General features: G+C 62.5%; 1 protein-coding gene across 1 annotated transcript; it reads right to left on the reverse strand.

Moving 5' to 3' along the window:
• Positions 1 to 285: 285 nt before the first annotated feature.
• Positions 286 to 47,184, reverse strand: UMODL1 (uromodulin like 1). Its single transcript, XM_016143448.2, has 22 exons — positions 47,109 to 47,184; positions 44,196 to 44,438; positions 39,258 to 39,432; positions 38,292 to 38,400; positions 37,485 to 37,671; positions 36,563 to 36,703; positions 27,302 to 27,556; positions 26,010 to 26,122; positions 24,397 to 24,616; positions 21,538 to 21,675; positions 20,264 to 20,836; positions 19,026 to 19,283; positions 16,414 to 16,526; positions 14,491 to 14,704; positions 12,133 to 12,270; positions 10,420 to 10,742; positions 8,401 to 8,546; positions 7,730 to 7,966; positions 6,829 to 6,988; positions 5,179 to 5,263; positions 3,265 to 3,461; positions 286 to 1,442 (listed from the first exon to the last, which is right to left on the reverse strand). The coding sequence occupies exons 1-21, from the start codon at positions 47,182 to 47,184 to the stop codon at positions 3,280 to 3,282; spliced, it is 4,086 nt and encodes a 1,361-aa protein (XP_015998934.2). The 3' UTR covers positions 286 to 1,442; positions 3,265 to 3,279.
• Positions 47,185 to 57,802: the final 10,618 nt, after the last annotated feature.

Below are 57,802 nucleotides of genomic sequence, written 5' to 3' on the forward strand. Positions count from 1 at the left end.
TAGATGAAGTTTCGAAGATGGAGTTTTAAAATGCACATCAACCACTTCCTCAGAAGTTCTTGGGCCGCCCAGTCACGGGGCTCAAAATCGGAGAGATTGCATGTCTGTGGTCTCCTCCTCAAGAACGGTCCATCTTATGTCCTGAGCTGCTACCAGAGCAAGTGAAAGCGGCCCAGGGAGAGTCAGGCACGTTCCCGGTGTCCGCGGACTGCGCGGCACGGCGGCCGGCCCGCAGCGGATGCGGGGCAGGGGTCTGCACCAAACACGGCAGCCAGCGCAGACACGTTTCAGGGTCATGTGCCATTTATTCCACTTGTTCAAAACCGGTTCCCCACGGTATTACATATTGTAGTTCTTTCCCGACTCTGAGTATCTCCAATAAATAAAAAAACTCACTTTTCCCAAATGTGGGTATTAATAGCCGTTAATCACAGTCAACAGAATTAACCTTGGGAACTAAAAACGAAAGACCATGTTATGATTCCAAGTTCATCAAGGACACACGATCCTTCCAGGTGTTAACTGTCAAATATACTTCAACTTGTTTTAAGTAAAGTAGAAAGCATCATCTGTTAGCATAATGTAATGCAGAAAATTCTAAACTAAAAGATTTAGGTTCTAGACTCGTTTCTTCCTGAATTCATTTTTTTTGACCTTAAGTAACTCACTCATTTCTTCTCTGGTTTCCCATTACATAATGGATAAACAATGCCTCCCCCCCCATCAGGATTATATTTTTAAATGCTGGTGAAAAAATGTTGGAAAATATAAAATAGCGATATATATCATGTTATTTCTATGCATTATAAAGGTTTCATATTGACAGAGTGCCTCTTGAGTTACCGCTGCGTAAACAAAAATATCCTGGTGACGTGAAAAAGTTGAGGCGCGTATACGCTTACTAAACATGACATCAGCGACGCATTTATCACTGACTTGTTGTTAAAAGAACTTCAAGCACACTGTCAAATATCTCTGAAAATGTGGAATATTATGTATTTGACCAAAAGTGCTTAATGGCTGGCTGACTGGGTGGATGGGTGGATGGATGAATGAAAAGATGGTTGGATGGGTGGATGGATGGATGTCAATGGTGAGCAAAGCCAGGAAGGGCCACTTGGACCACTTTGGATGGTGAAGGGTCTGGGAGGTCTGGGGTCGTGGAGGCGACTTAGAGGATGGCCGAGCTGGGTTCATGCTTGGTTTGAAGACTTCGCGTCTGGAGCTCCAGGCTTCTCCAACTCCCTGCCCACTTCTCCACCAGCTCCCTTCCCCCGCCTGCTTGTCTGGGGCCTTACACAGTCAGCAGGCCTCCTGGGAGCAGGCCAGGGGAGGGGGTGTGTGTTTTCGTCGTCTCTGGGGCTCATCCACGCTCTGATGTGGGACAGACAATGTTCCAAAAACGCTCGTTGCATCAAGAACTGAGCTCCATTCACAGCTACCTGCATGGGAAAGGATGTCACCTGGGTCAGTCTGCACACAGCAAGGGAGAGGTTCATGCAGGAACACCCCCGGAGTGCGGGCAGTGGAGGGTTACCACCCACCCCGAGGACACGACTTCTCTGCCGGCTGAATGGTGAGGGATCGCACTCGGCTCGGAGGAGGCGCAGAGGCTCCGGGACTGTGGTGCCCTTGGCCTGGCCTCTGGCGAGCGGAGCTCCCACTTGGCGGGCAGGTGCGCCAGGCGCAGACACCTGAGCTGGACGGCCACATCCTCGGGGCCTCCACGCCTCTGTGCTGTCCATGGAGAACCCCCTGGACACAGGGCTCCTGCACCCCGGGGCCCACGTGCTGAGTGGAGGGGCGGTTGTGTGTTTGATGCTTTTCGAAGAGCAGATTTCTGCAGGGACTTGAGGCTCGTTATGGGCGTTTTTCACACTTTGGAGGACAGAAGCCCCGGAGAAAAAGAAGAGGGGCCCGTTTTCCCCCTGAGGTTTTATTCCAAGGCGGGAGCACCCAGCAGGCCTTGGCACCGGCACCAGACTCCTGAGACGTTCAGCCGCACCAGCGTTGGCCGCTGTGATGCGCTTTTTAAAAGTTTAGTGCATTTCGCTGAAATTCCCTTGTAACTCTTTCCAGGGAGGTGACTGGCTTCATGTGCTGGCCTGGTCCAGCCCCTCCATCTGAGCCGTCAGGGTCCCGAGACCCCGATAATGGGTACCTCGCTCCCGGGTGTGCTTGGAGCAGAGGGACAGGGCAAAGTGAGGGCGTGGTCTCTTCGGCGTCTGCAGAGCCAGCTCTGTGAGCAGGTGACGCTTTCTCTGATGAAGGTGAAGTCACCCAGCTAGGGTCATCACTTTGTGGGGAAGCGTGCTGTGACCCGGCTCTGCCACGTGACCCAGGGGGCAGTCACTTGAGATCCCGAAGACCCATTTGCTCATTTCAAGGATGCGGCCATATCTACCATACTTTTCTGACTTGCTTCAAAAATCTCTTACTTCAAAAGAATAAGGAGCCCAACACAGGGGAGGTGGCCTCGGCTGGGGAAGTCGCGGGTCCCAGTGAGAAGATGGGGCATATGGTCCAGTCATTGTGGGGCATGTGTGTGCAACAGTGCCCCCAGCAGGGGACAGAACAGGACAGGGTCAGTAAGGAGAAGGGTCTTCGTGACCTGAACCGCATGGGCCCCAAACCAGAGACTAAAGCATCACACCTGGGCTGGTCGCTCTTTGTGATCAGAGCGTCGAGGTGAACGGAGATTTGCTGCTGTTCACCCCCTTATCTGAGGCTCTCGAGGGCGGCAGAAGACCCCACCTAGAAGGAGGCTCCCCTGACCCCTATAGACACCTTCTGACGCCTGGTCCCTCACCTGAAGAACCATGGGACCCTCAGACTGCCCCCACATCCCATCCTCTGGGGGTTTTATGCGGTCTTCCTTTCAGAGGCTTATTGGATTTGATCACTGGCCATTGGTGATTGATTCAACCTCCAGCCCCCTCGGGACTGAAAGTTCCAACCTTCCAATCACACGGTTGTTCCCTTGGCAACCAGCCCCATCTTGGGGTGCTCTCTGAAAGTCACCTCATTAATGTAACAAAAGGCACCTCTATCAGTCACTAGGAAATTCAAGAATTGTAGGGTCTCTGTGCTAGGAACAGCGGACAAAGACCAAATGTGTATTTCTTATAAATTACAGGCACAACACACGGACACCCACAAAACTGCCTTTGGCCAAAGCCGCCGGGACACACCGTGTGGTCTCCATCGGCGGCAAAGGCCGGACACGCGCCCCGCGCACCCCGTCCGCGCTGGCTCCTCACCCACCTCGGGCCGGCGGCCTCAGTCATAGAACACTTGGTAGCTGAAGTCGTCCGCCTGGGTTTTGAGGTCGTACTTTCCGGTCATCCGCTGGTAGCGCACGATGAGAAGGGCGGCGGCCCCCGTCACCAGGGCGAAGACGGCCACCACGACGAGGACGAGGTAGCCGGGCGCCAGGCCTGGCTTCGCACCTGGAGCCTCACCTGGAGGGGACGAGGCGGGCACGAGGTGGGGGGTCTGCCCGAAGCAGGCGGTGTGCGCCTCCTCGGGCTGGTGCCCCCCGAGGTCCCAGCACTGGGATGTTACGTGAGGGGGGCGTGGAGGGCTCGGGACCGCGTCCGGACGGGGCGCGCCCCCCACACATGGCTGTGGCTTCGTTACGCGACATCCGGATGTGGCTCAGCAGGAGCACCGTGGCAGGCGGTGTGCACCCGCATCCCTGCGGGCCCCTGACGGCGGCGAGGAGGGGGTCCCAGGCCTGGGAGGCGCAGCACACAGGACGGCTCAGCCCCCCAACGTTCTGGGCAAGCACTGGCCGAGAGGAGGCCACGCGGGAGCGACGGGGCCCCGTCCAGGCGGAGGTGGGGGGCCCAGCAGGGCTGCTCACGGGGAGACACGCGGGGCCCACGCGCCCTGCAGCACGGAGGAGCGCGGGCAGCCCCAGACCCGGGGGGGCCGGAGACACAGCGGTGCGTGGGCCCGACGCGCTGAGAGCCGCCGCGCGAAGGCCCCTCGCGCAGTCACGCCCACAGCAGCGCCGTTCACAACGGCCGAGGCGGACGCGACCCGCGGCCGTCATGGCATGGCTCAAGGACGGGCACTCGGTGTCTCCAAGGACCTTGGCCAGAGGACGCTGTCGCTGGACCCTCCCGCCGGCGTCTCGCTGCCGGACGCACCCGGCGGCCAGGCTGGCTCCGCGTGGGAGACGGCAGTTTGCATCCCCAGCAGCCACGAGCCGGCTAAAAACGGCGCGTGTGTGACTGTGGGGGGCCAGGGGAATGGATTTGGGGGTACGGCCGGCAGCTTCTGTCTAAATGTTCAACCTGCGCAATGTCCCGAAACGATAGGATAGATCACAAAGGAAAACATTTGTTTTCCTGGGGAAGAGACGGTGAGCTCAGGGATGGAATTCTGACGGAGGTTTCCGGCGGGGAACGGCGCTGCCTTTGCTTGTTCGTTCATTTGCAGCTTGTAATTTAGCCAAGCCTAAAAAAGACAGCTTTCCCATGTGCGCGCACCACACACGCACACACGCACGCACACAGACACGCATGCAGACACACACACACATACACGCACACACGCACGCACCCCACACTCTGACACATGGACACACGCACGCACACAGACACGCATGCAGACACACACGCACACACACACAAGCACGTGCACATGTGTGCACACAGACACCCATACACATGTGCACACGTGCACACAGAGAAACATGTACACATAGACATGTGCAAACACACGTATGCACACAGAGAGACACACGTGCACACACGTGCAGACACGCACACAATTCGACCTGGCCGTGGGCTCAGACCCCTCCCCGGCACAGCCCGCGGGCGCAGCTACGCGGATTCCGGAAGCTTTGCGGCCTCCGCATTGCACGGCTCAAACATGGCACCAGGCGGACTCGTGCGCCTTCCCCATGCCTGGGTCTTTTCGTCTGCAACACCGGGTCGCGGCGGCTCCTACCCCACCGGCTGCCGAGCGGAGCAATGCGCACTGTGCGGGTGAAGAACGCGGCGCGGGGAGCCGCGCGCTCTGCGGAGTGAGCCTGCAGCTGCCGTTATTTCTGAGTGTTGCGGGAAAGCCTCAAGAACGCCGTGTGCCCAGTGGTTGCTTTTTGGTTTACGTGCTGGTGAAACGGAACTGCTTGCATCTTTAGTTGTCTAAACCAAGCCACCCACTCACCGTCAGACCGCACGAGGGGTCCCCAGGATGTCAGGTGGGTTGCGGGTGGCTCTCCATTTCTCAGCGACCGAAAGTCTTCGCAGTTCTGTTTATTTTAAAAGGAGAGAAACCTCAGATCAGCTGAACGACGTCCATGAGAAGTTTACCCATCAGGGACGACAGTCTGGTTCGCAGGTGTCTTCCTGCTGGGGAGGGTGAGATCATGAGGCTCAGACGCGGAGCAGGAGGCCCTCGGACGCCTGGAGCACCGGGGCCGTGGGCTCTGGCCGGCGTGCTGGCCGCAGGGGGACAGTGAGGACGAGAGCAGCGAGACGCAGTGGCCCCCGAGCTGCCGCCAGCCACGGGCGCTGGCCGCTTTGCTGAGGGACCTGTGCACTGAACACAGCTTGCAGCCACGTGCCCCCTTTAACACCTGTGCCTTGCAGAAAGCGTCCGTGACATGCTGGCATCTGCTTTCTCTGTACCTGCCGTGGGTCACGTGTGTCCCCAACAGGTCTTGGAGTCCTACCCAGGACCTGAGGAGGTGCCTGACTCGGACATGGGGTCATTGCAGATGGCCGCGCCAGGCGAGGTCGTTACGGTGAGTCCCACCCCCGGGTGGCTGTGTCCCTACACTAAGGACACTTTGAATGCAGTGGACAGGAGACTCGTGAGGACTCAGGGGAAGACGGCCGTGTGCAGCCGAGGAGAGAACCCGGGGCAGACCCTCCCTCTGCTGCAGAGGGAGCCGGCCGGGCAGCCAGCACCCCATCTCCCAGCCCCGCCTCCAGGCTGTGAGGCTACAGGTTCGTTCTCGCACGCAGGGTGTGGCATGTCCTTCAGCGGCCGCAGGATGCGCCTCGGTGCCTGAAGGAGGAAGGAGCTCTGTGCAGTGCACACTAAGGAATTGGAGAACCGGCAGCTCCTGCGGAAGCAACGTGCCGTGTGCCCCTGACACCCTGTGCATTTCTGAGGGGCCGGTGGGGCCGGGGGCAGGCTCCTGTGTGCCCTGAGCTGGCCATCGCCAGGAGTCTCTGTCCCAGAAGATGTTCTGTGTCAGAAAAAGTGACATGAATAAAACCGGCCACCGCCGGGCTTCTGTCCACGTCCTGCTGACTCTGGAGGTGGGTCGCCCAGCACACATGTCGCACAGGGACATGCTTATCCCCTGCGGGACAGAGAAACCCGCGTGGCTGAGCCGACGGCCAGCAGAGCCCGCTACACCGTCCTCGGCCGCAGACAGCACATAATGAGCCCATGGTATGAAGAGGAGCTTCCAAGCCCCGGGACTGCGAAGCGCATTTCACAGTTCGAGGCCTAAGGAAGTGAGAATGTGAAATTATTCACAGCCACAGGAGGAACGACGCTCCCGGGGAAGGGAGGGCACCTGGCTCAACGTCGCGGCGGCTCCAACAACGTCGCCGAAAATAAGACTGAATTAATGCAGCATGTTCCCCGCTTAACTACGCGCCGGGTCCCCTGCAGGAGGGGCAGCGTCGTGGCAAGGACTTGCCGGCGGGACGGCCAGCAGGCGGCGCGGCCTCGGGCAGGACTTAAGCCGCCGACCACAGCCGTCTCCCCGGCGGGCTGCCCGGTGTCCCGACCTCCCGTCCCTCCACCCCCCGCCCCCGGCGACGAGACCCGACGCGGCCGGGAAGGCCCCACACCTACGATGGCGCACGGGCTGCCCGGGGCCTCCACGCAGACGCGGAGCCTGCAGTGCAGAAACACGCGGGCCGCGTGGATGAAGGAGAAGATCCTCAGCGTGAACCGCGCCTTGCTGGAGCCCCCGTTCTCGATCACGCGCGTGTGCGTGTTGGGCACGGGGCAGCTGGCGGGGGAGCAAAGGCGCCTCGTGAGTCCAAACCACCCTCCTGGCCCGGTCCCCGGCGAGTCTCCTTACGGGGCAGCTGCCTGCCCCCCCTCAACCCCGAGCGGCCCCGCCAGGCGCGGCCGGCCGGCTCTCCATCCCCCCGAGGGCGTGACCCAGAACCCGGCTCCGTGCCCGGGCGGGTCTGGAGGTCCAGGGCCCCGAAGCAGGCGGCCGCGGGACACAGCCCCCTGAACCCTCACAGCCCCCTGAACCCCCACCTGTTGTTAATGAAGCCGACACAGCCCCCCGAGCCCCCACCTGTTGTTAATGAAGCCGACACAGCCCCCCGAGTCCCCACCTGTTGTTAATGAAGCCGACACAGCCCCCCGAGCCCCCACCTGTTGTTAATGAAGCCGACACAGCCCCCCGAGCCCCCACCTGTTGTTAATGAAGCCGACACAGCCCCCCGAGCCCCCACCTGTTGTTAATGAAGCCGACACAGCCCCCCGAGCCCCCACCTGTTGTTAATGAAGCCGACACAGCCCCCCGAGTCCCCACCTGTTGTTAATGAAGCCGACACAGCCCCCCGAGCCCCCACCTGTTGTTAATGAAGCCGACACAGCCCCCCCGAGCCCCCACCTGTTGTTAATGAAGCCGACACAGCCCCCCGAGCCCCCACCTGTTGTTAATGAAGCCGACACAGCCCCCCGAGCCCCCACCTGTTGTTAATGAAGCCGACACAGCCCCCTGAACCCCCACCTGTTGTTAATGAAGCCGAAGGTGACCGGGTCCCCGGCGTCGCTGGTGGGCGTGGCCCAGCACTCGGTCAGGACCACCTTGAGGCTGCTCTTGCGTTTGGACAGCCTGACTTCGATCTTGACGTCGTCGCTGGGGGACACGCTGTGATTCCGCGGGATGGGGGCGTCTCCGATGAACAGCTGCATTTCGGTGGCAAAGCGTCCGGCGCCGTGGAGGTCCTCGACGACGGTGTGGACCCTGCGAGATGGGCGGTTTGCGGACGGCTCTCTCCCAGCGTCCCTCCCGCTCCCATCCCTGCCCCGGACAGCGACTCCGGAGACGTGCGGCAGGGAAGGGAGGCCGCCGGACGGAACCCACGGGGCGGTCACTGCCGGCCGCCCGCGGTGACGGGGGCTCCAAGCCGGCAGAGCAGAAGGCCGGCCGCTCAGGGGCCAAGGGGGCCCCGGCGTGCCCTGACGGGGGTGGCGCGGGGGGCTGTGGGCGGGCTCGCGGGACTGGGGTGTCCTGTGCGACCGGCTCGGGGGGCATCTCTGGCTTTCTCCGGCTGATCCCGAGTTGGAAGCAGGGACAAAACTTAGGGCGGCTGGCCGTTCCATCCAAGCTCGACGGCGCCCAAACCCAAAGCGAGGGCGCTGGCGAGGCACGTGCGCTGGGGCGGGGGCCCCGCTCACCCCCACTCCGGCGTGTAGCCGGAGGACGCGAGCAGGTCGTTGGGGAAGGCGCAGCGGACGGGGCTCAGGACCTGCCGGTGGTGGATGATCCCCCCTGGCGCCAGGTCGTTCCTCAGCGTGGTCCTCACCACTGTGTCCGTCGCGTTCTGCACGCGGACCAAACGGGGCGTGAGCTCCGCGGCCGGCCGGGCCCGGCTCGCTGCGCGCCGCGGCCCCGACGCTGGGGCGCGCTCTAGTTTTTTTTTTTAAAGCTTTCCCCCCAAAATACAAAAACTCTAATGATTTTTTTTCTAATAGAAATTGACAAAGAGAGCGTAAATCGTGACTCCGGCCACCGCCCGTCTCCTGTGCCGTGCCCTTCCCTGGAAGAGAACCAGACAGACGTGAGCAGGAGACCCCCTACGGCCCAGGTCGGACCCCTCCCCAGCGTCGGCGGGAAATAGAAACCCTGAGGCCTACGATGCTAGCGGGACCCACGGACCCGACCGATGGCAAGTCCGGCGGCCAAACGGGCCCCAATGCGGTGGGTCTGACCGAGCACGACACGCTGCACGCAGTAGGGCAGCACACGGAGGAGTGAGAGGGGAGGAACTCGCGGGAGAGACGGCTGCCCTCCGGCCTCGCTGTGCCATACGCGTTGCGGGCTGAGCGTATTTTCCCGATGCATCTAAAACCGATCCCACAGAGCCGCTGGCTCATCTTCGGAAGCTACTGGATAGTATCGGTCTCTCTAGGTTTTTATATAAACGGCGAATTTCGAATTATTGAAAACCGTGTTGATGTTTAGAAGTCGTTTTCCTTGGTAGAGACCAGCGATGCCGTCGCTTCCGGGAACCAGCGTGGGCGGGGTCTCAGCTGACCCGTCCCGCAGCAAGACCTTTAAACTCTTGAACTGACCCCTAACCTTCCGCGTTTGCTTCTTTAAAATGAAGGGCTTGTGTTCGTCGCTCCGTGTCTTGGAGAAATTCTCCGCACGGCGTCCACAGGCCCTGCGACGGTCGCCCGCTCGCTCGCCGTGGCCCCGAAGCCAGTGCTCGGCGGCCAGAGCGACAGGCGGGGCCCGGAGCTCGTGCCATTCGGTGTCTGGAGTCGTTTGGAAAAAGCGTCTGGGAAAACCCGGGCCGTCCCCTTCCGTCCGGGTGAGAAGTTCACGTGCATTTACGGGGATGGCCCTGGGCTCCGGCGAACAAACTGGGACGTGGGCGAATTCGCATCGCTTTATAGTCATGCTCCGCACGACCCGTGCGTAGTAGTCAAACTCAGGGGCACGGCCTTAAATTTAACGTTTTTGTAAAAACCTGGCAGTCAATAAAATTTAAACTGCTTAACCAAAAAAGAGGAGGGGGAGGCAGAGCCGCCGGCCGCCCTCCGAGGGGCCTCGGCTGCCGACACGTGTCCGAGCCACGTTGTCTGCGTGGATCCAGGCCTGCGGGGCACGCATGTCCCTTCCCTCTGCAGCGGTGGCGCCCGACGGACCTGGTCGTGAACCGAGCGACTGTCCACCCGGAGAGCGGAGGGAGGAGCTGCCGTCCGCGGCCCGCCGTCCCCCACCCGACAGGGAGCCTGGCTCACCCCGGGAACGGCCTGTGGGAGCCCCACGGGCAGGAGCTGACGTCACGTTCGAGACCCAGCGACAGCGCCGCCCATGCCCGCCGTCCACCAACACGCGGCCCCCACATGCTTACACACGCATTCGCACACACATTCACTCACACGCACCCCTACACACGCACGCCGACGCGCTCTCTCACACACACATGTGGACACCCATGTTCACGCACAAGTGCCCGGCTTTCCTGCCCCCTCCTCCCCCACGGGCCCCCCACCCGCCTGTACCTCAGAATCACTGGGGGTGTTTGCACCCTGACCCTGAGCCCTGCCCCAGGCTCTTTGCGCTAGAACCCCTGCGGGGCGGGGATCACGGCTTCCTCCTGTGCTGGGCCCCCCGCGCACAGCGACAGGCCTTGGGGTGCCGAGTCTCCCCGGACCCCCCCACCCCCGTCCCGACCCGGGGCTCACGCTGTGCACCAGGGTCCCACACTCGCTCCATCCGGCCGCCAGGAACACGTGGGTGCCGTTGCGGTCGCTCGCGCTGCAGGATGGCTGGCCCAGGTACAGGGATGACTCGGGGATGGACTCCTGCTGCAGGAAGCGCCTCTGCACGGCGACGGCCACCTTCTCGATCTCACACAGCACCGTGACGGCGCCGGCCAGGCTCGGCCGCGGGCGCGGGCCCTGGGGGCCCGGGCTGAACGCCCTCGTTTCCGCTGGGCTGGCGGGCTGCTCCGGGCCAGGGGCCGGAGAGGACCCGGGGGCCTGGGTCATGTTGTCAGAAGAGTTGCCTGCAGGGCACGAGAAGCCAAAAGCAGACGTGGGTCTGTGTTCAGGGACGGCCACATGAGCCCGGCCGGTGGGCCTGGCGCGGAGGGGCCAGGGCGACTCGGCGACGGGGACCCGCGGAACCCGTCTGTGCCCCACAGCAGTGCACACCTGGGACTGCACGGTCCAGCCACAGCCACACTCGCCCGCATTGCACGCCCCTGCCAGCCTGAGCTGCTGGGCCTGGCCTGGCAGCCGTGGGCCACCAGGAACCAGAAAACCGGGGGCCCTCCGCCCTCTGAACCTCCCCGAGGCTGACGCTACGCAGGTACTGAGCCCGTGGTCTCGGGACAAGCTGGCTGCCCTCGGGGCCCCTGGGTCCAGGCTCTAAGACATTCGACGATGTTCACTCAGGGTCCCTGAGTCCCTCGCTTCCGCTCCGGCTTCCTGCTTCCCCCGGAGCTCACTTGGTTTCAGCTCTAGAAGAGCAAGTGGCTCCCCAAAGCCGTTGCCGTTCCCCTCGGGCTCCCTCCCTGATCCGCAGGATGCGGCTCGGCCCGCCCCTGGCCTCTCCTCCACAGCCCAGCTCCGTCGCCCGCCACCCTGCCCCTGGCTTTCTCCTGTCTCAAGGTCAGGGGCTCGCCCATCGCTCTGCCCCTCACCTAGCTTGTCACATGGGCTCTGAATTTTGCAAGATCGTCTTTTGGCATCTAGAGTACACACCTGAGTTCACCTGTGTACTTTCTCATCTCAGGCATCAGAAGAAGCACTTGGAGCTATGAGGCACCACCCAGAGGGCTGGAGATATGTGGAAGGGTGTGAGGGGACAGCACGCACACACGTGCGCACACGCACATGCATGCACACACGTACACATGCACATCCATGCAGGCGCACATGCACACACATGTATACATGAATGTGCACACGCATGCACACCCATGCATGTACATGCACACACATGTGAACACATGCATGCACACCGTGCACATGCACATCATGTAGTGCGCTCATATATACCTATGCACGCACACATATACTTGCATGTGTACGCACACACATGCATGTGTACATGTGTGCACATGCCATGCATGCATGCACACACATGCATATATGCACATATACACTCATGCATGCACATGCATCCACAACACTCATGTGTGCAGGCACAAGCATGTACACGTACATAGGCACACACGCATGCATGCACATATGTATGTACATACATGCATATGACACATGCATGTACGCATGCTCACAAGCACACACACATGTGCACACACAAATCAGAAAAGTTGTCCGGGGCATAAAATATGCCAACCTCACTTGGAAGAGAAGTGCTTTGCAAACGAATATCCTTAAAAGAACAGACTATCTGACAGTATTCCAGAAAAGGGACTATGAGGCTGCTACCTTCACAGGGTCTTCCAGAATATTCTACGGGGAGGTCGGAGGTTCCGCCCGCACAGCTGCAAGTGAAGGATCCGAAGGTGTTGCGACAGGTCGAGCCTGGTTCACAGTCGTCCTCCCTCCTCGCGCACTCGTCATAATCTGCGTGACATTCACAGAACGGGACACGAAAGCGTCACCTCGGGGGGGGTTGACGACAGGGTGCCCGCGGGTGGTTTACAGACGGCCTTGTGGACACGTGTGTCTCGGGGAGCAAACGGAGCCATCACATGGCAGCAAAGGCGGCCCGTCCTGGAGAGCTCAGGAGATGAGAGGCACCCCGATTTTCTGCCAGGGTGGGGCGCGGGCAGGTGACAGGAAGCAGCAGGGGCCAGCTGGCCTGGAAGGCGGGTCCTGGTCCCAGGGCTGGCAGGGCACCCCGGAGCTGAGCAGGTCCCCACCTTGACCCTGACCTCCGCAGAGGGACCCGGACAGCAAGACGGCCCGGGGCGGAGGCCCTCGGCCCACCAGCCTCCAGCTCCACTCTGCTCGTTAACAGGGCTGCGGGTTCGCAGGAGAAAGTGGGCATGAACCCGAACAGCTCAGCGAGGGCATAAAAGCCGCCCCGGAGGGCCCCTCCCAAACAGAGCTGCTCTTTCTCATGCTGACGCAGTCCATCCAAGTCCTTGAAACCACAGACGGACAAGGACACAGCTGAGCGCCTGTTCTAAGCCGGGCGGGGCCGGCTTCCCACCCCGCCTCCCGTCGGGGACGTTCCTTGCACCGACCTCCTTCTTAACAACTGCACAGCAGTTCGTGGAGCGGACGCACCCCAGTTTACTCAGCATCTTCCCCGTGTGGGGGACCATGGGTCACTGCAACCTTTTCCTTTTAAGGAAACACTGAAAGTGGAAGTCTTTGTGTGTTCCCTGAGGGTGGAGGCCCAGAAGTGGCATTCCAAAGTCAAAGTGGAGGGCATTTTGAAAACTCCTGATGGACATGGTGCAATCGATTTCCAGGAAGTGCGAGCAAACTCCGTCCCTACCAGCGAGGCTTCGCAACACTTCCGTCACTATTTTCATTTAAAAAAAAACCCCTGCTCTTAGATGGGCAGAAAGAGCCCCTCGGCTCAGTGGGGATGCCCTGCTAGTCCGTCGTGTTCTGTGTACTGTGTTTTCTGCTTTTGTCCTTAGTACTTTATGATCAGTGCATGCGACCTCTCTGTATTTAGGGTACAATTCTTCATGAAATTATTGGAATTATGTTTTGGTTTGTTGCTTGCTTTATGATGATGCTTTCGTTTTGTTTGATGTAAAAGATTCACATTTTTATGGAGTCAAATATTCTAGCCTTATCTTCCGTGGGTTTGTTTTCCTTCTGCTTTTAAATTTAGAAAACATTTCTTATTCTAAAAATCAGAAAAACATTCATCTCTGTTGTCTCTGAATTTTTTTTTTTAATGCCTACAGCACCTGGTCTTGCAAGGTGGTCTCCCATCCAAGTACTAACCAGGCCCAACCCTGCTTAGCGCCTGAGATCAGACATCAGGCTTGTTCAGGGTGGCGTGGCCGTCTTTGATTTTTTTTACACATGTAATTATAAGACTTTTGTCTTATTTATTTTCAGGTAAGAGATGTGCTGTGGACTGAATTGTGTCCCCTCGAAATTAGCCTCCTGAAGCCCTAACTCATAGGGTGATGGCATTTGGAGATGGGGCCTTCGGGAGGTGGTTATGCTTAGGTGGGGTCATAAGGACGAGTCCTGCTCCTGATACGACTGATGTCCTCACGAGAAGAGACACCAGGGAGGTCTCCCGTCTGGGGACACAGTGAGAAGGTGGCCGCCTCCCCATCAGGAAGTGGGCCCTCGCCAGAAACCGAATCGGCTCGCACCTCAACCTTGGGCCGCCGGTGTACCAAGGAGAGGTGAATTTCTGTTGCTGAAGCTGCCCTATCTGTGTATTTTGTTAGGGCAGCTCCAGCTAAGGCAGTGTGAGAAAAGAAGCGATGTTGCCGTTTCTCACTATTTTCTCCTCAATTATTTCTGCTCAAACTGCCTTAGATTCTCAGCTTGAGCTGCAGAGAGGGACGTATCTGCCCTCTGCTCATCGGAAGGGGCAGCCGGGGAGGTGGGGCAGGATGCAGCCTGCAAGAAGGGAGCAGTGTCCGCGGGATATTTGCAGGTCCGACCTCAAACGTTTAAGGTTTATGGTTTAACGAAAAAAACACAGTGGCAACGAGACAGGCGAGGGTCCGAGCCGCTTCGCATTTTCGTCTAGCGGGGGAGCAGACACGTGGCGTGAGCTCTCCCTCCCAGGAACGCAGCCGGCAGCCCCTCAGGCCCCACCCGCCGCCTCGGCGCTGGGGCCCCGCCCCCGCGTACCCCAGATGAAGGTGTCCCCTCCGACCACCTCGAGCGGAGAGGCGTTCTGGAAGGCGGCGAGGAACGCAGCAGACACCTCCTGGACACCCACGTCCGAGATGATCAGCAGGTGAAACTCCACCACCACGCTGCCCTGGGCAATGTGGGTCACCTCCACCTGCACCCCGCCGGCGTCCAGGTGCTGGCGCATGGTGGCTGGCAAGGCGTCCCGCACCTGCCGAGAAACAGAGCTGGTGAGAGGGGCCGCCCGCTGAGAGGAAGGTGTCGTCCCCGGGAGGCTCTTCCCCGAGCTCCGGCCAGCGGCAGGGCTGGCCTGCGGCGGAAGGTCGAAGCCACGGGTCAGCTCTGGGCCCCTCCTGTCTGCTGGTGCGGTCTGAGACAGGGGAGGAGCCCTGTCCCCATTCCCCTGGTCAGTGTGGGGTCTGATGCAAAGCCCTGCCCTAAGGGCTTATCACTTGGTAAGAGGCTGATGACACTTTTAAGATCTGCACCCTGCGCTCAGAGCCATGGGGGGCAGGGATCTGACTGAGCAGTCATGGGAGGGACCCCAGCTCCCTACCTGGCGCATTCTAGAACAATCCTTAATATTGTACGTGACTATCATTCAACCTAAAGAAGATGGATATACAAATGAATCAAACCATCAGCAACTCTGGGATCCACACACTGGTCCAGGAGCTGGGGGTCCCAGGATAAGCAATGCAGAACCCCAGATCTTGAGGCGCCTCAACGGGACAGTTTCTGGAGGCGGCCTGACCATTTTATGGCTGGGTAATGCCCACCCTGGGGCCTCCGGCATTGCTAAGACGCTGTCATGTCCCACACTCCGCCACCAGGTGGCGCTGCCAAGGCCTCGCTACTGTGTGTCCCAGGCCCCCAGAATGGGGAAAAGCTGTAAAGCACGAGATTTCCGTCGTGCAAACAGGACCACTAGGTCATGACACGTGTGTTCTCTAGGCATCGCAGAGTCATCTAACCTCCGTCAGAAAGAGTGTAGAGGTTGCTGCCCTGACTAAGCTGCAACAATGTACCACCCCAAAGAATGCTAACGGGTGGCGGGGGCGGGGGGTGGGGGTGGGGGGTAGGGGGTGAGGGCGGGGGCGGGGAGAGCAAGGAAGAGCAGGAAGAATTTTTTCAGGTGGGGGGGTCATAGCAGCACTATTCACAATAGCCAGAAAGTGGAAACAGCCCAAATGTCCATCAACGAATGGCTGGATAAACAAAATGTGGTCCAGCCATGTGACGGAATACTATTCAGCCATGAAAAGGAACGGGATTCTGATACTGCTAATACATGAATGAAGCTTGAACACAATGCTCAGTGAAATAAGCCAGAGAGCAAAGGTCGCATTTCTACGAAATGCCTGCAACAGGCAGACCCGTGGAGACAGGAGGCCCCTTAGAGGCTGTCAGGGCCCGAGAGAAGGCGGCATGCAGGCCACTCCTCATGGGTACAGGCTTCCCTCTTGGGGCGACGGAAACGCTCTGGAATCACACGCTTGTGACGGTCACACGGTTTCGCGGGTACAGTCTAAACCACTGAACTGTGCACTTGAAAACGATGAGTTTTATGGGACGTGAAACGGGTCTCACTTATTTTTTTTTAAGTTTTCTTTTTCAGGCGGGGGAGGGGCTTTCTGCTTCGAGGGGTCCCGCCCCAACGAAGACGGGTCACTGAGCGGGAAACGGTGGGAGGCGAGGATGGGCAGAGGAAACGGTGTGTCTCCCGCCCACTGGCGCGGGCTTTTCTCGGCAGGTCCAAGGACAAGGCAGGCACCAGACCAGAGCTGGAAGCCCCAGCTTCCTTCAGAAGCGAGGGGTCCACAGAACTACGGCTTTAAGTCCTACTTGGCGGTGGCTCGGATCCTACCCGCCTCCTCCTACACATCCCGAAAGGAAATACGGCCAAGTTCACCAGCTTACCGCCCTAAAGAATAGCTCCAGGAAGCCCTGGGCCTCCTTGCTGCTGGGGTCGGCGAAGGCTTCTGAATACCGGACGTTTGTTATTCTGACTTGTCCGCTGAGCTTCCGGGCCGCTGAAGGACAAAGGACAAACATGTCTGGCACTCTTTTAGGTGACAGGTGATCACGTCTTTTTTTCCCCCCTTATCCTATGAACTTACCAAGATTTATTTCCGTGTTTGTCACTTTAAGGTATGAAATAATTGCTTTTCGCATGCCTAAATACTGTCTAAAAGGTATCTGCAATATTAGATCCGGTTTCTTCCGGAGCAATTTCGGTTTTCATGGTTTCGTGAACGAATGTCATAGAATTCCCTTTCTCAGAGTTTTGTTCTATCTTGTCTGTCTATACGCTATCACATTTCTCTATGTAAACATTCTCTTGTTTTACTGTCTATACCTCCAACACAGTCTATTGATTAATAATCCGATTTTTACGGAAGTTGTATGGAAGCAGAGGTTCTCCTGTGATATTTTTGAGGCTAATCTAAATATTTGACTTCGCGCGAGGAAATGATTAACTGACAAAATTAAATCCATTTTGATTCGGATGGCCATCGGCCAACTCGCAATTACTAAAACCGCCAGTAGTCGAGCAGGGACGAGCAGAAACGAGCGTAGGACAGGGAGCCGCGCCGCGTTTCGGTGGCGTCTGTGCCGTAGAGGCAGGATTCCTGCCCTGCACACGCACAGGTCGCAGGTCGCAGGTCGCAGGTCGTACTTGCCAGGCGACCCCTTTTCTGTTTGCAGTTTCTCCACCCCTCGTCCCCGCCCCCGCCCCTCCCTTCCCCGTTTGGCGAACCTCAGCTTGTCCCGTGTGTCTGTGGGTCTGTGTCGGCTTCGTTCGCTCATTCATTTTGTTTCGAGACGCCACATGTGTGTGAAATCATCCCGTACACATCTTTCTCGGTCTGACTTGACTAAGCATATCGCTTCTATCGTAGTAATGGTCTTTTCGTGTTGGCCATGAAGAGCACTCACAGACACAGCCCTCCAGACTCCAGGAGGCTGAGACAAAGCCTGGGGAACCTTCCGGAGCCCGCGGGCCCAGCTCGGCCCCTGCAGCTCTGTGCCCCCCGCCTGGGGCATTGCCAGCGCACACAGTGTCCACGCAGTGTGCCGGCACGCCGGACAGCTTCCAGGAGGAAGAAAGGGCCCAGGCCGCAGGGGCAAACCCGGGTGCAGGGAGGCTTGGCCACGCCTCTGCTCAGAGCCCGCGGCCGAGCGCGCAGAGGCCCCGGCCCGCCGGCGCTTCCTCCCGGCAGCCCTGCTGGCGAGCCCGCCGCTCGCTGCGCCTTCGCGGGCTGCGTGCCACTGGGACCGGCCCGGGAGCCCCGCCCGGCCGCATCCCGGCCCCCCGCCCGGCCGCATCCCTGTCCCCGTTCAGCCCGTCACCGTCACCCGTCACCGGGGAGCTGTGGAGCCCCGCTGCCGGCCGGTGTTCCAGGCGTGGAGGAGGAGGACGGGGCTGCCCCAGGGGAGCTGAGAGACCCTCCCCCAAGAGCTCGCTGCCCTGCTGTGAGACAAACCACCAAGCCATCTGCCGGCTGGATGAGCCCAGACCCCCGTGTCCCCCGATTACCACTGCACCTGGGGGCCGGTGTGCAAACTCAGGACAACTGGAGTGTGCAACCTGGTCCAAAGCCGTCAGGAGGCGGGCAGGTGCGCGGGGAGAGCAGATGCGGACCCACCTCAGGCTGGGCAGCTCCCCCTACCGTGGGCGAGACCCTCAGACCCAGCCGACCCCGACCGCCCCTTCTCCTGCTTGCTGACACGGACTGTAATTTGATTTTCCAGTCCTTGGGTAATTAGTGCTTTAAAGTATATAAACAAAAGTTCTAAACTTCTCTGACTGCACCCTTAGGCATCTCCCAAGGGGTGTGCGCCCCACTTAGAGACCACCACTATGGACTCCTGGACCGCCGCCAGAGGCTTGAGGGTGCACCTGCGGCACCGGGCCGCCTTGGCTGCTCGGGTAAGTTACACATTCGGGAGAATGTCTGGGCGAAAAACGCTGACGAGGAGAAGAGGGGAACTTCGTGCGTGTAACGAGGACCGTCAGCCACCCCTCTGAGAGTCCGATTCGCTCAGTTCTGCCCTCCTCCCCCTCACTGAGGCCCCCGGCTGGGGGCGGGGGGCGCTCACGGGTCAGCTGTGCGTCCAACTCTCCATCGCCCTTCCTGAAAGCCAGACCCAGTCGGGTCCGAGGACAGCGAGGGCGACGCACAGGAGGCCTGCACCTCAAGCGTCTCCCTGCCACAGCGCCAGGAGGACGCGGGGGCCGGGGGCGGGGCCGGGGCGGGGCCGGGGGCGGGGCCGGGGCGGGGCCGGGGGCGGGGCCGGGGCAGGCAGTCGGGGGCTGGAGAGCCTCTTTGTCCCCTGTCCTCTGACAGCTTCCCCTGACATGAGCCGCCTCCTGTCTGTCCAGCTGCCCTGCCCAGGCCAGCTGAGTTCGAAGCGCTGAGAACGGCGTTGAGAACGGTGGCCGGCCACCCGCGACGAAGCCTGCTCTTCCAGACCCTGAGCCGCGAACGCCTGGCTGCCCGCGCCTCTCCCCTCCTCCGGGAACGTACCTGTCCTCACTCTCAGGTGCGCGCTGGCACTCTCTGCCCCGCAGGCTCTGGCCACTATGGCCACCAGGTGCAGGACGCCGGGCTCCAGGCCCCCGACGGCCAGACTCGCGTTCCGGGTCTGCAGGTGCACGGCGGGCCTCCCCGCGGCCGTCAGCGTGAGCTGGAAGGTGGGCTGCAGGGCGAGATCCGCCACCCACGCCACGTGGAAGCCAGTGCCGGTCACGTTGGAGACGGTGACCCTTCCGATGGGGGCGGGAACTGGGAAGTGGGGACAAACGTCGGGGTTAAAATCAGTCAAACGCTCCAAGGAGAGAGAATGGAGAAGCCTCCCGCCCCCCAGCGCTGAAATCGAACGCAGGGCTCGGACACGAGAGGCCTCCAGGGGCCAGCAGCCGGGGACGTCCTGTGACGTCCCCTTGCTGTGAGCTGTGCACATGGGTGCAGGGTCCTCGGACAGCGCCCCTGCCCCTTCCGCTTCCCCAGACTGCCCGAGACGAAGGCTTCCCGAAGAGGTTCCAGGCGGCTCTCCCAGCGGGAGGCTGTCCTCCCTCCGCCCCTGGGCAGACTTTCCGAGGAGTCAGGGGGCGGCCACTGCGGGCTACAGAGCCACTCTTACAGGGGACCCGGGTACTTGGCAGTGCTGGCTATGTGGGCCTAACAGTTTAGTCTTGGGGCCCTCACAGCTCAGCGGAGGGAATGTATTTCTCAGTCACTTCAATCTGGACGCAACGGAGGTTCGGGCCAGCTCAGCGAGGTCACCGCACGATGCCAGCATGGCCCTCCTATGGGAGCTGCACGGTCAGCCCCGCACGGAACTGTCCTCTGTCTGCTGAGCTGTCACTCAGCGCCTTGGTGACGGCTAAACCCCCACAAGTAAAGCATCACGTGGAACTGATGGAGGTCAGACCCGCGAGGAGATGTCGGGGGACCCAGCCCTGCTGGGGAGTGTGCCCCAGAGCTTAACGTATCACATGCACCCACGGTCCCCTCCAGCTGCCTATTTCTACCCCAGCCGTGGGCAAACCGGAGGCGTGGGAAGGGGTGGCGTGGGGGGGAAGGGCTGGACCGGAAGCCAGCGCCCAGGGGGCAGGGCCGCTCTGCACCCCACCTGCCCAGCCTCACAATGAGACGTCCGCCTGGGTGTTCGAGAGCGTCTGGACTCAGCACTTTGTGAACCTTTGCCCCTGGAACTCACACGGACCACATGGTTCCCAGGACACCCCGTGCCAGGCACTCACCGCAGGCCGGGGTCTTTGGAGACTCAGGGCTGGGGGCTGAGGGCAGGTCTGGGGAGCTGGAGGGTCCAGGGTCTGCGTCCTGTGGCCGCGTGGGCTCCAGAGGGGCCGGCGGTGTGCCCCACGTGGGCCGGCTGGCCTGCCACACTGTGTGTCCCGCTGAGCCCTCAGCAGGGGTGGGCCGGGCGGAAGGCTGGGTAGTGGAGTTTCTCAGCAGCCACCCGGGGGAGTCCGGTGGGCCACCCGTGGCCGCTGGAAGGGAGCTGCGGGTTGGCCTGGGAGCCCTGCTGGCCGTCCCCTGGCCAGTCCCCAGGCCCGGGGCCTCGCCATGCACATCCTCCTCCGTGTCCTGCCCGGTGCCGTTCCTGTCCTGCCCGACCTTGCCACTGCCGCCTGTCCCGGGCTGGGCGTCTGGGGTCCAGGCCTGGCTGGCTGCAGGGGGACCCCATAGGCGCCCGGGGCCGGGCGACGAGGTGGGGCTCTCTGGGCCAGGGGCTGTTGTTTCTGTGCTGAGAGCTGGAGCTGTCACCCCCGTCATCAGGGCCAGCATGTCGCCCGTGGGGCTCACCACGTCACCTGCCGGGACATGGCCACTTTCAGATGGGGTGTCCGGTCAGAAGTACCTGAGCGAAGCCCACCCGATGCCACCCACGGGCAAGAGTGGGGACGCGGGGCCATCTCTGCTGGTGACCGTGAATGTTCAGCGGGACACGTGTTTGTCTTCACGGAGGGCGAGAGGCGTCTCCACTTAACAAATGAGGACGCCGAGACCCCAAGACTGGGGGTCCCCCCGGGGGCTTGGTTCTCGCAGGCCTCAGAGGACTCCACCTGGCCTTTGGGGAAATGAGCAGGTCCCCCCGATGCATGCTCAGGGTGGGGCTTGGTGCTAGGACTGTGGCAGCCTGCTGGACGTCACGTGACAGTGGAGAATGGGAGGAGGGGCGCTTCGAGCATGCGAGGGCACAGGAGCATGTGTGCAGCGGCCGAGGAGGGGGGACCCCCCTGAGGGGACCACTTCTGCACACTCCCAGCCAGAAGCCCTTGGCTGAGCACCCCCACCGCCTGCCACCACCTCCCCCCGCTGCTAGTTACTGTCAAATCAATTTCTTTGCTTTTAAAAGAAATTAAAATGAAACCATTTCGTGGGTCTTATTGTATGGGGGGGCCCGCCACGCTGTGTCCAACGTACAGGACGCAGAAGGCGACCCCGCCCCCGCCCCCAAGCCCCCGGCGGGAGCAGGGCCCAGAGCCGGAGGGGTGGCGGGTTGGGGACACACCAGCACAGGCCCGGCCTGCTCGGGCGGGGTTGGCGTCCCTGGCCGTCAGGCAGCGGCAGGTGTAGGAGCCCTCCAGGTTGATGCACTGGGCGGCCGGGGAGCAGTCGTGGTCCAGTCCGTCGGCGCACTCGTCCCAATCTGCCGGCGGGAGAGACGGGACGGAAGCCGGTGAGGACCAGGCCAGAGGCTGCTCGGAGAATGGACAGAGGCCGAGCAGAGCGCTTCCTGACCGTCTCTGCAGTGGATGACAGCCCGAGGGACGCGGCCAGGAACCGGCGACGAGCCCCCAGCGTCCAGCCCCCGCGTCCAGCCCCCGCGTCCAGCTCCCGCGTCCAGCCCACACGTCCAGCCCACACGTCCAACACAGCGCCCTCCCCCGTGTCACCCAGAACCTCCTGATTGGGGTGAGGAGCCCCCACCCCTGAAGAGCCCCCAGAGGCCCGCAGTCCGTGCGTGCCCACCCACGCCCAGTCCAGCCCCGCCTTTCCAATCGGCGAGCAGCCAGGACTCGCTTTAGGCCAAAATGAGAAATGAAACCCATCTGGAAGGCCATTCCCTCTTCTCTCTCCTGCCCTGCCCCCTACCCCTGTCCCAGACCTCTGGGACCACCACCCCCACTCTCGTGGCCGCTTTAAGAAAGAATCTGATGGTCTTGTGCATCGTGACATAGGACTGACCAACAAACGCTGCATGCGACTCACATGATAAACCTGAGGAATGAATTTCTCAAACCGTCTCGCAGGCTGGGAGGAGCGGGGTGCGGGCAGGTTTCCTGCACCCCTGGAACTCCGTCCTTCCACCCAGACCCAGCCTTTGGCTGTTCCACTCCCTCTACCCCGCACCCGGGGGAGCAGGTGGCTCTGAACCTCCCGAGTCCCCTCTGCTAGCAGGGCGAGCCGGAGCCCCAAGGAGGGCTTCCCAAGAGGGGGTGGGCTGTGGGGCCCTCTGCGCACAGCTACCCAGAGCTGCGGGCTGGAGCCTGACCCGTGGCCGGCAAACCCGAGGAGGCGGGCTCGGCTGGGACTCAAGTCAATACGGGGGACGGGTTCAGTTTTGTGCAGAGACAGCTCTGCAGCCGCGTGCTCGGAGGCCCGTGTTGTGGTTTTCAGTTTTGTTTCATGGGATCTCCAGGAAACAGCTCCCTCGAGACCAGCGGCCTCACTCACCAGCTGATGCAACCGTTACAGACACACCACACACGCACACAACCTGCCCGGGCCCCGCCGCACACACGGACTTCCTGGAGCCCTGCCCACCTCGGGCTGCAGGCAGCTCAAAGGAGCCGGGGACAGAGGCCGGGGACAGAGGCCGGGGCTGGAGGCCGGGGACGGAGGCCGGGGACAGAGGCTGGGGCTGGAGCCCAGGCTGGCCAAGTGGCTGGGCCCTGAGAACAGCAAGGTCCCAGCTGAGACCTGGGCTCAAACCATGGAGTACCTGGTGGCTATTTTTAATGGTGGTGACTCACCTAGCCCTGCCCCCTTCCCCCCACCCCCAGCTCACCCTCAAGCCTGAGTAAGGCAGGGGCAGCTTCACTTGGCCTCGAAAAGCCCGAGGCCACGCAGCCTTTCCTAGGAAGCCCAGTGAAGCAGAAGGCAGGTCTGCGGGCAGTGGGAGCTGCCAGGTGGCCTCTGTGCCTCCCGGACGGGCCGGACGAGGAGCTCCGGGGAGCACGAGTGGGTCCCCCCTGACGCCCATGGGGAAGGCGGCACAGTAGTGACCGCAGGTGACCGACCCCTCACACAGAACAACGCCGTTGCCAGAGCCTTGAGCGGCTGCCGTCTGCTCAGATCGCCGATGCGCAGAGGGTCCATGTGGAAGCCCTGTTGGTTACTGTCAGTCGAGAGCGAATGAGCAGGTGGGCCCTTCCTGGCTGGGGGTGGGGACGGGGCAGGGGAGGCCTGGGGAGGGCCCTGGGGGCCTACACCGAGGGCCCACCCACGGGCGCCAAGTGCCTGCCAGGCGCTGAGAGCGCTGCCATCTCCATCCCTGAGGGGTGAGTGACAGTGACCCCCAGGGTCAGCGGGCAGGTGCAACCTCAGGTGTGATGCTCCCTGAGCCCCCCCCCCCCCGCCCCCCCGCATTCTCAGGTTGGGGCAGGTTGGCCAACGAGCCAGCGCGAGCCAGCTCAAAGGAGATGGCAGAGCTCACCGCTGGACCGCGCCCCACGGGGGTCGGAGGGACACCTGCCCCCAGGCAGCCCCGAGCCGGCCCGTGATGTGGAGACTGCTCGCGCCCCCACCGCTCGAGGGAACCTCGTCCCCGCGTCGCGATGGCAGAACTTCGCTCGCCCGCCGCACGCTCCGTCTGTCTGTCCGTCTGTCGCCGTCCCTGACTCTGTCTCTCCCCCCGTCTCTCTCCGTGTCTCTCTGTCTGTCTGTCTGTCTCTCTCTCTGCTTCTTGGTCTCCTCCCCACCCCCGCCCTTGATCCGTGACTTCCTGCCTCAAGGCAACGCCACGTGAAGCTTCATCACGCCTGGGCTGGTAAAGTGGACCCAGGCGTCAGGCCCCACGGCCAGGAGGCGCTGGAGCCCAGACCCGGACCCGGCGGCGCCTGTTCCCCAATCCTCGTGGACCCTCCGGCTCAGTTCCACCTTGAGCCCTGGGCCCGCGGCCGTGGAGAAGCACCCCGAGGGGAGGGGCTCCCCAGCTCTGAGCGCTGCTGCTCCCATCCGAGCGGCAGGCATGGGCGGCAGGCGGGCCCACCGTCTCAGGGCTCCCGCGGGCAAACACAGGGTGGGTTCTAATTTCATTCACATTCTCTATCTTCTGGAAATAGGTCATTGCTGACCTGAAACACCGTAGCCTGGGTCCGCGGAGGACACCTTGGCGCACGCGCGGGGTGTGGGGAGGTGACCCTACCTCGCACTAGCGTCCCCTGCTGGTCGATCTGGAACTCTCTGCTGGCCCACAGCCGTGGGAGCATGGGGGCCAGCGTGGAGACACCCACCGGGGACTCAGCGTCCTGCACCGTCACCTTGAGCTTCACGACGCCGCCTCCGGCCTCGAGAGACATGATCTGCAGCCTCAGCTGCCCTCGCTGGTGCAGGGCGGACACGGCCGGCGGAAAGGAGCCTTGGACCTGGCCGAGGGGAGGCAACGGCCGCCGGTTAGAGCGGATTTCCCATCGTCGTGTTCAAAGCCGTTAAGTGGGGGGCCCCGGGCGCGGCCGACAGATGGTGCCCAGAATCCGTGTCCCTGGTTTGTGACCAGGAAGAGGTGCCCGCAGCCGGCAGAGACATCCACTCTGGGCACCTGGAAACCTGTGTGGAGGCAACTCACGTGCGTGAGCGAGACAGAGGGGCTGTTGGGTTGACCGATGGGTCGGCTGACCGGCGGGGAGGGCTCTTGCTGAGGAACAACGTCATGGCTAGTCAGTGCTGTCCCCCACTCACGGGGCTGTACCCCTCAGGAAACACACAGCCAGAGCCAGGGGCGCAAAGTCACCCCTACCGAAGCAAGAGAGATGCCGGGCGTGCCCCACCTGCCTGCCACGCCATTCCTGCACGCACGTGTGAAAACCACCAGAAAGGAGAGAGGACGCTCCTAGAAAGTTCCACGCAGATTTCTTCCGCAGGTGAATGAGACGCCGCCCTCCCAAAGGCGCTGGAATTTCTGCACGGTTTGCCAGGAGAGGCGCTGACGGCCCGTTTTCCCCAGGATGCCGTTCCAGGACGGGTGTGTGCGGAGCAGCCTCGGAGGGGAGGGGTCGTGGGCCCCTCCAGGCCCAGGGCGGAAACGCTCGCCCTCTGACGTAACGAGCTGACTGATCTCTCTTCCCGGATGGAGCAAGGCTTAGGCAGGGCTGCATGCACCCCTTTACGAAGGTTCAGGTTTCCCAAGCTTTGGGGTTCCTCCCCCAGCATGCAGATCCACTGCGTGGGCCTCGCCCACCTGCACCCCCGTGGGGCCTGGGGGGCCAGAAGAGGAACTGGCCCCAACGTGATGCTGAAGCCGCCCACCGTGCTGTGGGCAATACAGTCCTTTCATCTCTGGCCCCGTCGGGCTAACGATTAGCTCGCGAGAAGGGTAAAACCGCAGGCCTTCCACGGTTCTTGACGGGGGAGCAAATCGCTTTTCCTCCAGCTCATCTGTTTGCCACCAGTGTGGTTCTCCCCAGCTGCGTGCTAACGTCCGCCTTTGGCCACAGAGAGGGGCGGATGCCGCGGTCACCGGTGAGCGCTTCCCCGCTGAAGCTGCTCCCGAGCGGAAAGACAGATCCCCAGTCCCCCCGGCGGAAGGTGACAGCGAACCCAGCCATGCCATCCGGTGGGGTTGCCCACCGGGATCGGAGACGGTTTGGCCCCGGGTCTGAAGTCCCCCAGTAAAGGGGAAAAGCGTCGAGCGATGACCGTGGGCTGTGGGCTCGGCCGTGTGGCCGCGGGGATGTGTCCCAGAGCCACCGTCACAGAGCCAGCGCTCCGGGGACCGGCTGGCTCGTGTGAGGAGAGCCCGGCGTGGGCGCTTAGCTTTACCTCGCGGAGCAGCCGTCGGGAGAAGCGCTGGTACTCCGGGCTGCCGGGGCTCGGCGGCGTCTCGGCCGCGCTGTGGTTCAGGACCCGCACGGTGACTTCGAACACCCGGGCATCTGACACGGACAACCAGGCGAATCAGCGGAAATCCGGCCACCTAGCGTCACGCGCTTTCCTGACAATGTTTCCCAAACTCCCTCCCTCCCCCCCAAAAAAAGGTTCTATCTCTTTGAGGAGAAATATTTAAAAAAATAGATCGAGGCATGAGTGTTGAGTCAGGGCAGCCAAACTGAAGGCACCCGAAATCGGGGCTCCTGGCCTTGGCGCTGGGCGACGGACGCTCCTGACCTGCACAGAGGCTTCTGCTGCCCAGGCAGGGACACCGAGGGACGAGGCCCAGCTGTCACACGCGCAGTCCCCACCAGTGGGAACCGGGGTTCAGCCGCGCGTGTGGGTGCGAAGCCCCCGCCCCGGCGGACTCTCACGCGGGGCGGCCTCTGCCGTCCTCGCCTGGTTCCTGCGCCAGGCCCAGCCCCCTCGGGTGACCGGCCTGTGCCGGCTGGCCCTGGACTTCCCAGGTCTTCGCACCAGAAGTCCCATCTCTCAAAACCTACCCCGTGCCGGGCACCCCTCGGGGGAGGCGTCCTGTCCTTTGGACAAACGCGAAACTGGGAAAGACTCCAGCCGGACACAGGACGTCGCGTTCTATTCTTTATCACCAAGAACGGAGCTGCCCCCAGCAGACGGGGTTGCGACTCCGCGTTTCTCCAGGGGCCGCTCGCAGCTTCTCCCGCCCGCCGCCCCCCACCGGCAGCAAGCCGCGTGGCTCATCACGCTGCCCGGGCCACGTGAGGCCACAGAAGTGTCGCCCACGTTGCAAGTGGTCCATTTCCAGACCAGGGCCCGCGGGACGCGCGGGTCCTTGGCTTGGGGAAGTCAGACACGCCCGCCCTGTGGAACTCGGCGCACGCAAACCGCCGCCGGCTCCTGCCGCGCTATGCTCGCTGCTTCACCCCGACCGCTCTAAGTTTTAAGTCCTGTAAAGGACAGAAAAATGGGGTCCCCGTGGGGCCCTCAGCACCTCAGGTGTCACTCAGCCCCAGCAGGACGAGGTGGGGGGAGCCATGGCCGCCATGGTGCTTCGCAAGGACACGGAGCGCCCACGGCCGTGAGGCCGGGCGGCAGTGGGTCCAGGCTTTTTCCCGGTTATAGGAACCTCGGTGATTTTAATCACCGGGCCGGCGGGATCGGGATAGGAAGATGGACTCACGGGTAACACGGGATGAGTGCCTTACCAGTTTTGACGGTCAGCCAGGCGGTGACATTGGTCCCGCATGCCGGGTAGCTGGTCCTCACCCCATACAGCACCCCGGCCTCCAGCCCGGCCACGTCCAGGGTCGTCCCCTGGGTCCAGGCAGCCCTGAGCAGCTCCTCGCCCCGGTAAACCTGCACATGGAAGGTGCGGTTCTGGGTGGAGTTTAAACTCCAGGACACACGAAAGCTGCTGCTGGTGACACTCAGGGCCACGTAATCTGCGATGAGCGGGCCGCCTGTGAACGCACAGAAACGGGAAGACGCGTCAGAGCGAGGCCAACGCGAATCGACGGCGGACACGACACGAGCTCCAGCGCTTCTCCGCGGAAGGCCGTCGGCACGACGGCGCGGCGGCCCGTGAGGGAGACGCGGCCCCTGCGACGCGCCCGTCTGAGGAGGGGTTCGTATCCGGGGACCCGCGGAACTCATACGGCTCAATCGCAAAAACCCCAGTCATCCAACTGCGGAACGAGCCAGAAATCGGAATTGACGTCTTCCCAAAAACGACATGCGGACGCGCGAAAAGATGCTCAGCGTCACCAGTCATCAGGGAAACGCGAACCCACACCGCCGAGAGAGAGCCGCCCGCACCTGTCACAATGGCCGTCGTCAGGAGACGGGGAGAGAGCAAGAGCTGCTGGGGACGGATGAGGAGAAAAGCGGGCGCTCGGGTACCACCCGCAGGGACGTGAGCCGGTGCGGCCGCCGCGGGAAACGCCCGGGAGGTTCCTCGAAAGGTTAAAAATAGGGCTGCCCTAGGACCCGGCACCCCCGCCTCTGAGAACGTAATCGCTATCTCAGAGGGCTTCCTGCACCCCGAGGTTCGCTGCAGCATCGTTCACAACACTGAGACGGGGAGGCGGCCACTATGGTGTGTCACGGGCGGAACTGCGTCCCCCAAAATCCCTATGTGGGTGTCCTCACTCACAGGACATCGGAATGTGACTGCGTTGGGAGGGAGGGTCCTTAAAGAGGTGATTAAGTTACAGCGAGGCCGTTAGGCTGGGCCCTACTCTATCTAACTGTTCTGTGAAGAAAGGAAGCCAGATTCAGGAGCCAGGCTAAAGCTTCTTACGTCGTCATATTGAAATGTATTTTTTTTAGGAGCAATACGCTAATATAACACTCTAATATATAATATTCTAATATAATGAGTGTTATATCATAATTGATATACATTTTAATACCCGAATCGAATTAAACCTGTTTTTTGGAAGAAAAATTCTGGCTTATAGCAAGCACCTATATGACATGACTTATATAAAAAGTAGGTTCGCTGTCAGTCTAGGCACAAAAATTTTTACGTCAGAGTTTGAGATTTATAAAATATGGGCCATGAAGAGATTTGTTTAAATCTCTTGCAAAACCACAGTAAAAGAAATGGAGTCCAAAGGCGTCTGAGGTTTCCAAAAGCCCTTCACGTAAGGATTCAGAAAATATGTTTTTTAGTATCATGAAAAATATTCTAGGATTTCTGGTCAAGATGGTAGGGAAGGTAAACGCCATGCTTGCTTCCTCTCACGACCACCTCAAAATTACAACTAAACTACAGAACAACCGTCATTGAGAGTCTCCTGCAGTCCAGCTGAACAGAAGTCCTATAGCTAAGGACACACAGAAGAAGCCACCTCGAGACTGGTGGTGGGGCAGAGACACAGATCAGGCTGGTCCCACACCCACCTGTGGCAGTTAAAAATCAGGAGGGACATCCCAGCGGCAGGGGTCCCCCGGGAGTAGTGAGGGGTCCCAGCCCCACGCCAGACTCCCCAGCCCAGGGTGCCAGACCCAGGAAGAAAAGGCCTCACGACCTCCAGCTGTGAAAACCAGCAGGAACTGGCCGAGTGAGAGGCGGGCTGCGGGAGCCCCGGGCGTCTCCCTAAAGGGCCGGCACGTGAACTCACCGCGGACGGACTTGCTCGCTCTGTGCCCCAGCACTGGGGCAGCAGCTCAAGAGGTGCCAGGGACACACGGGCAGGAACGGAGCTGTCTGGCTTCAGGGCCAGGGCTGGAGGGGAGGCTTTCTCCCAGGCAGGAGAGCTGGCGGGAGCCACTGTCCTTTTGTTGCGCCCTCCCCTACTCGGCTTGTAGACACAGGTGCCTCCATGTCTGAGTCTCCATCAAATTGGTTCATGCCGTTCGCCCTGCCCTGGTGACTCCCTGAGACCATGCCCCTCCCAACATGCGGGCTCACCCAAGCCACTTCGAGTGGCTTTTCCGTACAAATGGCCGGTCTTGGCTCAGGCTGTGGACTTTCCTAAAATCTCACAAAGGTTCATAAATCCCAAACAAGCAGCATCTGGCCTCCACGTGCCCCATGCCTCTTGCCGAGCAGCCCCAAGCCCGGCACTAGCGGCAGCTGGCCTCGGTTCCTGCCTCAGACTCTTAAGGCACCTGTAAGCCCAGCACAGGTGGCGGCCATCTTCAGATTACTCAGTGGCTCTTATCAAGTAGCCCCAGGCCAGGCACAGGCTGAAGCTGAACTTGGCCTGAGGCGGGGTCCCTCCCAGGGGGACCTGGGGCTGGCATGCCTAGCAGCTGGCTCCAGACAGTGCCAGAGCACCACTCAGGGCCACATCCATGGATAACACAATCTAAGGACAGACTGGGCAGGCACCAGAGCCCTGCTAAAGTGACCCCTGCTCTGTGGGGTCAGCCCTTGCGCAACGGCTCCTCCCTTGAAGTCATGGCCGGTCTTCAGGACCAGTGAGCTCAAGGATCAAACCCTCTCAAGGACCCATAAACCCTCTCATGGACCTATCAACTACAATAGGAGGGGACACACAACCCATACAAGGGACACACCTGGAGCATTTGGCTCGGGTGACCAGGAGACTGTGCCACTGGGCCCTGCAGGACGCCTGCTACATAAGGCCACTCTACTAAGGCTGGGAGACAGAGCAGCCCTACCTAATACATAGAAACAGACACAGAGAGTCAGCCAAAACGGGGAGACAAAGCGACATGTCCCGAATGAGAGAACAAAATAAAGTTCCAGGAAAAAAAAAAAAACTCAACAAAATGGAGGCAAGCAACCTGCCAGATGACAAATCCACAGCACTGGTTAATCAACTCGTGGAAAGAGTAGATGGACTCAGCGAGAACTTTAACAAAGGGATAGAAAGCATAAGAACGGAGATGGAAAACATAAGAAAGAACCAGTTAGAAATGAAGACGATAATTACTGAAATAAAGAATACGTTGGAGGGAATCAACAGTAAATTAGATGAAGCCGAGGATCGAATCAGTGATTTAGAAGATAAGGTCACAGAGAACATCCAATTAGAACAGTGAAAAAATAAAAACCGGTATAATTCAACCCATTTCCCTTTTTGCCTTGGGTGCCAAGCAGCTCAGAATCAAGTTTAGTGCCCCACCCTAGTCCTGAGACTCAGCCCTGCTGTGTCCTCCTCCAACTGGGCACTGAGCCCCCTATTATAAACGGGGGTGCCCTGGGGTATGTGTGCTTCCCCACTGGGAACCCCTGCTGGGCCTCCTCAAAGCAGGCAGATAGAAACCACCGGAAGCTCATGAGAGAAGATAGCAAGTTGACTTTTTTTTTTTCTTTTTACATTTTGACCCTTTTTCATGGTTTTAAACCACCAGGGTTGTGGCGTTTTGTGATAGCCGCCACAGAAGATGCATCCGCCCCCCAATCTTCCTCCACTAGCTTCCGGGGCAGCAGCCGGCCGGACAGCACAGCGCTTGGAGAGTCCTGGGTGCTGCTGCGAAGCCGGCCAGCGCCCGGCGCGCTGAGGCCAGTCCTGCTTCCGCAGGACAGAGCGCGCGATGCTGGCCCGGAGGCAGTCCTTCTGCCCTGTGCCCTCGAACTGGACCTCAGCGTCCCGGCGAATGGAAAACTCAGGAAGGAGCTGACAGAAAGCTCGCGTGGCCCCCAGCTTTTCAACGCCCCCCATTAAAACGTGGCCCTGGAAAGCGGCGCCCGATTCTTGCCTGTGCCATCTGAGGACGCTATCGCCAGGTGGCCCTCCCCACCCCTTGGTCGGGAACTTGACCTTCATCTCGGTGAAGCGCACACATTCCCCAGGTCCCTGGGTCCAGCCCTGTTTCTCCCCGGCGGCCCTGGCCCGTCTCTGGTGCAACAGGAAGGGAGCTGGTCGGGGCACTGCCCGCCCCCGGATCTCCCGTGTCAGCTCCTGTCCTCACTCCCTCGGGCCTGCCCCCTGACACCAGACCCTTGTAAATGTTGAGGGTTCGAACCAAAAGTCTGCGCATTTGCTGGGGATGAGTCTGGGCTTGGGTGACCTTCCTGCCTGCCAGGCTGCCTCTCTAGCGGCCGGCCCTGCCCTGGCCAAGCGCAAGTCCAGGAAACGTTTCTATATAGAGCCGAGTGGCCATTAGGGTCCAGCTGGTGGGGGGGCCGTGTCTGAGAGGGCTCGAATGAGCCCTGAAGACAGTCCTACTCCATCCCCAAAACAGCGTGTGTTCCTGGGACATGACGTGCCAACCGTGCAATGTTTTTTATGGTTTCTGTTTTGTGCAAGAATCCAGCTGCCCCATGTATCATTAATTGGGTGACTAATTTCACAAGAAAAAGCACGTGAAATTTGAGCTGTATTTTCCACGAGTTCGTACCTCTAAACCATTCCAGCAGATTGCTCATTTATATTAGCTTCTAAATTTAAAACATATGCTGCTTCCCTTAGCAATGTGCGACTGGTTTCACTGAGTTTCACTGACAACGCTGGATTTGCCTTTTCTGCCCTCTGAGGAGCGAAATCGGGGTGTTTACCTGTCCGCGTTTACCTGTGGGCTGCACCTTTTTTTCAGAAGGAGCCTAGCAGCTCAGTACTGAGGCCGTGTGACAGCATTCTCAGAGGCCAAAGGAGTCTGATATTTTTATGAGATCACGGACCAGAGCATGTTCAGTGACTGTATTCCAACCTTCTCAACGACAGCACAGGACGTCCTGCCTGCCGAGGCTGGGGCCCGTGAGTCCCAGGGCCGGTCTGCAGGGGTCTGTGCGCAGCGCTGTGGGCGCAGCTGTGCGTGTGGGGGTGGGGGAGGGGAGCACAGCTCTCGTTAGACCCCCACAGTCCCGAGCTGCACCGCGGAAGCGTATCTTGTCGAACAGGGCCGGGAGGTGTACCAGCCAAACTCCCAGAGCAGCCGCCATGCAAACCTCCCTCGTCACTCACTGATATCAAGTATGTTTGGAGTGACTGCTGTTTGCCAAGCACAGGGACTGGTGGGCAGTGACCACGAGACCTGCCCCGTGGAGCTTCGTCCCGGGGAGGTAGAACGTTCCGGGGGACGAAGACCCACTCTGGACCCTCCGGGTCCTCGAGCGGTGCTGGGAACCAGCCCCTCCCCCAGCCCTCAGCCTCCCTTCTCAACTGCCGTCCCCAGAGGGGAGGACATGGCCCCTGGACGACACAGCGCCGTGCCAAAGGGCAGCCCCTGGGAGTGCACCACAGGGCAGCTCCTCCCGGATCAAAGGAAGTCACACCAGAAAGTGCTCACGACAGAGCTCGTGGCTGAGCAAAGGGCGGGGCCTCACCGTTAAACCTTTTCAAAGAGGAACGAAAGGACATGCGAGTTAAATTATGTCGTTTGAACGTGACCGTGACACTGTTCTCCATATCTCTCTAGTGTTTATAGCAGGATGCTGGCAGCAGCCTAAATGCTCCCCCCACACACACACACCCCCTGAGGGAAACAGCTCTGAGCATCACACCGTTGCCAGGCAACATCCTTACACTCAACCACGGAAAATCAGAGCTGAAGACCAGGCTGCTTCGTGGAAACCTTTGTGACGCGGCAGGGAGTGAGCAGAGCAGAGCACGAAACTGCACGGAGAGCAGGTTTAAAACAGTAAAACGAACAGACAGACAGACGGCAACGAACCCTGGAGGGGGACAGGGAAGACCGAGAGAGTTTGCTGGGCCCTGAGACCCGGGGAGGCTTCCCCTGCCGCCGTTAGAGCGTGGTCGAAGCGACGTGTCGGATTCCGGAACGACCGGAGCGGGACGGGCGGCCGAAACGAGTGGGTGGCCCACGTGTTCCGGGCCGAGCGCTCTGAGTGGCAGCGAGGCCGGGGGGCGCGTCCCGCAGGCCCCTCTCCACCAAGGCCCTGCCCACAGCGTGCGCCCCGCTGTCCCGGGGAGGCCTGGCGTCTGCCTGGCCACCTGCCCCCAGGACCCTGCCGGGCCGTGCCCCCCGCTGCTGCCTGCCTTGCCCCTCGGAGTGGGGTCAGCTGCTCCATATGACAGGGACCCCCCCATCACGGGGTCGTAAGGTTTCGATAACAGCCTCTCCCGTCAGCTTTTCTGTCTTCCACTATCCCGTGCACTTGGGAACACTCTGAGTGAGGACACACTAATGGCTTCACCAGATACCGGGGGGTCCAGGTGCCCTGACCTAAGAGAAGACCCAGAGGAGGGGACGGGATGCTGGGGAGCCCCGATGCTAGCAGATCCCCATCCAGGGGATCATGGCTGAGTGGAGGGAGGCGGGTCTTCCGACAGCCACAGGAGGAAACGGGGGGTGGGGGGAGCCGCAGACACAAAATGGAACAACTTTAGAGGTGGCCTCAGCCATTGTTGGATCTGATATAACTTGCAACTGAAACAGACTATTCAAAATTACGATAACAATGAGACAAATAGAAATTCCAACAGACTGGATGTCAGATGAGGTTAAAAAATATTATTGCCTTGTTTTTCTAAGGGATGAGGTGATATGGCATTGTAGATTTTTTTTAAAAAGTGTCCCTTACCTCTTAGAGGTACATTCTGAAGTCGTGACAGACGAAGTCACGTGAGGAAGGGGATCTCAAACCATGGGCTGGGCGAAGGGAGAGTAAATGCGGTGGAGATGAAGCAAGATGCATTTATGTTCATCTACAATGTCCGAGAGTAAAAAGTTTAAAATCCCCATGGCCTTACCACGTCCGGGCCCCGTGGGCCCCGCCTGCTTCTGCCCCGGGTCTCCGACCCTCCTGGACCCTGGACCCCACCCAGCACACGCCCCCTCCGGGGTCTTGACCCTTCGTATGAGTTTCCTGAGGCCGCTGTAACGCATCGCCACAAACCTAGTGCCTTAGGGCAAGAGGATGTCCTCTCAGAGTGCTGGAGGTCAGAAGGCCAAAGTCCAGGTGTCCGCGGGACTGTGATCCTTCTGGAGGCTCCAGGCAAGAATCCACCTCCTGCCTCTTCCAGCCTCTAAAGGCACCTGCGCTCCCGGGGGTGGGCCCTGCTCCACCCGCCTGGCCCAGAGGGCAGCGTCTTCTCCCCTCGGCGCGGCCCTGGTCACGGCGCCTCTGACTCCGACCCTCTGCCTCCCTCCTCTGCCTTGTGACCGCACTGAGCCCACTCGGATTGTCCAGGATCACCTCACCGTCTGGAGATCCTTCGCCGGGTCCCATCTGCGAAGCTCCTTCTGCCGCGTACGGGGACAGGGCCGCGGGGCCCCGGGTGTTGTCGGGGCCGTTTCTCAGCCCGCCAGCTCCTCCCTGTCTCTCGCCAGCCCGTCCCCCCGCCGGCCTCAGCGCTCAGTCCCCTGTTCCACTCGGGTCTCTGCCCGAAGGCCGCCCTGCCGTCACGCCCGGGCCGTCCCTCCCGTGGCTCTCCTACGCCATCTTTCTCTATAGCCAAACCATCGCCCCGTGGTCCGTTTGTCCCCACGTGGTCATCTTCTCTCACCGAAGTGTGACTTTCAAGGGAGCAGGGCTTGGACACTGAACACCCCCAGTGAGAACAGTAGCTGGTGCGTGGTAGGCACTCAATAAAATGCGTCCCATAAGCCAAGGAATGAATGAATGAGTGAACGAATGCTAACCTGACCCTTAATGCCCATCCGCGTGTCTCCCACTCACTGTCCCAGCCGCCAGCTGAGCACCTGCAGCCTCGCCCACCCGCACCTGCAGCCTCGCCCACCGCACCTGCGGCCTCGCCCACCTGCACCTGCGGCCTCGCCCACCGCACCTGCGGCCTCGCCCACCCGCACCTGCGGCCTCGCCCACCCGGACCTGCAGCCTTGCCCACCGCACCTGCAGCCTCGCCCACCCGCACCTGCAGCCTCGCCCACCCGCACCTGCAGCCTCGCCCACCCACACCTGCAGCCTCGCCCACCTGCACACCTGCAGGCTGTGGGCACTGAGACCCCCGGCCACACGCCAGCCACCAGAGCAGCTTCAGGTGACCGGCGTCCCCCTTTGGCGAAGGCCTGTGGGAGGGGGAGAGGTCCCCAGAGGGGAGAAGGCTTGACTGGGTCCTGGAGCTGCGAGATTCCACCAAGGTCTCTTCCATCAGCACGCGGCCTGCTTTGGCATCACCCATCTTCCAAAACCACCCTCCTGGGAGCGCCCCCTCCTCCGGCTTACCCTCCGAGACCCTCCCAGTAAACATCCAGCAAGCGCTGCCCCTCCCTGACCCCAGAGGCTCTTTCTGGCTGCTCTTCCTGCCTCTCTCCCTCTCTTGGCAAGCCCCTCCCCCTTTACTGGCTTCTGAACATCGGGGCTCCTCAGCCATGGGCCCCAGGCCCCGTTCCCTGCTCCAAGTCATGCCTGCAGCTCAAGCACCACGCAGACACGGACGACCCCAGGTTTCCATGCCGCTCCGATGCACCTCTGAGCCCCGGCGCCTGGGATCCAGCTCGGTCAGCACCCTGCCTCCCCTCGAAGCCAATGCCTCCTCAAGCCACACTCTTACTGCCCAAAAGGATAATAATAATAATAATAATAACAACAACAACAACGACATCCCCAGTCTTCCCCGACTCGCTCAGGAACGCCCGTCTGCCCCGCCGTTCGGCGGGGACACCGCATGCTGCCTCTCGCCCTCCCCCTTCTGCATCTAATTGATGGGTGACCTGGGGACGCTCCAGCTCATCCTGCAGCCCCCGCATGGGCACTAATCAGGCCCCTCCCACTCTCGGGGGTGTCCCAAGGACGCCGGCAGGTACGCAGGCGTCTGGCCGACACGGCCGGCCGGCAAGCCCCCGGCGCGCCCTCGGCTGTCTCTCCCGAGCACAGAGGTGACGCTCTGCCGCACGCGTCTCCGTCACCAGCGTCTACACAGTGAGCGGCGCGCGGCGAACACTGGCGAAAGCCAAGGGCGGACGCAAGGCTCGGTCGCCGCGAGAACCAGGACAGGGCGAAGGACTAGCAACCCCACCGCCCACGAGCCCGAGCCCGGCGGCGCCGCTCTGCAGGGAGGGAGGCGCCCTGCGGGCCGGGGCCGCGCGGCCGGCCAGCCTCCTGGGGCGAGGCCCAGGCGCCTCACCTTCGCACGTGCAGTTCGGCTCCTCGGGGGACGAGGTCGGCGACTCCGGGGGGCAGACGCACTGGTACGAGCCCTCCAGGTTCAAACACAGCTCCCCCTCGGAGCAGGCGTTCAGTTCCTCGTGCGAGCATTCGTTTAGGTCTATTACAAAAAAAAAACAACAACGGGTGGGCGGTGAGCACCTGGTCATGCTCGCTCACCTCCGAACACGTGTCCTCTTGGCCCCCGGCACTGAAGCCGGCTCGTCCGCCTGCGGGCGCGTTCCTGTGGCCTCCGGCCAGCGCCTGGCCCAACAAGACAAGCTCCTCTCTGGCCTCGATCAGTCAGGTTTCTGAGAGCGTCTGGATTCTGAAGGAAATCGAATGCAATCTCTAGAGCTTTCTCTGGGCCCCGGAGCCTGGCCTCATCACTTGTGACCGTCACTGTGCTAGAGGGAGCTTCCCAAGTGAGAGCGGCCACCCTCCCGGGTGCAGCAGACTCCTGCTGCAGGGAAGAATGTGTGGCTGGAGCCACCTGCTAACACCCTGTCCGTGACTCCTTCCATGTCACGTGGCAGAGCCAAGCGCCTGGGGCAGAGGCCATGTGGCCCACCGCCCACAGGGTGTGCTGGCTGGCTGAGAAGTTTGCTGACCCGTGACATGGGCAGAAAGAGGAAGGGAAAGGGGAGGGTGGGGGAGGAGGAGGAGGAGGGGAGGAGGGGGAGGAGGGGGAGGAGGGGAGGAGGGGGAGGAGGGGAGGAGGGGGAGGAGGGGAGGGGGAGGACCTGCACGGAAGGAGAACGCTGGGCCTGGCCGGTGTGCCAGGGACACGGAGTTTAAACGTAGTTTGGGCCGCAGTGAGCTAGAAGGGGTCAGCCGCGCCTTGCCTGCCCTGCCCCCCGCCCCCCACCGCCACCCACGGGAGAGGGCGGAGGGAGCTGCACCTTGCGCCTGCAGGCTGACCACCTCGTAGATGCGCTTCACGACGCCGTCCAGCATCGCAGAGACGGTGGCCACAGGCACCGGCCGCGGCAGGCCCAGCAGCAGCTGGGACACTGTGGTCGAGGCGTCCCCACGGGCCGAGTGCAGGTGGTAAACGGTGGCTTCCATCGGCCACAGGGCCCCGGTGACCTGTGAGGTCAGAGTCAGAGTGTCACCCAGTGACACTTCCCCATCAGACAGACAGGGAGACCGAGGCCTGGAGAAGTTATAGGCCGGTGTGTGCGCTCACGCACGCGCACACACACGCACACGCACACACACGCACACACACACACACGCACACGCACACACACGCACGCACACACACGCACATGCACACACACGCACACGCACACACACGCACACGCACACACACGCACATGCACACACACATACATGCACATGCACACATGCACACACACACCTGCACACATGCACACATGTGTGCACACACGCGCCTATGCATGCACACGTGTACACATGGATGTGCATGCATGTGCGCGTGCACATATACGCATGTGCATGTGCACGCACACATGTGCACACTAACGCCCATGTGCACACACGTGCAGGCGCGCACACATGCACACACCCTTCCACTCTGCAGGCATGAACCTCCACAATAGTTTTGTATCCGTTGTCATCCTGGCTCACACAGCCAGACCTGGGGTCACTCAGGGCAGCCCCCCATGACCTCCCGTTCCCCCCGACCCCGCCCGTGCCAGCCCGTGCCAGCCCGGCCCGCCGCAGGCTCGCCCCCTCTCACCCACCATGGAGTGCAGGAGCCGCGTGTGATGCAGCAACTTCGGGTCCAGCTGCCGGAGCTCCTCGAAGTCCATCTTCACCAGGCCGGTCACATTGTACCAGGAGTGTGCCGGGCTCCTCCCTGGAACCGCAAGGGGAACGGGCTGAAGAGACGTGGCCTGGGCAGGGCAGGGCAGGGCCAGCGGGGCCGGGCGGGAGGTGGGGCAGGAGGCCTGGACGGCGGGGGTGGGCTGGCCCCTGGGAGGCGTGGGCAGGCCCTGCCTCCCGCCCTCACCACTCGTGTGTTTTCCTCTGTGTAGTCCTGGATACACTACGTGATACGTTACTGTGGATCATGCGTGCTGGATAATACTGTGTGTCATATAGATTTATATAACATGTACATTGTGATGTATATAGCAAAATAGCGTATTAACGTACACTAACGTAATATAATATATTGCACATCATTTATACTATACTAATACTAGAATTTATTGCAATACATATTACATATGATGGATTTTTTTCCCTACTCTGAACCTTGACCAACATGGCCCAGCTACGGCCAAGGACAGATCTTTCCAGACTCAACAGGCTGCCCTGAGAGCTGGGCCACAGACCCGCGGAACAGGATCAGTGAGCAGGACTTGGGGTCCCTGTGACGCTTTAGGAGCGGCCAGCTGCACACCTTCCCACTACAAAACAGGTCAGCTTCCACCGAGCCCTAGGGCCCCCCAGGGGACCAGGGGAAGTGGGGTTGCTCTGCCAGGAGCACCTTCCCCCCAGGGCCCCTGCGTGCACCCTCTGCCCGAGACGGCAGTGGCCAGATTTCGAGGGAGACATGCATTGCTTGGGAGCGGACGCGCCCTGCACCCAGCTGTGGGTGCCCCTCCCCCACCGTGCTCCTGGCAATTGGCCCGCACCTCCACCAGATCGGGTCCAGGCGCCCAGCCCCCGGGCTGCCTAGCTGGACACCTCCCTCGCTGCACATCTCAGTCCTACCTTGGGGTGCAGGAACCATGCAGCGGTGGCCCCCTGACCAGGGGCAGCATTTCTGAAGTCCAGGGCAGTCGGCGTCCAGGGCACAGGGCGAGGTGGGCGCCTCTGGCCCCACCGTGGGGCAGACCCCGGGGCTCGATGCAAACGCCGAGGACCGGTTCAGGGCTGGGGACGGGGTGGGCGGGAATAAGTAGCGGTTAATGACGTCAGCGGCGGAAGCTGCTGGGCTGCTCGGGCTCCACACCAGGGTGCCTCTGGCCGCAGGTTCTGCCTGCGGCACCCCGGGGCGCACCGTGTGGCCCGCTCAAGGGCCGTGGTCAGGCCCGGGCAGTATCATTTGATGTCTAAAGTCCTGGAGAAATTGCCACACAGGGGCCGGCTTTGGGGATATGAAAGATGAGCTTGTGGTACAACCACGCCTCTGGAGGGCTTCACGTCCCCTCCCATCTAAACGCCAACAGCCTCAGGGCCCAGGGGACACCAGGCTCAATGCGAGGTGGCTCCTGGGACAGAAAAATGGCATTAGGAGGGAAAAAAGCAAAATCCAAGGACAGCGTGCGGCTGAACCCCCAGCAGGGCGCTGACCTTCGGGTCCCTCTGTGGGACGCGTGTACTGGGGTACACTGGCGCTGACACCTGGGGCCACTGGCGAGGGGCATACGGGGACCTCCACCATCTTTGCAACTTGTCTGTAAATCTAAAACTGTTCTAAACTAAAAGGTTTATTAAAATGAAAAGAACGCTCGGCTTCCAAAAATGGTCGCCAATCTCAACAGACGTGTTTTCGAGTTCAAGTTCAACTTGGTGCAAAGAAGAACGCTGCTGGGGCTCCCCTCCTCCCACGGGGCTGGCGCTCACCGAGACCCAAGGGAGCCGTCAGCCGTCCCGCCCTGGGAGAAGGTCAGAAATCTGCTTCTCCTCCACTAGCGCGCCACGAGCGGTGAGCAGGACTGCGCAGCGCCCGGGGCCCCGCGGCCACCTCGGGCCGAGGAGGCCGCCCGCCTGGCACGTCTGTCTGCGGCCTCCGGGGCTCAGGGAGCTGACCCTTCTGGAACGTGGGTCCTCTCCCAACCTCCTTCCCAGGCATCCTCCTTCCCCAGAGGGGCCCTGGTCCTCAGCCTGGGGGGAGACGGGGACCTTGGGGGAGCCTCCGGGTGCAGTGGGGTCCCCCTGCCATGGTGACGGGCCAGCGGAAACCAGGGTGTGACAGCAGTTGGCTACGACACTCTCGCCCCCCAGACGCGATCCGGCGGGCGCGTAGCGGCGTTGGTGCCGTGGGCTCCCGAGCGCAGCGTCACCGGTGACAGGGAGAACCTGCAGGCGGCTAGACGGCCCGTGGCGGCAGCTTCGTGCCGAGACAGCCGCACGAGGTGATGCCACGTGGCCGTGACGTCACGCTGCAGAGCAATGTTGATCGACACGGAAGATGCTCCGGGTCAATGGCCAAATGGCGGAAGCGCGTGGCAAACTAGCCCCGGACGAGGCGACCACGCTGCTGCAGAACATCCCCCCGAAGGAAGAGAGGAGGAAACGCTTCCGCGGGCCCCGCGTGGGCGGCGGGCTCACGGGCCACGCCCCTTCATTCCCCCTGCGTTTCCAGATTTCCGCGTGGCTCGTGGACTCGCTCTTGTGATTATAGTCGGAAGATACGTTTAAGTGAAATAAGGTGTGAGTAACGTGAAAGTCCAAAGGCCGGAGTTTTAGAAACGGAAAGCCACTTAGCCTGAAAGCAATGCTGAGTTCTCTCACGGCACATTCCCCGCTCAGATCGTCGCTGGCTGAGTGGGGACAGCGGGCAGGGGAGTCTGGGGTTTCGCTGCCACCTGGAGAGGAGGCCTCTGAGCGGAGAGCGCGGGGCGCCGAGACCCAGGCCACCCCACGTCTGGGGGACCCGAGCACGAAGAGTGCCTTCCGCAGCCCGCCCCGCGCCAATCCCCGGCCGCTCCCTGCTGCCCCCCCCACCCGACCCCCCACCCCGCGGCTTGGCCGCTGCCCCAGGCCGTGCGGAGCAAACGGCGGGTTTGGGGGGTCACGTACAGGGACGTCTCAGTCGAGGTTCCAAAGGGCCAGCCTGTCACCAGCCTGTCACTGTGCAAGGGAGCTTTGATCGGACATCACGCGCTGGTCCGGGTCCGTGTCCGTGTGGGCCGGGCTGCCAGCCTGCCGCTCTGAGTGTGGCCCGGGCGAGAGGCGCCCAGTGTGGCCGGCAGGAGCTCGGCGGCCCCTCAAGGCGGTGGAGCATCTTCCGTGTCAATAAACATCGCTCTGCAGCGTGACTTCACGGCCACGTGGGCCCCCTCAAGGCCCCATCCCAGGCGGTGCCCGATGCCATGACCCCCCGGAGTAGGAGTCCCGCCTGCTCCGTGGCCCGAATCTTCCCCAGCGCCACGGTCCCCCTGCCCAGCCACGGCACCTGCCCCGACCACCACCGACAGAGCCTGGCTCGGGGCGGCGAGAGCCAGGCCCAAGTCTCTGTGGTCCTGGTCAAGTCACCTGCCGCCCCCAGCCTATGTCCTCGTCTGCAGAGCAGGGGGCCGCCTGTCTGGGACTGACCGGGGCCCTCCCTCGCTGGCCTGTCCTGCAGGACACGCCCCAGCAGGGCCCCGTTCCTCCCGTTTCTGGGCTCCCGCGCACCCCTCCACACCCAATGCTGCAGTAGCGCTTCCAAGCCTCAGGGGAGACAGCGGACGCCCCGCCCCCGCTGTGAGGGGCCCCAAGTCCGTCTGGGAGAGCTCGCCCTGCCGCCCCCGCCCCTGCCCACGGTGTCCCAGAGCAGCCCTGCCCAGGGGACTCACTAGAATGTTCTCGTCCTCTCCCTGCCCGCTGAGTTCCTAATTAAGGTGCTAACACTGTGACTGTGGCCCGATGTCCCGTGGGAGCCGCTTCCTGGAGACGGTGGAGTGGCAGGCGGCGGGGGGGGGGGGGGCGGCGGCCACCCCTGCCTTCTCTCGGCGGGTGTTTACTCGTTTAGCTCGGCAGGGCAGCAGCCCCTACAGGAGGCTGACCCTTCAGCGTGGGAGGACCTGGCGTGGCTCAGCCCCTCCCGGGTCCCCATCCTCCGGCCCCCCTGGATGTGTGGCCTCTCTTACTGACAAGAGCCAGCAAGTGGGAAGACTGTTGCCTTCAGGGTGAAGACGGACAGGGCAGGATGGCACCCACCTTCTGCCCCTGGACTCCGATGCTCCATACCCAAGAGCCGTGGGCTCCAAGGTCCCCACAAAAGAAAGGGCCCCCCCACTCCCCAGGAGGACAGGTGCGCCCAGGCCAGAGGCAGCGGCTCGGCTGGCCCCGCTCTGTACCTGTGGCCCTTGGAGACGGGGAAACTGGAGGGGCGGCTGGTGTCAGCACAGGAAGGGCCCCCTCAGGCCCGGCCCTGGGATGGGACCTCCCGGGGCAGCCCTTCCCTGCGAGCACCGCTTGAAGGCGCCCACGGGGACACGCGGCTGGCCCCAGGCCGTGGGCCGCGGCTGGCTGGCCCTGCCTGGGTGGCGGCGTTAGTGACAGCGCTGTCACCGTGACACTCAGCCCTGAGCTGTCGGGACGTCCCCGAACGGGGCCAGGGGAAAGTGGCAGGCGACCCTGTCCCGCGGGACGCTCTCGTCTGTTCTCAGGTTGCTGCGGGGCTCGTGTATTCATTTTTGTAGTTACAGTAAAAAGACACGCTCAAGTAAACCGACATGTCAATCATCGTTGCGTCCCAAATGCTGGATTTAAAGAAACAAACAAAACCAAAGGTCGTTTAGACGGAAAGGGACGTCGTGTGTCCTCGCAATAGTTTCCCGTTTTAGATCATCGGCTGCTGAGCTGTTTGAGGAAGGCGCGCGCACGCTGACTCAGCATGCCGAGCCCACGTGGCCCTCTCGGGGTGGGCGGGACCGAGACCGCCCCCCACAGCCCCTGGTGTGTGTGTGTGGGGGGGGCAGCACCCTGCTGCGAGCCGCCCGGGCCGGCCTCCGCCCGGGCCCCCAAGCCGGTGCTTCCTGCACTCCCGAGGGGACAGCCCTCCGAGCCCGGGTGGCCTGGGGACAATGGCTGGAGCCATGCCCTTCCCACTTCCCCTCCACGACGGGGTGCGGACGGGGGACTTTCTGGCTGCTCAGAAAGTCTGAGCATTGGCTCAGAGGCGACAGTCGCCACCGCCCACGTGCGTCACACGCGCACCCCTCCCCGGGTAGGGGTCCCTGGAAAGCTCCCAGCACGTCGAGGAGCTGAGCCCTGACCCCACACGGCGCGGCCCGTCCAGCCCCGGGCACTGTCCCTACAGCTAACGGTCACCCCGTTAGTCACCGCGGGCATCCTCCGAACTGCTCTGCGGAAGTCGGAGGACTTGGGGACCTCCGGGCAGTTAGGGGGGACCGGGGGCCCCTTCCATCTCTTTCACATACAGGAGTTCAGACTGGGGCTCCGAATGCAGCGAGCGTCCACCCCGGCTTTCAACAAGAGAAGGTGGCAGCCGACGCGGAGGAGATCGCGACGCTAGTTCTCAGACTCGGCTCCGTGTCAGCATCACGTGGGGAGCTTCACAGCACCCCGGGGCCAGGGCGACACCCCGACAGCTCCGTCGCACCCTGAGGGCGGTGCCCCGGCGCCAGCGCGGTTGGAGCGGCCCGGCGGCCGGCCGCGGCAGCCAGGCCTGAGAGCGCCGCTCTAGGACAAAGGCCGTCAAACCGGGGCCCCCGGCCACAGCCTCCGCATACCCGGCTAGCTGGGCCTGAACCCGGGGCGGGGCCCGTGACCGGCGCTCGGACAGGCCCCCGGACGACCGATGCGCGCTCACGGCCAAGCACCGGCGCTGCAGGATGCGCCCGCATGTCCAGGGCTAACGGCACCAACAACGGGGACCGTGGTGAGGCTCATCAGGTCCCCACCCCCCCCCCCCGCATGAGGAGGAGGCGGGGCGCCCCCCGCCCCCGCCACCCCGCACTCACGCAGGACGCAGTACAGGCCCAGCTGCTCGTAGCCCTCGCAGCAGTCGGCCACGTTCCTGGACACGGGGACGTCCACCGCCAGGTACCGGGTGCTGTACACGGTCTTGGGGCACCGCCTCCCGGGGATCCACGCGCCGCAGGGGGCGTAGGTGGCTCGGGACAGCTGGACGGCCTCCACCTTCTGGACGCTCTGGGTCACGCTGTAGTTGCACAGGTGGTAGCCCAGCAGGGACAGGCCTTTCTCTGCGAGGGGGAATCGGAGACAGAGAGGTTAGGACCGCACCGACTCGGGGTTCTCCACGAGTCCCCTCTCCCGCGGGAGCAGGCGGGGACCCCCCAGCAGCGCGGCCCCTCGGAGGGGACCCAGGCCCGCCGAGAAGTCAGCGCAGCAGCAGACACTGCGGAGACCACGCGTGGATGGAGACCCGCCCGCGGGGAAACGCCGGCCTGAGCCCGGCTGCGGGGCGCAGGGCGCGGCCGGCGGACGCGGCGGCTCAGACGTCGGGGCCCGGCCCCCGTGTCCCGCCCCACGCCCTGCTTCTGCGGCGGGGGAACCTCATGCATGTGGAGCCGCAGTGTGTGACAGGTGAAATGCGTCCTGACAACGCCAGCAGCGACTGCACCCTGAAGGCCTGTCACGCCTGGCTCGGCCGGCAACGGCGCCCTTCGTGGGAATGAGATGGAAGATAAATAAATCCCAGGCACACGCGAGTCACCAGATGGTCGAGTTCAGCCCATCCCGTGCTGCCACCATCGGGAGCGAGGGCGCAGAGCCCGCCACAGGACGACAAGTGGGGGACGGATACATGGTCAGAGGATACCTCACATTTTTAGATTCTCAGCCTCTGAGCTCCAAGTGTCATGAGACTGTAGAGCTAACAGGTAGGCGCTCAATCTTACAGCGTAGACTCCTCCGTGAGAAGGGGTTTCTAGGGAGGAGCTCAGAGGTGCAGCACAAACCATCCTCACCCCCGGCACCCCCACAAAGTCCCCCTTTTGGTCACACTGCAGCCCCTAATTGTCAGAAAGCAAGGGTCAGGGGGCTGAGGGTCCCCAGGACGAAACGGGCTGAGCCAGCCCAGGAGAGGCTGCTGGGGGAGGCTGCAGCTGTACTCGGGGTGAATACAACGATGGGTCACCCTTGGTGAGCCAGGTGACCGTCTCCCCATCACCACTGCGGTGGCCGGGCCTCTGTGAGTAGGAACACTGGTCGCCCGTCCCCGCCAAAGGGGCGAGTGACGGTGAGCTCTGGGAAGGACCGGAAGGTCCCCTTCACGTGATGCGGGTAGGGCAGGAGAAATCGGCCCTCAAGAGCAGGGCAACGCGGCCCAGAGCTTCAAGGCGACCTGGAGGAGGGGCTGGAGGAAACGGCCGCTGTGAGCTGGTCTCTGACCGAGCGATCGGCTGGCGAGACAGAGCGCGGGGACCTCTCGCGCTGAGACTTTGTCGCGACGGATCTAGGCTTTGTTTTCCATCTCCACCCAAGACAAGATGCCGACCGCTGACGCAGGCCCCACTTCCCTGTCTCCAGAGAGCCACCAGGCTCCATCTGGCCGTGACAGGTCCCAGCCGATCACTCAGCACAGCCCTCTGCACACACGCGCACGCACACACGTCTCCTGCAAAACCACGCTTGGGATCGACTTGTTTTGTTTTATTTTTGACTTTCTCCCCGGGGGCCACTGGGCCCTGTCCAAGCCTGGCTTCTTGGCAGAGCCCAGAGGACAAAGCTTCTAGCGGACGCTGACAACCAGCAAACTCTTTTACGAGCCACCAGCGCGGCAGTCGGGGGTCTTGGGTGCCATCCCAGAGATGGGGCATCTTCACACTCCAGGGTCCAGAGACCATGCTCACGCCAGCCTCGCGACCGCCAGCGGCGTGATTCTGAGCTCGTTTCATGCCCTCTCAGGCCCAGTCTTGTCACCTGTAAAATGCTGGCTGTGCCCTGAGGTCGTAGGATTAACCGACACGCCGCCTGTCAAAGGCAGTACCTGGCTGCTCAGAGCAAACGCATGTGTGACCCTGAGCTTCCGTGCACAGTGTGGGGAGGGGGCCGCGAGGTCCCCCGAGGTCTCCTCCAGCTTCGCGAGGTTCCCACGGGTTCTGTGGCCGGGCGGTGCGGTGCGCACCTCCCCCGTTCCCAAAGGAAAACTCAAGAAAAAGAAATCACATTAAGCCAAAATCCCGCCAATGGGTGGAAAAACGTTCAGCTGGCACAAAACGGAAGTGGGTCGCGGGACGGGGTGGGCGTGTTAGTGGAACAAGGCAGACCTCAGGCCGAGAATAACGTGAAAGGTTTGTGGCCTAAGCCTCTGCCATGTGGGGCTTCAGGAATCTAGCACGTTTTCACCAGTGGACCCCGTGCCTCGCGGAGGCTTCGGACGGGCCTCTCGCTCGACCCCTCACTCCGCCACTGGCCACTTCCGTCCCCCTTTTTCAGGGCGGGAACCCGGGCTGGCAGAACCCTCGGTGAGGGGCAGCTGGATGAGAGTCCGCCTCCCGGCTGCGTCACGCTGGCGAGAGCTGTGCGGCCGCGGCGCCTGGGGCCCTCCCTGTCCCCCTCCTTCCCCGTGAGCTGAAGGCGCTCAGCACGCCGGGGTTCAGTGCCGGCTCTCCGTGTGGCCCTCCGACCTTCAGCACCTGCACCGCTGGCAGAAATGCAGGGTTCCGGGCCCTGGCCGGGCACAGCAACCCAGAACCTGCACTTGAACCCACAGACGCCCAGGCGAACTCAAGGCGCACACTCCGCCTCTTCTGGGGTTCTGAGAGCGTTTGAGGAGAAGGAACAGGTGTCGGCTCTCAAAGCGGAAGCCTGCCCGGCTCTCGACAAGGCTGCTGTCCCCATGCGTGAAGCCCGTCCCCAGGGCGCCCCCCGCTCCTCCCGCATTGCCCTCGCCCAGCCGGGACCCTCACCTGTGAAGCCGCTGGCCTGGCCGGGGCCCACGGCGCGGAGCAGAGCCAGCAGGGCCAGCCCGAGGGTCCTGAGCATGGCGGGGTCCGTGGCTCTGCGTCTGCCTGAGCGGGAGAAAGGGCCCTTCTGTCTGTCCCCTGTGCTGCCGACGGTGGCGATGGCTTCGGAGGCTGTCTCGCAGGGGGTGGTCCCTTATGTCTGCTCGTTAACGCCTGCCGCTGCCCTGCGCGTCCCTCGGGGCGCCTGCGCGTCCTGGCCCTTTCTCGCTCCCGGCAGATGGCATCTCTGAGGAAAGATGAGCAGGCGGCCGCATCGCGGGGCCCCATCTCGCTGTTACGCAGGAAACACAGTTCAAGCCCGAATCTGACTCTCTCCATCGAGGACGGGGTGTTCTGTTACCTTATCGTCGAGACCTGGCAGGAGAAGACAGCGTCGGATCAAAGTGGTCCATCGGACTCGGGAAAGCCTCCCTCCCACCCGCGGACAGCGCCGACCGAAAGCCTCAGAAACGTCCCTACGCCTTAACCCAGGGGTCGTGTCCTGGGGACGGGCCTGAGGGCCGGGAGGCTGCAGTCCCGAGATGGTCACTTCTTTTGGGGTTTCAAATGGAGAAGCGTCGGGTGAGCCGCGGCGGGAGCGCGGGGAGCCTGGACGCGAGGTCCACGGACGCCGACGAGACCCCTCACGGTGTGAGGTCCGCACGGCACGGCCTACGGTCCCATCTTCGCAAAGACCGCGACGCCGTTGGACGATGTGAGAACCGGCACGAGCCCGAGAGGGCCACGGGGACAGGCGAGGACATCGCGAGGGGCGGCAGGGCGGCCGCTGGTCCCGTTTCATTCCGGTGGCCGTCACGCGGTACACGAAGTCGACTTTTAACCGTGGCGTGAAACACTGTCTAGTCGACCCCGCCTTCACAGTCCCCTGCTGGGTTGCTCTCTGCCAGTGCTTGGTGTGGGAAACTGAGGCACAGTGTTTCGCACGAGATGAAGGTCTCGCCCAGCCTGCTGAGAGCGCCTGCGGCCCCGGGCAACGAAGCCCCATCCCGGCTGACGGTTGGCGCGTTTAGGTCCCTGGTGCGCACAGCACAAACGGTCGTTCCAGGAGGGAGCCTCCAGCCTGACGCCCCGTCAGGGTTGCTACGCCTTCCCGTCTCGGGAGAGGCACCTCTGGGCTGATGAGCTGCTGCATGTGCACGGTGCACGGGTGGGGCCCACGTGCCAGGACAAGGGTCGTGAGAAAAGGAGCCGGAAACAACCGCGACGTTAAGGGGCTCGGGGGAGATTTCTGGAAGGCCACAGCCCTGGTGGAAAGCCCGGGGCGAGGGGTGGGCCCCCCGCCACGCCGTAGCGGAGCCTTAAAAAATGTTTCCCCAAGAGGGAAGCGCATTGTAAAGCCGTGATGCAATGTTCAGCAGAATAAAATTTAATGAACGCTAACAGAGCAAACTTAAAAAATACTGTAATTCAGGTGAATCTGAGCCCTTCAACACGCGAGTTCTATCTGTCGTCCTATCGCCTCTTAGAACACTTGCACATGCTTCTGTGAAGTCGATAGGGCAAGGGAACCGAGGAAAATGCTACGTTTCGGCCCTCGAAGGTGGCCCTGTGCCCCGTGCCCTCATCCTCGGAGGCGCCCTGTGAGGTAGGTCCCTGAAGCCCACTGCACAGATGAAGAAACGGAGGGTCAGAAAGGCCCCACGGCAACCCCGAAGCCTGAGCCCCTCACGCCCCACTCCCGTCTGGCCACCGTCCCAACGAGGAGAGCATCGGTCAGAGTCCTCGAGGCAGAGCAAGGTCGAGACGTTTCACCTGGCAGGAGAAGACAGCGCGGGATCGAAGTGGTCCCTCGGGCTCGGATGGCCCGCTAAGCGCTGCACGCGGCTTGGGGATTCTCCGCGAAACGCTTTCTCTTTACGTTAAAACTCGCCTGGTCAGGCCCCCTCACAAGTGGCGGGGTGCGTGTGCGTGTGCGTGCGCTCACTTCGTCTGCAGCGACATCTTTTCCTCCACGTATCACCGATGCGCGATGGCTCCGGGCATCGCCCACGTCGGCCTTTTTCACGGGGACACTCCGGTGAGAAAAGTCGCCTTGCTCCAAGCCCGACGGGGAGAGGGAGGTCCCTCTGGGACGTCATGTTGTCACGTCCCGAATGTGTCGGACTCGGGTTCATCCAGCAAACGTCCCCGGGTTCATCCAGCAAACGTCCCCGGGTTCACTCGGTGTCCGAGAGCCGGAGACGAGGGCGCGGTGCTGGATTTAAGGTGCGCCCGCACACGCTCATTCCCACACACTCACGCTCGTGCACACTCATCCAGGCACAGTCCCACGCACACTCTCGCGTGTGTGCGCGCGCGCAGGCACACTCGCACGTGTGCGTGCTCATGGGCGCACGCTCCCCACGTTCACCCCCGCGCGTGCGTGCGTGCTTGCAGACGCTCACACGCCGTGCGCTCACGCGCAATTGCGCACATGCGTGTGTGCGTGCAGACGCACACCCCCGCACATTCGCACACGTGCGGCAGCACACGGGACGTGGGCACGCTCCCCGCTGCCGGAGCCAGCGCCCCCACGGCTGTGAGCCGCGACCTGCGCCTTCGGTCACGGCGCCGAGCGGGGCTCTGTGTCCTCCCTCGCGAGGGGAGGGAGGAGGCTGCACTAGGTGACCCTGAAGGAGCTTCGTGAGAGCGGCTCGTCTCCAAGCAGAGGCGGCTGGTCCGGCGGACGGGGAGTAACAGGGAGGAAACTGAGGAAGATGGGTGACGGAGGTCCGGCCTGGAGGCGGTGACCCTCTCCCTGCTGCCCGCTGCCACGCCCGGACAGGCTCACTTCCCGGGAGGGGAAGGAGGGGAGGCGGGGAGAGCAGACGCACCGCGCCTACGTGACCGAAGCAGACGAGCCTCACTCCGGGAGCCCTGTCCAGAGGCACTTTCTCATCAGACCCCGAATCAAGTCAGCGCTCCTCACAGTGGTGGCTTCTTTGGAGAGAGCCTTGCGCCCCAGGGAATGGAGGTGCCCTGTGCAGCTCTGGTGTTGAGGGGGCCCCGGGGGAGCAGGCGAGGCTGCTGCTGCCACAGCTGGCGCCCCGCCAGGACAGTGACCCCGTCCAGAGCAGCGCCAGGCTCCGTTTCCTGCGGCAACCCTCAGTGTCCCTAGGTGCTCCGTCCTTCCCACTACAGCCTCCTCTGCGTGACAGCCTGCCCTGCTGCCGGCCCGTCTTCCGAGCTCGTCACTGGGAAGCAGGACCTGGACGCTGCTCTTCAGCCAGCGCCACGTGACTGTCACCTGCTCGGCTTCATGGGCTGTGGCCAACAGCGGCCCCTGGCCAGGCCCTCAAGATGCTCACTGAGGAAGTCTGAGCCACCCGCGGACCCCACTCAGGGTCGGGGGTGCAGAAGAAGTGGCCCAGAAGCTCGGGGAAGCGAGGGCACGTCGGGGCAGGGGCGTCCTGGGAGCAGGGGCCCTGTGCCCGGTGGCACGCCGTGCTCCACGCCTGGCCGCTCCTGCAAGGACACCGGCTTTGACTGTGGCACTGGGTGGCGGGTGGTGTCCACACGCTCGGCTTCGAGCGAGCGAGCAGCAGTCGGGGGTGGTTTCCTGGTGGCTTCCTGCCACATGTCCCTGCCCCAGAGTCTGAAGGGCTGCTCTGAGGGGCCCCTCCAGGCCTTCCCCTAGCTGTCCCGAGGACAGAGTGGCCAGCTTCCGGTTTGCTCCAGACTGAGGCACTTCTCAGGGTGTGGGGTTTTCGCTACGAGCACCAGGAAAGTCCCATGAAAACCAGGGTGAGTGTGTCAACTACCGGGAAGCTGTCAAAGAAACACCAGTGCCCACCCCCAACCCAGGACAGGACAGGGGCTCAGAGCCCGGAGGGGAGGGACGGGACCCTCGCGAATTTCAAGGGGCAGCAGCAAGAGTGACATCCTCTGACCCTGTTCAGACCCCTGAACAGCAGTTTGCCAATAAAAAAAGCAGAAGTGAGGTGTCCTCCGCCAAGGTCACCCAGTACATTGGGTCGAATGATGGCCGCTCCCCCATAAAAGATATATTTAAGCGCTAACCCCAGCTCCCCACAAATTTGACCTATTAGGGAATAAACTCAACCAGTGTGATTAACCTAAATGTCTGGGGATGAAGTCACCCTGGACCCAGGGTGGGCCCTAGTCCTCACAATGGGTGTCCCCGTGAGAGAAGGGAGAAGGGGACTCGGGACTCACGGGCTGGGCAGTGGGGGGACGGAGGCAGGGACGACGGGAGGGGCGGGGCTGCGAGCCACGCCCACCGAGAGGTGGCAGCAAGGCCGGGGGCTGGAAGAGGCTGGAGGGGCTCCCCCCGGACCCCAGCCCTGCCAGCACCCCCGTCTCAGACTTCCGGCCCTGGCCTGTGAGAGAGTGAATTTCGGCTGGTGAAGCCGCCCAGTGGGGGGCTCCGTCACAGCCGCCCAGGACCCTCATCCGCCCGTGGGTCAGAGGCGGAGACTCACCCGCCCTCCTTGGGACCCCCAGCGGGCGCTCCCACCGCCCCCTCGGCTCTGCCCCATCTAGCTTCTTCGCCCCTCCAGGGGCCCCTCCCGGAGCCCCTCCCATTTCGTCAGAGTTTGTTTGGGGCGGAGTGTGTGAAGTACTGGGTACACGTGGGATCCGTGGGCGAACGGGTGCCTTGGTCCATAGAGAAGCGTCCGTGTCGGCAGTGAGCGACATGGCGGGGTGTCCGGGCCCGCCTGGGTTTCTGGAGGAAGGCCTTCCCGAACCTCTACGTCGGTGGGTGGCAGGTCCGACCCCGTGGTGGGTGGCAGGTCCGACCCCTTGGTGCCGTTCGCAGCCTGGCCCACGTCCCTTCCCTGCCGGCCGCCCTGGGAAGTCCTGCTCTTGCATCTGAGGGTCACAATGCCTTCATCCCACTAAAAAGTGCCTTTCCCTCTAGCGTGAGGCAGCTGCGCTGGCGACGGCTGCGTTCTGTGTGCCACGCTGGGTGGCCGCCCTGGTGGCCCGCTTGCCGCTGGCCTGGCACGGCCCTGCCCGGACTCCCTGCAAACCTCCCCCTGCCTTCACTCAGAAAGTCTCTCTCTCCCTGTCTGTTTCTTCCACCATCTACGGTGAGTGGTTTTAGAAGGCGCGGTTTTTGCCCTGAGGCCTTGATCAGGGCAGAACTGAGGGGAAAGTACCAGAACGCCCAGCACGGGGCGTCCAGGCCCCGACCCGGACTTGCCCCACCCCGCCCAGCCACGCGGCCTCAGCCCTCGTCCACACGGTGAGTTCTCTTTGTGCTTCCCACGGGACAAGGGGCTTTGTCCTGAAAAAGGCTACTGTGTGTGTTGTGGACCGAATGTTTGCGACCCCTCGAAAGGCACAGGCTGGGGCCCTGAGCCCCGCGTGGTCACACCGGGGGAGAGGACGTTACGAAGATTCGACGAGGCGATGAGGGGGCCTGGCCTGATAGGGTCTGTGCTCTTTTAAGAGCCACCATTTCTCTCCCTTCCTCCCCGCCCCCACTTCCACGGAGGACTCGGCAACAAGGCAGCCGCGGACGCGGACGCGGTCAGGGGAACCCGCGCCCGACACCGCCCTGCCAGCACCCTGACCTCGGGCCTCCAGCCTCCAGAACCACGCGGAGTGGGCTTCTGCTGTTTAAGTCACACAGTCCGCGGCACTTTGTTACGGCGGCCCCAGCTGACGAAGACAGTGCCACTCAAGGAGCTAACGAGGACATCGGTGGCCGTCGGTGCCCGGAACCATCGGTCTTGCTGGACCAATGGCTCAGAGCATCTCGGGTGGAGCAGAAGGCTCCCAAGGTCAAAGCCGGGGCCGGGGCGCAAAGCGCCGTGCAGGATACAGCCAGGCCTGCATCGCACCCACGGAGCGATCCCCACGAGCAGTTTTCACGAGCCCAGGTCCCCAGCAGCCCCAGAGTGACACAGGACGCTGCTGGGGACTCGCGTGGGTCGGGGCGCGGGAGGAAGTCCCGCTGCCCCTCCTCGGTCAGGAAGAAGCCTGCCTCCCCTCGGCAGCAAGTCCAGCCCGGGCGGGGTCGACTTCTGCAAGACCTCAGATCCGAGGCAGGAAACGGGCTGCAAGGATGGAGGAGGGGCCGAGGCGGAGAAATCGCACCAGGGAGGAACCGACCCTGCAAGAAAGCAGAGGGAGAGAGCAGAATCGGCAGCGCCAGCCGGGCCCGTGTGGATGGCGGGTCTCTCCGCCTGCGCGACCTGCCTGCGACTCCGGCCACTCCGCACGCGCGCGCGCCAGCCCGCAGGGCTCTGCGGCTGCCCCTCGGCTAAGAGGAGGCTATCCTGGCCCTACGTCCCACACAGCTCGGGCCCCCATGAGACAGAAGTTAGGGTGCAGACACACACAGAGAGAAGGCCTCGCGACGTGAGGCAGACAGTGCAGTGAGCGGCTGCCGGCCGAGGGGCGCCAAGGGGCGCCGGCCACCGCAGCGGCGAGCGGGGCCCTGCTCACGCCCGGACCTCAGACTTCCGGCCCCCGGCACTGGGGAAGAACATGTTCTCGTTGTCTCGAGCCCCCCGGTTTACGGTGCTTTGTACAGCAGCCCCGGGACTCTCACTCAGAGCACATGGAGAAGACTGACCTAAAGCCCGAGTCCTTGACTAGTGTGACAGGACCGTCGGGTCCGTGGACACTGGCTGAGGCCTGGCGGGGAGGGCGCAGCCCGCGGAGGGGGCCTGAGGCCGAGAGAGAGCAAGGCACACGGGTACCGTCACGTTCCCCTGTCCCCCCAGCCATGGCCCTGGCCGGACGGCGAGAGTGACCCCCGTCCCCCTCCCGCGCCTGCGCCCCGTCCCCTCCCGCGCCTGCGCCCCGTCCTGCGCCCCGTCCCCCTCCCGCACCTGCGCCCTGTCGCCTCCCGCGCCTGCGCCCCGTCCTGCGCCCCCGTCCCTGCGCCCCGTCCTGTGCCCCGTCCCCTCCCGCGCCTGCGCCCTGTGCGCATCCCGTGCCTGCGCCCCCATCCCCTCCCGCGCCTGCGCCCCGTCCCGCTCCCGCGCCTGCGCCCTGTCGCTTCCCGCACCTGCGCCCTGTCCTGCGCCCTGTCCCCTCCCGCGCCTGCGCCCTGTGCCCATCCCGCTCCTGCGCCCCGTGCCCATCCCGCTCCTGCGCCCCATCCGCCTCTCGCACCTGTGCCCCATCCCCTCCCGCACCTGCGCGCCGACCTGTGCCCCGTCTCCTCCCGCGCCTGCGCCCTGTCCCCCTCCCGCGCCTGCGCCTCGTTCCCCTCCCGCACCTGTGCCCAAGGTGCTGACCCCCAGGGGCGGGTGACGAGGCCCCCGTGTGGCTCCGGCCGGGCCCACAGAAGTCGACTCCAGTTGCAGCAGGAAGTATTTGGGTCAGATAATGAGGCCTGTTAAGGGCTGGCGCGCCTATCTGGAGCACTGTGACGAGCAGCTGGCGTTGGGTGAGCCCGCGGAGGAGGGTGGGGCCCCCACCCACAAGCACCCACCCGCACCCACTGGCCGAAGCAGGGTCCGGCCACGGAGCGCCTCCTCCATGCTCAGGCTCCGTGTCCGAGATTATGGCTTCAGGACCAGGGCCCTTGAGGAGTGGGTGGCCTCGGCTGGGGGCGAATGGCCCCTTGGCGACCAGGAGCGGGGTGCGGAGCAGGGAGGACCCGCCGGCCGCCAGGCGGGAAGAGGAGGCAGCACCCTCCCTGGGCCTCGGGATCCTGCTTCAAGCCAGTATCTGCACTCGCTCTCTGAGCAGCCTGGGAGGGCTCTTTGTCTCTGTCCCCGTCCGCAAACCCGGAACAGCTCGCCTGCTCCCAGGGGGCCCCAAGGTCCAGCTCGCTCAAAGACTCCAGCACATGACCGGTGTCTCATCAAGGTCTTTGTCTTTGCTTCCTCCTTATGAAGATCATGGACAAGAGTGACCGTAAGACAACCTTGTGTCCTGTAAAGGGCTGTGCAATGTCAACAATGTCAATACTTTCGAGCATGGGACCCGCTGGCCAGACGGACTCCTTGCCACTAGTCGTCTGGGGACAGACAGGCAGACGCTGAGGGCCTGGCCTAGAGTGGAGCCACCCTGGGCCCAGATGAGAGCTGGCCAGGGCGGGGGAGCTGTCACCACCGGTGGTGCGGGACGAGGACACTCAGCCTGGACCAGGTCGGGCCTTCCCAGGAGTCCTGCGGGGGCCGGTCGGGGTTGAAAGAAGCCGGTGAGACTGGCAGCTGGGACAGCGTGGATCGTGAGCACGTAAATGTCACAGATAAGAGCAAGGGCAGGGGTCAGGCGGCCGGCTCGGGGAGGTCTCCCGGGGTCGGCAGCGTTGGTCCTGGGCCCAGGAACTCTTGGCCCTGGAAGAAAAACGCTGCGCCGTCGCGGACGCGGCCAGAGCACACAGAGGCGGAGCTGGACGCAGGAGCAGGGTCCAGGGTCCACGCCAGCCCGAGGTCAGAGGCGAAGGCGAAGCAGCGCCCTGGGCCCGGCCCGGGGGCTAGTGCTCGGGGGGGACACACACGCGGGTCCCATCAGCACCAGCTCAAATTCCACGTTCTCCCTGCCCCGTCCGCCCTGCCCGGCCCCGGCCCACTGCCCCGTCTCTTTGGCCACCTGACCCTTTATATCCACGAGCAAAGGGCTCCGCTCCCCCGGTGGACAGCGGGCTCCACAGCGGGAGGGACGTGGCCAAGGCCGCCTTCTCTTGGCGCCCGGCCCGTGTCTGGCACACAGCACACACTCGGTAAGCGCCTGCTGACCAGGCGGGCTGGGTCAGCTCGCACGCACGTAGGGGGCCACCAGGACAGGCCCACGGAGGGGCGGTTCAGCAGCCGGCCTGCCCACTCTCTGCCCCAGCGCACCTTAGCTTCAGGTGAGCGGACAGCCACGCTTCCCAGAGCAAACACGAAACATCAGGAGGACGCTGCGTGCTGGCGCCGAAGGCTCAGGCCGGTCGCGTCCCCTTCCCCTGAGGTCGCAGATGAGGAGAGTTAACTTTAGCTGCAGCTTTTGTCACCGACGTCCTAGTGAGAGAATCCAAGAGTGAGAGGAAGTTATCCCAAATGAGAGGAAGTCACCCCAGACGAGAAACTGAGCCCTGCAGTGCACTTGGCCTGAGAGCTTGGTTTACATTTAATATCGTTGCCTGTTTAAAAATCGTATAGGAAACGCTCTGAATCGGACCGCTTTCCAAATCACTGACCAAGACAAGACTGGGCATCGCGCCACGGGACAGGGGACGGCTGAGAAGCGGGCTCTTCCCCGTCACCACCCCGATGTTCTGGTTCTCCAGGCTGCTGAGTGTGCCCTGGGGCAGGGCGGGCAAGGGGGGCCCGCCGGAGGACCGTGGCCGTGACCACAGCACAACACAGCGCAGCGTCTCTGCTGGGGGCCCTCCGCCTTCCTGCGACTGGCAAGCGAGGCGGCCACATCGCCCTGAGGGGCGCGGTGACCAGGCCTTGAAACTGGGAACTCCGTGGGACGAGTGACTCGTCCTCTGGTTTGTGTTGAGACACGCGCATTGGAAGTCCAGCAGTGTTCCAGCACGTTCCTGAGACTTCTGGGGGCGGGAGCCCAGAGACTCAGACTCAGATCCCTGCATTTGCATAAAAATGAGTGTTTACCCAGCGGTTTGGGGCTTGTATAAATAAAAGAGTCCGGGATGAGAAAGCCACATGGAAAGACGCTTGAATGTCTGCCTCCCAGGCTGGCGACATTTTTCCATCCCAGAAGGAAAAAGACGATCCAGCGTTTCTGGCGGCACTTCGGGGATCTGCTGAATGAGCGAGGAAGACGTGACATGTGCCCCTTGGGGCTGCTGCCTCGCGTAAGCCTCTCGACCGCGTTTGCAGCGGAGGAGAGCCGGCCCCGGGAACCCGGAGACGGGAGCACCTGAGAATGTGGCCGTATCTGGCAGTGGGGCCTTTGCGGGTGTAATTAAGGGGAGGCTTGAGCATGAGGTCGCCCCGGGCCGGGCGGGCCCCGAATCCTTAGAAGGAGACGGAAGAGGACACACGGGGGAGGCAGGGACTGGCTGGCGAGGGGCGGACAGGAGCCAGGGAACGCCGTGCGGTCACGGCTGCTCAGGGATGGCCCTCGCGTGTGGTAATGAGCCTCCCGACACCAGGACCGGAGGCCCACGGAAGGTCCCAGGAGCGGGAGCATTGTGAAGTCCTGTGTGGCCCTGGACCCTCTGAGGCCTTCCTCAGGACTGAGCCACGGCAAAGTCCCTTAACGGAGAAGCGAATTTGTCCACGGAGTGTGGGGGAAGCGTTGGGGTCAGAACAATCATCCCAACTTGGATCACTTAAGAGCATTCGGCAGCCAAAGACACCCCCCCCCCCGGCCACTTTGGTTTCGGGGGGGAAGGCCTGGGAAAGGGGCCAGCCTGCTAGCACAGGGCTCGATGGATGTGGGAGCCTTGGGGGCCGGAGCCGCAGAGCCAGAGCGGACACGGTGCCTGACCTCTTCCTGAGCACGCGACCTCCACACAGTGGCCACGGGCTCCCGCCTGGACGTCCGCTCTCCATGGCCCTCAAGGCCCACCCCTCCTGAACTTCCGAAGGATACCACCACTTTGCATGGAGGCTTCTCTGAGGGCTGCGGGGCAGGGGGAGGTGACTGTCTCTATAAGAACCCCCGACCCCCGGAGCTTCGAGGCTGGAGGAAGCCTCCGAGAATGGCCAGGGAGGCCACAGGGGCCCGCGGGGGGAGCTGGGCTCCGAGTCCCATGGACTCCAGTCTCCACT

The sequence above is a fragment of the Rousettus aegyptiacus genome, unplaced genomic scaffold, assembly GCF_014176215.1.
Source record: "Rousettus aegyptiacus isolate mRouAeg1 unplaced genomic scaffold, mRouAeg1.p scaffold_m13_p_4, whole genome shotgun sequence".
Taxonomy (NCBI): Eukaryota; Metazoa; Chordata; class Mammalia; order Chiroptera; family Pteropodidae; genus Rousettus; species Rousettus aegyptiacus.

Excerpts from the sequence above, each read along its gene's own strand:
- UMODL1 (XM_016143448.2), bottom strand. The coding sequence starts at position 47,184 with ATGCTCAGGACCCTCGGGCTGGCCCTGCTGGCTCTGCTCCGCGCCGTG. Across the intron at positions 14,705-16,413 it reads TGGAGCTATTCTTTAGGGCG|GTGCGGGACGCCTTGCCAGC; the intron begins GTAAGCTGGTGA and ends GTTTCTCGGCAG. Across the intron at positions 8,547-10,419 it reads GTGGGACCCTGGTGCACAGC|AACGCGACGGACACAGTGGT; the intron begins GTGAGCCCCGGG and ends GTCCGCGTGCAG.